The sequence below is a fragment of the Tachypleus tridentatus genome, chromosome 3 (genome assembly GCF_004210375.1).
Source record: "Tachypleus tridentatus isolate NWPU-2018 chromosome 3, ASM421037v1, whole genome shotgun sequence".
Taxonomy (NCBI): Eukaryota; Metazoa; Arthropoda; class Merostomata; order Xiphosura; family Limulidae; genus Tachypleus; species Tachypleus tridentatus.
The window spans coordinates 48528304-48600392 of NC_134827.1; the positions used below are offsets into that span (position 1 = coordinate 48528304).

The 72089-nt window shown below is 34.5% G+C and overlaps 2 protein-coding genes across 6 annotated transcripts; one reads left to right on the forward strand and one right to left on the reverse strand.

The window, feature by feature from the left end:
- The first annotated feature begins 1187 nt into the window (after positions 1-1187).
- LOC143246806 (arginine kinase-like) lies at positions 1188-27956 on the forward strand. Of its 5 annotated transcripts, none has more exons than XM_076493971.1 (7): positions 1188-1337; positions 13252-13460; positions 22891-23150; positions 26241-26389; positions 26635-26800; positions 27061-27244; positions 27551-27956. In XM_076493971.1, exons 1-7 carry the CDS (start codon positions 1240-1242, stop codon positions 27694-27696), a joined length of 1212 nt encoding a protein of 403 aa, XP_076350086.1. In that variant the 5' UTR covers positions 1188-1239; the 3' UTR covers positions 27697-27956. The 5 variants fall into 5 exon arrangements, with proteins under 5 accessions (XP_076350086.1, XP_076350088.1, XP_076350089.1 ...); XM_076493973.1 differs by lacking the exon at positions 1188-1337 and adding an exon at positions 8330-8470; XM_076493974.1 differs by lacking the exon at positions 1188-1337 and adding an exon at positions 8569-8585.
- Positions 27957-28897: 941 nt separating this feature from the next.
- LOC143246808 (uncharacterized) lies at positions 28898-34336 on the reverse strand. Its single transcript, XM_076493979.1, has 3 exons — positions 34041-34336; positions 31375-31579; positions 28898-29201 (listed from the first exon to the last, which is right to left on the reverse strand). The coding sequence occupies exons 1-3, from the start codon at positions 34095-34097 to the stop codon at positions 29008-29010; spliced, it is 456 nt and encodes a 151-aa protein (XP_076350094.1). The 5' UTR covers positions 34098-34336; the 3' UTR covers positions 28898-29007.
- Positions 34337-72089: the final 37753 nt, after the last annotated feature.

Consider the following 72089-nt stretch of genomic DNA (forward strand, 5'->3'; position numbering starts at 1 on the left):
GGATGTCCGTTAGGTCCATGGGGGAAGCGCATACAAATCTTCAGTTTTGCAGTTTATAATCGACTTTTTTTTTACAATTATATATAAGGGAAGTAACTTTCATGTCATGCGATAACCTTCCATTTATCATGAACTTACTTACATAACTTCTTTCCTAGGGACAGGTAATCCAACTAGTAACCTAATACTGTTGTTAGTCTATGTACTGAAAGTATAAGATGAAATCTATAGACAACAAAACTGGAAAAATATTGGTCGATTTTTTCATTTAGAATCTCCGTTGATTAAAGAGGTTTGTTGTTCTGTTAAAAACGTTGGTGATATAGCAGCCAATATTTAAGTTTAAAACTGAATAGATATTTTTACTTTAATGATAAATTTTATGCCCTTCGCTCGAAATTAGGTGATCCCACACTACGTTTTCACTTAACGTTTTACGGCACTTCACCCTCTCACGGCTTCCTTGTACCCCCTTACTAAAACCGTAATTTAACAGTGATTGAACTATTCTGACACACCCTGGCTTTTATTTTATATAGATTTCTACATGAGTTACTTTTTCTTGGGGGGGGGAGAGATTGTTGTTAGATGTAAATTATGTTTGTTTGTTTTTGAATTTCGGGCAAACCTACACGAGGGCTATCTGCGCTGGCCGTCTCTAAATTTAGTAGTGTAAAGACTAGAGGGAAGACAGCTAGTCATCACCACCCACCGCCAACTTTTAGGCTACTCTTTAACCAACGAATACTGGGATTGACCGTCACATTATAACGCTCCCACGGTTGAAAGGGCGAGCCTGTTTGGTGTGACGAGTCTCGAACCCGCGACCCTCAGATTACGATTTAGTGCCTTAACTATCTGGCCATGCCGGGTCTGTAAATTATGTCGAACAATTAACGAAGTATAAAATAATTGTAGTTTAAAATAAAAGTACTAAAATATTGTAAAGGTTGAGTGTAAACATTTAATTAGTTTTATTCAATATGTTTCAAACTTTGTCATATATATTTGATAGTTCATACAATTAGTGCAGATATCAAAATTATATTTTGATATTTGATAATTTCGACGCAAACTAAGTGAAGTTATTTAAATATTTCAAAATTAAAATTTAATTATTGTATTTTCTTACTCCCCTAGTGGTATACAATTTTAACGGAACTTCAACTTAAATGACATTAACTACAAATAATGTTGAAGTTATATAAGTTCCAACTCGGGTGAGATGTTGTAAGCCTAATGGGTATTTGTGTTTCTCTATTTTGTAAACGAAGTGAAGTAGAGTCTCGTTCAGATGGAGAATCAATAAGGTTAGCCTTCAATACTGAAAATACAGGGTAAGTATTACCGTAACGCTAAGTTTAAGTACTCACATAAAAGTAATTTAATGTAACGATAGTTTAGTCTGACTGTATCGTACTAGTAATATGTTAGCTTACAAGGTCCTAAGCCTACGTCTTGAAACCTGAGCCTAGTGGGGATTGCATACCAAACCATTAAATAAGTGTGAAAAAAATTGTGGTCTTGATACAAATTCAGAATTCGGATTCCATGTTTATTAAAACTGTCTTCGACCAAGTATTTCACGTAATGGACAGGCTATTCTAGTGAGCAAACCTTCAAGATATAATTTACGAGCGTTAACATTATTAGCTTAACCTAAATTAGAAGTAGACTATATCTTAAAACGATCGTTTATCTGGCGAGTTTTCTTATGCCTAACTTTCTCTGAACGTGTAAGCGTTAGGATAATTCTTTTGTTTTCTATATAAACTTGTTTGCATTGTTTATTAACAAATCCGCAAACATATCTGAGTTTTAAAGTAAGGCTGGTAATAACTGCTGGTTTGTTTTCATCCATCATAGTACTTGCGTTTCTAACGTTTTGTTAACCAACCAACAAATAGGTTAGAAATACACGATAGTACCATATTAGCATCGAATATTAATTAGAAGATACTTTATGGTTTGGTTTCAAAATATGAAAACTTTTTATTTCACATTATGGATTTTTAGCGTCTAAAAAGGCTGGGAACTGAATTTCTGAGCACTTTAAAAACGTAAAGATAAATGTAATGTAAACATTTGTTAACTGTGTGGCTCAGTCTTCTAACTGGAGACCGACTATTGGAAAGGCATTAAATAGGTTAATTTCATAGTTTGTGGAACAGTTTATTTAGTTAACTAAATTATAAAATATGTGGCACTCTATTTAAGTGTCATAAAACACACAAATCGACAGTAGTTTACGCTTGCATCTTAGTTTTGTGGATATCTTGTATAGCTCTTGTTAGGGTAAATTATAATAAGTTAACAAGCAAGAACAAACGGTTTTTCGTAACTTGTGTTCAACCATGGTCATTGACTGGCCTCCCAACTACAGTTTAACAAAGAATCGTAGCGTTGTTCGAGTTTCACTGTACCACTACCCCATGTATATAAATTACACATTAATATTTCTTTGTTAAAACTTTGGTTGTTAAAAATAATTTTAACAAAAGTTAAACAAAAGCCACAGGGTTTTGCTAGTTTACGGCGCTATATAAACTAGTGTAATTGTTAACTTACTGGTTCATAAACGTTTGGAAAATGTTATAGGTATGGCTCTTGAAAGGATGAATGCACTTCAAAGGTTGAAATAAATGGAGCAGAGATGGTAATTTTATAACAGTATTCGATATCTCTGTACAGAAATGTCGTTTACTCACAAGCCTTACGTGTGAAATAAGCTGTTAACACCCTAATATTAATGACATGAATGCTAACCCTAAAGCTCAGTGATGTCGAGAAACCCACTTGTTGAGAAATTTGAACGTTGAGAAACGGCTCGTTTGAGCCGTTTTTGCATATAAATAACCCTAAAGCTGTTTAGACGTATCGTTTAACATTCGTCAGGTGCTAGTATATTTTCATGAGGGTTATGATAAAAATTTTCTCTAATCTATTTTAAGGCTTCTACAAAAATTAAAATATATTTTAATGTAATTTTGTTGACGAAAAAAGTAAACTATATTACGAACAATAACTATTTAAGTTGACAAGTTGTCAATATTGTGCACAATAAAACTGGTATATTAAAGTGTTGAATGTTTTGTCTTGAGTGAATTTATGAGAATGTTAGTGAAATTATATTTTATGTTGGTCATTTTTTTTCGTTTCGTACCATCAGTTTTGTTTCGGCCACGCTCACTCAGGCTTCGTGCGAGATGTATTTCAGTTTAACATGTAGAGCATGGTTTTTTTCAAACTACGCTCCATGGAGCCTTTGGGTTCCACCATAGTTATCTGGGTCTCCGCAAGGAAATTTTAGAATGTTAAGTTTTTTTCCTAAAACTATAAAATTGGATTAGAATACGCTGTACACAAGTAAAATATATCTTCAATATAACACGTTTATCACGTATTGGGCCTTTTAATATTTTATTATGCCTAACGTCAGACGATTTTACTTAGTTTAAGGGAAGTTCTAACGGTGAAAGTGTTAATACAGTCTCAATTAATATCGACGGGGGCGCCACTGATTGCAAGTAGATATGGTGCCATCTAAAGACCGCAAACGTCATTGGAGATACAAGATAGGCTCATACTTGTATGAAACATCGGTCAAATCTGGGTAGTGAGGCCAACTGTCTTTTTAAAAATCCAGATCTGATATTAGCGGCTAAATATTGAACGAAATGAAATATGACGTCATAGCTGAAACTTCTCCAAATTTGAACATTGATTCAATTAAATACCATATCAGTTTCAAAGTATATTTTGTATGACGTATTCTTGTATTTATAACGATTAGTGATTGTTAGGTTCGGTTATATTCGTGTACTTTAATTACAAACTTGGTGCCAATGGGCTTTATGACGTCATGTTTCATTTCGTTCGAGGTTTAGATGCACGTCAGATCTGACTTATTTTATTTGGATTAAAATTTATTTTAAAAATACAAAAATTGTAAACATAACAGGTTTACCTTTTCCTTTAAAGATATATTATAGCGGCCTATCTTTTCTACTACAAATCTTTTTCTGACTTCGTTATGACGACACTGATATTAGGTCAGCTTGTCATCGTATAATATATGATAAAACCCCAGTGCTTGTATAAGTTTTCATTAAGAGGCTACTTTGTGTTTGAAAATGCTTTTGAAGTGCCAAAGATATAAGGCCGAAGGTCGCACCAAACATGCTTGCCCTTTCAGCCGTGTGGGCGTTATGATGTGACTGTCAGTCCCCACTATTCGTTGGTAAGAGAAGCCGAAGAGTTGGCGGTGGTTGACTAGCTGCCTACCCTCTAGTCTTACACCCCTACATTAGGGACAGCTAGCGCGGATAGCCCACGTGTAGCTTTCCTGCATTAGGGACAGCTAGCGCGGATAGCCCACGTGTAGCTTTCCTGCATTAGGGACAGCTAGCGCGGATAGCCCACGTGTAGCTTTCCTGCATTAGGGACAGCTAGCGCGGATAGCCCACGTGTAGCTTTCCTGCATTAGGGACAGCTAGCGCGGATAGCCCACGTGTAGCTTTCCTGCATTAGGGACAGCTAGCGCGGATAGCCCACGTGTAGCTTTCCTGCATTAGGGACAGCTAGCGCGGATAGCCCACGTGTAGCTTTCCTGCATTAGGGACAGCTAGCGCGGATAGCCCACGTGTAGCTTTCCTGCATTAGGGGACAGCTAGCGCGGATAGCCCACGTGTAGCTTTCCTGCATTAGGGACAGCTAGCGCGGATAGCCCACGTGTAGCTTTCCTGCATTAGGGACAGCTAGCGCGGATAGCCCACGTGTAGCTTTCCTGCATTAGGGACAGCTAGCGCGGATAGCCCACGTGTAGCTTTCCTGCATTGGGACAGCTAGCGCGGATAGCCCACGTGTAGCTTTCCTGCATTAGGGACAGCTAGCGCGGATAGCCCACGTGTAGCTTTCCTGCATTAGGGACAGCTAGCGCGGATAGCCCACGTGTAGCTTTCCTGCATTAGGGACAGCTAGCGCGGATAGCCCACGTGTAGCTTTCCTGCATTAGGGACAGCTAGCGCGGATAGCCCACGTGTAGCTTTCCTGCATTAGGGACAGCTAGCGCGGATAGCCCACGTGTAGCTTTCCTGCATTAGGGACAGCTAGCGCGGATAGCCCACGTGTAGCTTTCCTGCATTAGGGACAGCTAGCGCGGATAGCCCGTGTAGCTTTCCTGCATTAGGGACAGCTAGCGCGGATAGCCCACGTGTAGCTTTCCTGCATTAGGGACAACTAGCGCGGATAGCCCACGTGTAGCTTTCCTGCATTAGGGACAGCTAGCGCGGATAGCCCACGTGTAGCTTTCCTGCATTAGGGACAGCTAGCGCGGATAGCCCACGTGTAGCTTTCCTGCATTAGGGACAGCTAGCGCGGATAGCCCACGTGTAGCTTTCCTGCATTAGGGACAGCTAGCGCGGATAGCCCACGTGTAGCTTTGCGCGAAATTCCAAACTAATTAATACTTAGTTGTCACCCTTATAATGGATAAGTGGTGAATATTTGTAATAAATCTGATACGAGTAAAAACCTTTTTTAGGCCTAATAAGATAATTTTGAGTAAACATTTTTACTGCATACAACTACAAAGGCCAAATTTACAAACAAGCTAAATATTGAATATGTGCACTTACGACTAACAGCTATAACTCCCAAATATTCAACTACTTTGAACAGAAGCAAGCCCATCCGAGCCACTAAAACTGTACATTTGCTCACATTAAACATTTCTACAAGTGAGTAAAGTAAAACATTTTATTTTTAATAAATTTATATTAAAGTTTGAAGCAAACTTTATCTGGTGCTAGTGGCCGATTGTTTTTATTTAATGTGTTTTTGTCATTTCATCAAGAAAATGTTTTTTTCTGAGGCATCGCAGGTCTTAAGTTTGAGAACCCCTGATCTAGAGAAGTGCTATATCAAAATGAAGGCTCGTGCCGAGATGAACGAGCCTGTCGCTGAATGAACCACGTAGTTTCTCCTTTTTAACCTTTTAATTGTGCATTTAAATTCGGGGAAGTGCTGAGTAATTACTTGTAACTGAAACATTTCAATTTTCAGTGTATTTAGAAGAGAACTTGTTAATAGAAGTAGATACTTGGAGTCGTTGTTTTGTAACTTAACCTTTGACCTCTACCTTTTTTTTTTTTATAAAGTCTTTGTTGAAGTTGCAGAATTCTGGGTTAATTCGGTTTTCTCTCTCTACCTGTGTTGGTTCTTTTATATAGTTATGTGGGATCCTTGTATCAATACAAGAATTGTTATAATCGTAACTCTATATACATTAGTTATTTATCCTTAGTATTATAGTTCTTGTTGAAGTTGACGTATGGTTACCATAACATTTACATCTCAAACCAGTATATTAGTTAGGAAGACAAACCTACGTAAGAACCTTTGACAAGTGTGCTCCAATCAAGCCAGGCAGGTTGATATCGTCAAGAGACATGTCATAAAAACCATACATCGGCGATAGTTTTCCAAATGTATTTCTGGTTTTGGAGTTTCCTTATTCTGACTCGTTCTTCGGAGAAATAAGGAAATTTAAGTTTGTCATTTTATGAATATATCTGTTCATAAACTACATTAAATCATGATTTATTGTTGTCACTGATGTACCTTGACTTCCGCTAGGGGTAAGACTTCTTGTAGTGAACAGTTGAACCCGTTGTTACGTTCGGACAAATCTTCCATTTATTACGTTACGTATGTTAACGTATTAACAACTTGCACAACCTAAATATGAATTTTGAATTTAGTAGTTCAATATATAAATTTGTTTGTCAAGAAGAATGATACAATTCCCTTTAAACACAAATTTTAATATATAACCAAAAACACAATACGATTTTATAGCAACTATGTCAATAGTTGCTACATTATAATGGCCTACATACATCAGCTATTACTAACTTGCACACACTTGAGTTCTCTATACGGTCTGGAACTGGATGTTTTATCCATGATCCAGGTCCACGATGGGCAGACGCTCTTTTCCATGGCTAATAGTAAGTTGGTAAACTACCAACTCTAGATTCTCTTGAGAATCATTCAAACGTTACAATATAAGTATCTAGGTGTCTTCTATAGTAGCTGGACTTGATAAAACCAAACACTTAGTATTGCAATATGAATTCATAAGTGTTAGTTGTTTGTTAAATTTTACTTTAACATGACAACAAAATTTATCATAAGTACTCTTCTATGACTTGTATCAGAGACTTCACCACGTGTCACATGTAAGATGTTTGTATTTAAATATAATTTCAAGAAATATTAGTTTTCTAACTGAAACCTGACAATCATCAATATTGCATCCAAACTTTGAAAAATATTTAGTAGAGGAAGAAAACTATATATTAAACTCGTGAACATCATAAAGCGAAGGAAAACTGAATACATTTTAACGCCAGATCAAAATGAAAGGATATGTGGCAGTGAACACGCCTGAAGTGTGTACAAGATCCAAATCTGTCCATTACAGTCAACTTGTGTAACAGGTGGAATATAAATTCGTAACTCCAACGTTTTAAGTTGGACTTCATTTCGTAAAGGATTTTGTCACGATGTTTAAACAATGTAAAATCTTAGTTCTAGGACAAAGATTTGTTTAGCATTTCGCATGCGTGTTTAGCGTCATCCATTGTTTGGGTAGATTTCTCAATTTTGTGAAACATTAGACCAAGTTTATTTCACAACACATTAATCTGTTCCTTCTGTTTCTATAAACTTCAATCTTAAACCGTGCCTTATGAATTTAAGTGTTCAAACGAAAATGGTCTCGCTGATAGTGTACTGAGACTAAAGGGAAAATCCTACTACAGTAATCTGCATGACAATAAATCAAACTGATTCTACGCAATGAATGGTGTGGATCCAGATGGGTGACACTATATCACTAACTCAATGTCTCACTGATTCTTGTATTTATAATCTACTCTGATCACTTCCTGAATTTGGTAGATTCTTGATGTCAAACTTGAACTTCGAGTATCTGAGGGTAATTTTTATAAACGTGATCTTAACGCCCTCTAGCTAGCATCAGTTAAAACGCTGAAAATATAGCTCTCAAAAATAGAAACTTCAGCGTATATCACTAGAAATATTAAATTTATTAATTAAGAAGTTTATCGCTACATGTAAACCGTTATTTTATGTTCATTCAGTACCGCGAGTTTCGGTGATAATGGTTTTCCTACTATCTTGTACACTGTTAATCCTATCATTCTAACATACAAAACTTCACCCTCCAAAGTAACCGTGGTTCTAATCAACACAGGTTTTAGAACACGTATACCACCAACTTTCCTTCATTCTTAGTGGTGGGTTTGACTCTATGAAGTCACTGCTGTAATCAGAAGTGAGCTCGAACTAAGGCTTCTCCGCAGACTCTTACAACGTCCTATCTTGCTCGTTTATTTGCTGTCGTTATGTTTTCTCTCTGGGTTTTAGGGTTCATTGTGAAGAGGTAGGAGGTATAGTTATATTAACGTTTTAGTGTCTTAGAATTACCAAATCTCTCGCATTTCGTAACTTCTGCTGTTGAAGGCCTACTGTCACTCCTATCTTTAGTATAGAACAAGGTAATGAGTGTTCGGAACGAGGGTGGATGGTGTAATTTTGGAAAGAAACATTATTGTGACAGTGTAGTTACTGACTTAAACTGAACGATCCTGACAAGATGTTAATTTAAAAATACTTCGTTTTAAATATGACAACTTAGTTATATACATAATTGTAGGTAGTAGTTAAGTATCAATATTTAACGTCTGGTATGTGGTTTATCCAAGTATTGATTGATCGAACAAAGTCTCTGAAAGCTCGTATTTTGTAAAGTTAGCATTTTCACAGCGTTTACTAATGATGCAAACTTGTGATTTTGTTTGCTTATTTCACAACGAAATGTACATTATAAAAATTATCATAGAAACATTCCAAGGTACTTTAAATTTACCTTGTACAAGTAATGGTTCTAATTATGAAAGTTGGTTAAAGTCGGGCACATAACGAGGTCTGGACAATATGTTATGCAACTGTACAATGGTGTTGACAGGAATTCGGTGACTGCCCGTAAACACTATCCGTTACAAACTGTGTACTCCTAAAGTAAAAGCTTAAATAGTAGTTTGGAAGTGTAAATATGTTCGTATTGTACAGTTACACGTAAGCTCAAACGTATTCGTATACTTCAGTTTATTGTAAAAAAACCATTGTTTGAGTTCATCTATGCGAATGTAAACTGGTTTGTATCCATACATATTGACCAAAATGTTTAGCACGAATTTTCAACTCTAGTATAGTTTACCTTGTATTCGTTTATTCACTGTAGTCTTAGCTTGTTATAAGGACTTAGGGCAGACAGTGCTATTTAAGTATAAAACATCTTATTTTATTCTACTCCATTAAGCAATACAGATGTTCTCTAATGGTGTTTATACCTATATTAGTTGTATTTGTATATTATTGTCCGTAGGATTATTTGACGATATCACACGCATATGTTTTGTTTTTTATTGGTCAATAATCAGAAGTTGTGCGACTCGAGTGTTTGCATCATCAGTAAGGGTTATACTATATAATAAAACTAAAGTATTAACCTATAATTCACCTTCAGGGTTATTCAGGGTACTTGTGTGTCCTCTATCAGTTACCGAGTCTCTTCATAACCACGTTTCTCACCCATATCTAACAGGGGTAATGTTGCTGAAAGGTTTAACTTCAAATGTGTAAGTACGGCCTTCGTTACTGGACACTTTTTACCGACTTCCACATTTCCTGATACTAGTGTTTAAGCCTTAATATGACACTGGAAGAGAACTGGCGATCGTTAACTTGGTCCATAGATAACACTTGGACTTTCTTAAAACACGAATAAAATGTGGGCTTCCACGAAAATAAAAGCATGACGATGGGACCCGGCATGGCCAGGTGGTTGAAACACTCGACTTGTAATCCCAGAATAGCGGGTTCGAATCCCCGTCACACCAAATATGCTCGCCCTTTCAACTGTGGTGTCCTTATAATTTGACGGTCAATCCCACTGTTCGTTGGTGAAAGAGTAGCCCAAGAGTTGGCGGTGGGTGGTGATGACTAGCTGCCTTCCCTCTAGTCTTACACTGCTAAATTAGGGACGGCTTGTGCAGATAGCCCTCGAGTAACTGTGTGAAATTCAAAACCAAACTTGTATGAATAAGCATTTTTAAATAGCTCCATCTTTGTCCAAATGATAATTTAAATCTTGTTCTAAGCTTTATTTTATTATTGTTCTATAACTTAAGTAAAGATTTCAAGTAATCAAACGTTTAGTTCATTCTATCTTAACTGCTGTATTTAGATTTAGTTAGATGTATTTGATTGGTACGTAATGATTGGACCTCTTCCAGTAATTAAACTTAGCTCCGTATAAAAGCTGGAAATTTTGGTTTTGCTTATGAAACTAACTCGTAAATATTTGTCGTAAACTTATCGATAAAGTTGCTATAATTCTATAAATGTTTTCTTATTACTGAAAACATAACATTTCAACAGTGTCTGAGCAGTGTCCACATGTTTATACCAAGTAACTTAACAGTTTAACAAATGTTAGCTACGTAATGTGTATATAAATAACTTATCCTATACATGCAATATGATTCGTACTCTCTGTATTGAATATATGCCACTGTCCCCAGTGAAGTTAACATAGGTACTTATTTCTCTAGATAATAAATGTGTAACTCTCCATGTTTTCTCTTTCGTTAACTCTCTCACACGTGTTAATCTTTGAAAGAAAAGTGAAAACCTGAAATGGATAATGAACATGCGTTATTTCTAAGTAGCAGCTTTATTTAGAAACAAACTTTTATTCACAACAATCGACAATTAAAGAAACTGATTTAAAACTTAAACATTTGATGGTTTACCTCGCAGTTCTACGAACGATTACTGTTAAACGGACCAGCCTTTACAATTCAACTGTTTTGGATAAACGCGTATCTTGACTGTAATTAATGGAAAAGTTTCTAGCTTATCTAAGATAAGCTGTTTTCTCCTAGCACGTGGTAAATCAACTCCTTTTATGAAAAACAAATTAACTCAAAGACACGAGTATTTAAAAATTTAACCAAATGTAGTCTGTCGTTTCTAGTATATACTTCAATATGGTATTTCTATTAAATATTTTGATATATAAATGTTGAACCTTTGCAACAAAATAACTAGGGTTCTGTTGATGCGGGTTGATGATTGGCTTCCAGTTGACCTTTAAAATGTTTGTCTTGGACGCGATGGACAAGATTCTGTATTGTGGATAACCCGTAACTGTTATCTTAGTTTTCTAACATGGGTGGTATAGAATATCGAGCCTGTTACCTATCTTTAATAAAACATGGTTCACGAATAATTTAACACAAAGTTTTGTGTGTGACAGGTGAAGTGGTTTGACATATTTTTTTTTAAAGAACAGTTTTTATAGGTATCATTATGAATGATAATAACACTTTAATTTTGAACAAGGACACTTCTATTTGTAAAATTGTTTACATAACACTTTGTTGTTTTCTTATTGACAATGTTACGTTCCTTCGCATATTTCTGTATTAAAATCTTATCATACAAAGTAACATTTTGTATTTTATGTATCATATTTTATCTGGTGTATAGTTAATCTTTATTCATGTCTTTCTATAATATTGAACCATCTATCTTCTCGTCTGCTTTTACAGTAAATATTTGTTTTCAGTGTAAACGTATGATATTGTGCGACATACCGAGCGACTTGTTCTTTGGAATAAAGGCCGCGTATTTAGTATTCGTGTCTTTTTTTGACGTATACCACCGGATTCTAAAATAGACACCTTGTCTTGTGAGAGTGTGGAGAGATGTTCAGTTGGAAGGTGTGTGTTCTTGTCTTACTGTGTTCCGTTGTTGTATGGCATCTGAGATGGTCTTTACGTCTTTGGTAAGATGTCTTTTAATTCATAGGAAGCGCTACCCTTATTGTGTACGGATTCTAAAGGGTTAACTGTACATCAAACAATACATTTTTGGTAGATGCTATACTTAAGCCGTTATTTAGTGTCGCAACATTAGTCTGGTGCCTACTATACTAACTATGTTAAGGGAATGTAGACCGAAGGTTAGCCTTACAACAGTACATTATTTTAAAGTCTTGGACTCCCTGTACAAAGATTATTGTGATAAGTTGAAGACAAACGTAAGTGCAGTAAAGATTTAAGTGTCAACTGATTGCTACGTGCAGTTTTGAATATAAGTGATGGAGTGTTATCACTAGTGTATTAGTGTTAGCCATCTGTTTATTTAAATACTTTTAACATGGTTTATATTTCAACACATCTAACCAACCTGTACACACTTTTGATAATGATACTCTGATAATGGCTAAATCCCGTGTTCGTTGAATGGTATATTTAATCATGGGTAAATAATTACTTCAGTATCGGTTGGGTAGGCTGCTCAAAGTTACAAATGTGGTTATGAATATAATTTATTTTAACCTGGGATGAATATTTTACGATGTTTATCAGAAAGTTCCAATCGTTTAAGTTTTTCATTAAAAGTTAATTGATCATATCTTATTTTTGAATTGTACGTTAACGTTGAAGATAGAACCGGTGTCTGTCTAATCTTAAACACTAAATTTATCTTTGGAAAATACTGGTAATAGTAATATAATTCTATTAATCAGTACACACATGAAGCACCCGTTGATTTTTATCTGAGAAATACAATTTTGATACTAGTCTTGGTCTACGAGGATCTAGATACTAGTCTCGGTGGAGTTACTCTTTCTACGATAATCTACTTTCGATGTACCTTTTGTAATTTCACTCCAGCCGGAGAAAGCGCGTGATTCCAGATGTTAAGTAAGCAGTTGCGCGTTGTCTTGGAAGTTGTCCAAGTGAAGATGCTGAAAAAATCAAAACTTTAATTCTTACGGATGTGTAAAGAGGAAAGACTGGGTCTTTAGCTTCCAACTTATTATTTGAATAAATCACATTTTCACATGTTTTGTTCATGAACCATATCTGAATTAACTTCATTATTTCTTATTAATTCATTGTCGTATTCTTAATTGTTTTCCTCAGTAAAAAGTACTTCGTCTTGTTTCATTACGCTTTCAAAATGATTATTGCATATTGGTGATAAAATACCACGTGATACCTCTCGACGTATCAGCTATCCCCCATCATGCCTTGCACTCCTTGTGTAAACTGCTGTACAAGGGAATAACTGAAATTTGCTCTTCAGGGACAACTTCTTTCAAGAACCAAACGAGAGAGAATCCAAAATGGTGGACGAGGTAACCATGGAGAAACTGGAGGCTGGCTTCCAGAAGCTTCAAGAAGCAAGTGATTGTAAGTCTCTGGTGAAGAAGTACTTGACCAAGGATGTTTTTGAAAAACTGAAAAATAAGAAGACAAAGATGGGGGCGACCCTTCTAGATGTCATCCAGTCAGGTATTTAACTTATAGTTGAAACCAAACAATGTACAATGTTTATTTCTTTATGGTTACCGATTCTTCTAAACTTCTCCATTTCAATTAAAACTATACCACTAATGGTAGGATATTTTTAACATCTAATTCGTTTTTGTACTAGAACTCGTATTTCTTTGTAAGTGAACAGACCTAGAGAAGGCGGTGACGTAATTTCGCATTTATTAACATATTTTGAAACCCGTGGTAAAACAACAAATATTTGAAGTTGTAAACTTGTGTACCTGAAGCCGTTTCTAAATTTTTTAGGTTTTGTTTTTTTTAATTCAAGATTATATTCTTTCCCACATAAAGCAACTCATGACAAGCCGTTTGTTCAAAGCTATTCGATAAATGCTGCATAAAGAACTTGTTTTATATAATTCAGATGTGCGGGCTGTTTGAGTGTGTGATTTCTAAATGTAAAGTATAGGGTTACTTATAGGTATTCTCAGTATTTACCCGTCTTCCTCTTCTAAAATCGATATTTCTAACGTCCAGAAATATCTGTGGATTCGTTGCTATAGCAACGCTGGTGCAGCTTGTGCTCTGAAATGACGTTCAACATCCTCGTGCTGTGTTTATAAACCCTTTAATGTATCAACACACTAACATTGAAGCTTCTGTGTATTGTACATCTTTCCTATTAGTCCACGTATCTCTACAGACACGTCCACTTAAAGCCTGTTATTTTTATTTCACTTCATGGAATGAACGTTTTAATCGGGTTTGCATGTCTTCGCGTGCATCTCAAACTAATACATCGATGTACACGGAAAGATGGCAAGTCTGTATGGAACAGCCTTTATCAGGGTTGATTTAGATTCTGGACCCATTTCTAAGTTTTTATACATTATGATGAACCAGGAAACTGTTGATTAGGGTTAATAGTTAGTCAGATCTGTACCAAGTTTCGTGGACACAACGTTCACACTACTAGACACATTACTAGAAATGGTCCGGTTTTGTCCGAATTCTCCTTTGTGAAATTCGGCGTTATTCAATATAAGCACATTTAATCTTAAAGCAGCGACAGGACTGGTTATCTCTGTAATAAGATTGTTACGTATCTCTTCCTAAACCACTGGAAACCCCATCTTAGTATCGGAGGAATCGTCTCGGCCTCGAGACTTGTAGAAAGACAAAGTATTCACTCATCCATTTACAGAACCCAGAGATTTTCCGAAAACGGATCCTACATTTGACACTTTTACGTTAGACCACGTGAATAAGTAGCAATACTAATTATCACTCGCAACTTTAAAGAATTTAAATGGTATAATAGCGGACTTGTCTGGTTGTAAGCCTACGGGTTATTCAAAGGTCTCTTGTGTGCAAGCTTCAGTTAACGGGTTTCATTTCGTTGCTGAAAAACTGACCACAGTTGTTACTCTTGTTTTCCGCCTAACGACCTATTTTAAATTTTTTTTCAGAGATACGTAACTGTCGGTCATCTTTTCATCTTGCGTGTTCTTTTCCAAACCACGCGTAAGGTTGATTATTCATTTTAACATTAGTTTATAAACCTAAACATTCGTTTCGACATTTTAAAAATAAAACTACAAAATTAAAACTGTTGAAAGAAGTTATTTCAAGTAAATATTCACTATTTATAGGTTTGAACGTTTCGGAATAGCTTATTCCATTATTAGCGAAATCTAAAAATGTGTTACAAAGATGGCTATTGTACAATGTGTGCATTGTTTTAACTCCCAGTTTCTCCTAGTAACTAAATCAACTAAATTTTTATATAACTGTAGTTAAAATTCTTTTGTATACCACACTTTTCAACTATCGCTACCAAAATAAGTTATTCCGATACGTTCATCCTTGTAAATAACACTTAAGTGTCATTATCAAACGGTTTTCTAAATAACTGTAGTGAATATTTGTTTAAATCTACGGATAAAAATAACCTAAAGGTCCTTGTTCTCACAAGGCTGCTATCAAATTATATTTGTGGCACAAGATAAACTTTTAAAATGTCAAGGTCTAGTTACAGTAAAGAACATCGTGTAACACCGCTAGCTAACGGCGGTGTTACGGTGAAGAACATCGTGTAACACCGCTAGCTAACGGCGGTGTTACGGTGAAGAACATCGTGTAACACCGCTAGCTAACGGCGGTGTTACGGTGAAGAACATCGTGTAACACCGCTAGCTAACGGCGGTGTTACGGTGAAGAACATCGTGTGACACCGCTAGCTAACGGCGGTGTTACGGTGAAGAACATCGTGTGACACCGCTAGCTAACGGCGGTGTTACGGTGAAGAACATCGTGTGACACCGCTAGCTAACGGCGGTGTTACGGTGAAGAGCATCGTGTAACACCGCTAGCTAACGGCGGTGTTACGGTGAAGAGCATCGTGTGACACCGCTAGCTAACGGCGGTGTGTGTGTGTCTACTTATTACCTTCGAAGTTTTACTAGCCTTCGCTACCAAGGTTTATCATTTTGTCTGGGATACGACAGACAGCATGGATTATGAGTTTTAAGTGTTTGTAAGAACGATAGTTTAAATGTATTATCAGAGGCTATTGTACATCTACCTCCTTTAAAATATTAGATATCAAATGAAATGGACTTTAATTTATTGCAGTCAGGTCATGCACAGCGCCATGTGGTGATAATCAGCTTCCTTATAAATCAGACTAATTTATCTGAGGTATCAGTTATATCCACACACACACACACACACACACACACACACACACACACACACACACACACACTTTATTTTTTAATCACTACTCGCCATTTTGTGTAAATTGTGTATGCTTTTAGTTATGAGGAATGGTGTCCGCTGTGAAACAGGTTGACATGTCTCTAATATTATAGACTTTATTATGACACTGTTCCACACATTACTGGTATACAACTTTTGTTTCTGGCTTCGGTTACTGTTTGTTCAAGTTAAGAACGTACGATAAAAAAGAAGCCATATATAACAAACTGCCAACTCAGCGTTACCAAAGTTAACTATAAATGTAACTTTTCCGTTTTCATTGTAGCTTAACAAAAGCGAATTTATCCGGTTTCACTTCATTTTCACATCACAAGTCTAGAAGGTAATGAAACCTAAAGCTGCTACACGTCAGTGAACGTTAACACTAATATTACAACTAAACCTCGTGTTTTCGTTAACCATATCACTAATGTTATTACTTACTACCTTATGTTACGTTTTACCTTTTTTAAATAGTCAAAATATTATACTGTTACATTTAAAGTTTCGTGTTGGGTAAAAAGTTTTCATACAAGTTTCCTGAAGTTTTATTCACCCTTGGTTTAATAATTTTAGTTCATGTTGTGACCTGTCGGTCAGTCAGCAGTTTTTATTTCTAATGTTTATAATAGAGACTGGTTGAATAATTATACCGAATTGTTTATTCGACATATTTCGTCTCGGATTGTTTTATTAACAAACTTAATGTTTATTATCGAATTCTTATTCACAAAACTGACTTTTCTCGAGAGTTTTATCGAAAGTCAACATATAACTAAACTCCTTAATTATATACTAAACGGCTGGTATTGATAGAAGGCACAAATAGAGGAGCGAACTCTTAGTGCCTTCTGTACCCATATCAGCCGTTTTTAAATATGCAATTTTCTCTAAGTGGATTTTCCCCTCATCACGGACTAAACTCGTTAGATGCCTCATTTTGTGAGAATTTTCAAAAAGATGGATACTTAGTTTCTGGCTTTACGAACTATAAATCGTCATGTATCAGGTGGAGAGAGGGCATGGCCATCAGTGCGTTGCCAATTCTATGGATACAGGTCCGGCATGGGTAGATAGTTAAGGTGATTGAGTCGTAATCTGAAGGTCGCGGGTTCGAATCCCCGTCACACCAAACGCGCTCGCTCTTTCAACCAGTGGGCGTTATTGTGATGGCTAATCCCGTTATTCGTTGATAAGAGTAGCCCAAGAGTTAGGGGTGGTGGTGATGACTAGCTACCTACCATTTAGTCTTACCCTAAATTAGGGACGGGTAACGCAGATAGCCCTCGTGTAGCTGTGCGCGAAATTAAAAAACAACAAAGTTATTTATGCAATAACAAGTCAGGTAGGTGTGGATATATTACCTAATGCTTTACCACCACCCTCTTACTGTAAGTCTCGCTTATCTACTTCTCGATAAAACTAATTTATGGTTAAACAAAACTGTTCACGATTAGGATTATAGACTCGCATGACGTGGGCGTGTAGCTTACTTTACAGTAAAGTCGAGTGGTTCTTAGCATTTCTAAGTAAACAGCCATATACAAATTACTTTGATAAAAACTGCTAGAAACTTGTTTATATTCCAAACTATGTACGGTAGTAGTGTTGATGTGTATTTTGCATATTTTAGTTATGTATAACTGGAATCTCGTCAGTTTGATCTTTCGAGGTTAACGTTAGTGTGAGATTTCATCTTAACCTTCGACACTTCGAGCAATTTTGTGATGAAATTAGCGTCGAACAGTACGGAAAGTGTATTACTTTACTTTAAAATATTAAGATCAAAAACAACTGTTCACCTAGTGGTTTGCCACGAGGTTTGGTTTTGAATTTCTCGCAAAGCCAGAGGAGTCCTTGTAAACGCATAAAATAACTTCACAACAATGTTTAGGCCATCATCGAGTTAATGTTATATCTCCACCAAATATTTATTCCCGTTTCTGTCAATAGTTAAAAGTACTAACCTTCAGTCTATTATCCACGTTTAATGTAATGTACTAAGCGCAATAATACATCTATGTATATTTATAGAAAGGCTTAGTTCATAAACTAATAGAAGGATGTTCTTGGTGTATTGGCTTAACTTGCACGTAGCAAAACTTGTATGAACTGTTTGGAACCACTTACCAGTTGATGAATAAGACTTGTTGATAGTGTACAGAGTGGCTCTGAGGGACACCCCCTCTTCTGAGACTTGTTGATAGTGTACAGAGTGGCTCTGAGGGACACTCCCCCTCTTTCTGAGACTTGTTGATAGTGTACAGAGTGGCTCTGAGGGACACTCCCCCTCTTTCTGAGACTTGTTGATAGTGTACAGAGTGGCTCTGAGGGACACTCCCCCTCTTTCTGAGACTTGTTGATAGTGTACAGAGTGGCTCTGAGGGACACTCCCCTTCTGAGACTTGTTGATAGTGTACAGAGTGGCTCTGAGGGACACTCCCCTCTCTGAGACTTGTTGATAGTGTACAGAGTGGCTCTGAGGGACACTCCCCTCTCTGAGACTTGTTGATAGTGTACAAAGTGGCTCTGAGGGACACTCCCCTCTTTCTGAGACTTGTTGATAGTGTACAGAGTGGCTCTGAGGGACACTCCCCTCTTCTGAGACTTGTTGATAGTGTACAGAGTGGCTCTGAGGGACACTCCCCCTCTTTCTAAAACTTGTTGATAGTGTACAGAGTGGCTCTGAGGGACACTCCCCCTCTTTCTGAGACTTGTTGATAGTGTACAGAGTGGCTCTGAGGGACACTCCCTCTTCTGAGACTTGTTGATAGTGTACAGAGTGGCTCTGAGGACACTCCCCTCTTTCTGAGACTTGTTGATAGTGTACAGAGTGGCTCTGAGGGACACTCCCTCTTCTGAGACTTGTTGATAGTGTACAGAGTGGCTCTGAGGGACACTCCCCTCTTCTGAGACTTGTTGATAGTGTACAGAGTGGCTCTGAGGGACACTCCCCCTCTTTCTGAGACTTGTTGATAGTGTACAGAGTGGCTCTGAGGGACACTCCCCTCTTCTGAGACTTGTTGATAGTGTACAGAGTGGCTCTGAGGACACTCCCCTCTTTCTGAGACTTGTTGATAGTGTACAGAGTGGCTCTGAGGGACACTCCCCTCTCTGAGACTTGTTGATAGTGTACAGAGTGGCTCTGAGGGACACTCCCCTCTTTCTGAGACTTGTTGATAGTGTACAGAGTGGCTCTGAGGGACACTCCCCTCTTCTGAGACTTGTTGATAGTGTACAGAGTGGCTCTGAGGGACACTCCCCCTCTTTCTGAGACTTGTTGATAGTGTACAGAGTGGCTCTGAGGGACACTCCCCTCTCTGAGACTTGTTGATAGTGTACAGAGTGGCTCTGAGGGACACTCCCCTCTTTCTGAGACTTGTTGATAGTGTACAGAGTGGCTCTGAGGGACACTCCCCCTCTTTCTGAGACTTGTTGATAGTGTACAGAGTGGCTCTGAGGGACACTCCCCCTCTTTCTGAGACTTGTTGATAGTGTACAGAGTGGCTCTGAGGGACACTCCCCTCTTCTGAGACTTGTTGATAGTGTACAGAGTGGCTCTGAGGGACACTCACCCCTCTTCTGAGACTTGTTGATAGTGTACAGAGTGGCTCTGAGGGACACTCACCCTCTTTCTGAGACTTGTTGATAGTGTACAGAGTGGCTCTGAGGGACACTCACCCTCTTCTTGGAATACTTGAACTAATCTCACATTCTAGCTTCTGTTTTAAAGTTTAAAAACCAACTTGATGTTGTGTACAGGTGTGTATTAATTTCACGTTTCGTGATTCTATTAATAGCAATGACGTAACGGTGTTTTTTCTTCACTCGTGTTTATTTTGAAGACGGTGAACTCGTGAGAAGCGAGTATGAATAGCTTTAAGACAGCTGTGAGAAATCATCGCCACTGTGTTAATTCTGTACAGTATAAGATCTTAATGTCTTTTGAACTTGGAATGTATTCTAGCCCAAAGGTAGAGCAACTTTGGAGACATTTCGTGTATTGCACGAGAGTACCAGTATATTTGTATAATTCATAATCTATGATAGTACCAAGGACTCGAGTACGTCACGTGCTATAAATTAATATTTGGGTTTCAGAAACTAGTGAATAAAACCGTTAATTGTAATAGTTTATCAATAAGAGGAACAAATAATGTACTTCGCTATCTGTTGTATCCAGTACCGATACGGACTTTCGTTGAATTCCAACGCTCAACAGGCCAACACGAATATGACGTGCATAAAAATGGCTGAGGAGCTACTTATAAAACTAATGCAAGTGTTTTGAGTTTGTTTAATTTGTCATATACGTGGGTGTGTACGGCATGTTTTATCTTCACCTCTCACATGCCCCGTACAAACATAGAACGAGGAAACCATCACATAAATGTGTTCTGTTCTCGAGTTTCACTGTTAATAACTTGCTTTGTCTTTTACGGTCCGACTTGGCCAAGTTGTTTAAACACTAGACACGTAATCCAAGGGTCACGGGTTCGAATTTCCGTCACACCAAACATGCTTATCCTTTCAACCGTGGGGGCGTTGCTTTACAATTAATCCCACTATTTGTTACTAAGAGTAGCCCTAAGAGTTGGCGGTGAGTGGTGATTGACTAGATACCTCCCCTATTCTTACATTCCTAAATTAGGGACAGTTAGCGCAGATGTCCCTCGTGTAGGTTTGCGCGAAATTTCAAAAAAATTGTTTGCATGGACTGATAAAGCTGTTAGGCCTCTTGTATTATTGCACGCGTGTGATTTGTCTTGGTCTGTTTTGGTAGCGATATGTTGGAATGACGTAAAGAAAGTGCCAGAACCAATTGGAGTAGATTTGTGAAATTTAATTTCAAATTAAGGGACGTTGAATATGAATAATTTCTAAACTTAATGTTTTATGGATGCATTTTTCATCGAATATTAACGATATGAAGTTAATAAAATTAGTTTTTCAATAATTAATGAATTCTTAATCAGATTTTAAAACTGAATTGTTGTGGTGGTATTCTCTGGTAAAGTTGGAGCAAAAAAGTGTCAGCAGATTTGGACAGGTGTTCGAGTCTTGCACTTTCTGTCGGTTCGTTTTATTCTCTGCACTACAAGTGTAGAACAGTTTCTTATGCTACATTGATAAATTGAGAAATGAAGATAATTGGTCAGCTTCTAAACTGTCGCTGTTGAAATCTTCTTTTTGAGCAAAGGAAGGTCTTCACAGAACAAAACTCTGGTATTATACCTGTCTTAACCTGTTAAGTGAGGTTAAGGTCCTAGTGCAGTATCCCATACTTCTTGGTTACCTGCATTAGTGATTAGTTCCTTTACGAAAGTGTAATGAGAAAATTACGCTTATTTCGTACTAATATGTAAAATGTTCTTAGATTGTGTCCCCACGCCTCAAAGTAACGCAAACACTCAATCCTACCCTAGATATCACCCATGCATCCAGAAAATGACACAAGATTTATTCAGTAAACAACCTGTGTATAATGGTGTCGAATTTATTCTTAGCCATAGGCGAAGTTTATTATAAGCTTGTATTATTGCTGTCCTGTTCGCAAGGGCTTTAACCACCTTTAGAAATATCTGTATTAAAATGTACGTAAATATTGTATCTTGTTACATCTTTGTGTGAATTTTATAATGTAGAGAAATTCTTTATCGTGGTTAACATGTACGCGTACTTCCTATTTAGAACCTGTACCCGTGCAAGTCTACAATGTTAACCACCCATATTCACTTGCATCTGATATATACTAACATATATCAACAAGCTATCGTTTTCTAAGCAACATATGTACGGGATTAATCGACTTTTAAACTAGATTGATAACGTTACATGAAATAAAGGTCCTTTATCCGTTAAAATTAATATACTTTGAACTTTTTGACGGCACGTCCTGATACATTGTTTGCCCAGTCAGTTCGCCTTTCTACTAACTGATATGAAATTTAACTGATTTGGTGAGATTTTTTTTGGTGTCAACTGTAGGTGGGTGGGGGTGTATACTTCTGTGATCGACCATTTTTCGTGACGATCGGGAAGTTCGGGTGTGTTTACTATACGTACGAGAAACGACTTCTCGTATGTTACGAGACTTGAAGAAACTGCCCCTTATAACACCGAGTAACTTTCTCTAGTCTGTGATACTCCATAGTGTTGCGAGAAAACTTAAATGTATTGACACAATCGTGTGTATTCCAACACTGAGATAGGTTACAACGTTTAAAGTTTGGCCTTCGAGAGAACGAAACTGTAATTATATTTGTAAAAGAATTCTCACTGGTGTTGTTTCAATACGACATTGTGAGGTTTTCAAGTATTGCATATTAACAAAAGTTTGAAAAAAATTCTGATTTTTCTGCCACTAATGACTGATAGATTCTGTTAGTCGTGTCACTTGACGTTGAGTTCATATATTACAGGAGTGCACCTACACTTTAATGAAGTGTTATTTAAAAAACTCGTTAGTCTTTGTCGACGTGTAGAAGTTCGATATAATATCAACAACCTGGCCATTTCACATATAAATTACTGTGTATTATGATACTATTAAAATGTAGTCCAGTTTTAGCGCGTGCTTTATGTTTCGTGTCAGTATATTCTTTCTAGTGTAATATTCCGTTAACAATGTTTACCTTTTTTACCATAAATGTTGTTTGTTCTGATTTTGTGTAATTGTTCCCAATAGGAGTTGAAAATCTGGATAGCGGTGTTGGTATTTACGCTCCTGATGGAGAATCCTACACCGTCTTTTCTGAATTATTTAATCCAGTCATCCAGGATTACCATGTTGGATTCAAACCGACAGATAAACACCCACCTAAGGATTTTGGAGTTGTTTCCACTATGGTTGACCTGGATCCTGCCGGAGAGTTTATTGTTTCCACCAGAGTGCGCTGCGGCCGGAGCCTTGAGGGATATTCTTTCAATCCTTGTCTTACAGAGGCTGTAAGATATTGTTCTTATAATAACTTGTTTTGTACTTTGTCACGTACGGTAATAAGTGTCTTGTAGGGGAAACTTTCTGGTAATGTGTTCTAGTTCTGACAGAAGTCTTACTATCCGTTAATAGTACGTTTTAATTATGTTAATCTAACGTTTGAGAGCTAATTATCCGTTTAGTAAAATATTTATTTTTAGTGGTTATATAACACTACTTTTAATGTGTTAATAACAACTATAACAACGCTATTTTCTTATGTCATTTGTGTGAACCAGTGTTAAATTATAAGTCACTTAGTCTCACCGGTAGAATATTCAGTTTCTAAAGTGTTTAAGTCGCTTATTGAGATGTACCATAACTAAAGTCAGCACAGATTTATCAAAGGGGAAATACTACGTAACAATTTTATTGTTATAGAGTAAACGACATGATTAGCTACTAAAATCACATCGGTCGATGCAGGTGAAGATTAGTTGTATTTCATTGTAAGGTAGTACAATGTTATTAATGGAGTCTACCTGACCTGGTACCAGTAGTACCAGTGTAGCTCAAGGGATACGTTGGGCTCATGCTTGTTCTTTATATTATGATATTGATACATAACTAGCGATGACATTAAGATCTTCCGTATTTCAGAGACGGATATTACATGACTTGAAGTTAATAAACTTATTTTAACCGCTTGTTTGGTATAAATGACAACACAATGGTTGTGTTGTCATTTATTTATAGCAACAATCACGTTGCTACTAGTAAAGTCTATATAATTTTAGGGTGTATTTACAAACATTGGTTACAAGTCAAAAGTAAGTCATTAATTAGGCCTCACTTTCTATACTCTGTATAGACCAATTCCTTCCCTAAAGAGGGACATTGATTTATTGGAAATGGTTCAGAGTAACTAGGATGAACCTCGGAATGAGGAGGTTAACTTGTGTAGACACCTTTAGTAGTGAAAGATCGAATTTTAAGAAACTATTTTATATATCCTTAAACTAATTATGTAACTTGTTTTTAAGTGCTATACCTTGTTCATGTATCTACAAATTATACATGTAACTCTGCACGAACACCGTTTGGCCGATATTAATTTGTCATCAGAAGGTAAAAATACCAGTTCATGGCACAATAAATCACGTGATTTAAACAATGAACGAATCGTAATCGCGAAACAGTCAAATTATCGTGATCACGGTGAAAATTGAACTTCTGAATCCGTTTTGTGTCGTGGTAGATTTGGAACGGACCAATAGAAACTGCCAGACCCTAGTATGCAAGTTTATATATTAACTTATATTTAATGTCAGTGTATATTAAAACATCTTTTAATGTATTACCATTCTAAACATATTAAGTTCAAGAGGTCGATTTGATAATAAAGCAAACCTTCATTGTTCATGAAAATAATTCCAGTTGATACAGACATTAGTGGTTCACTTATCTCTGTTACCTAATCGTTGTAAAATACAAATTTCTTCATGTGGATAAGGTATACAACCACAAACGTCATAAGTAAATGCGCTGTTTAAATAATGCATTTAACAAAGGTAGTGATATTAGGTCACGTGAGTTTAGTTTAAGTTAAAGTAATAAACGTTTCATCAGTCATTGGATTTTAGTTTTTGTATTTTATTCAGTATGTCAATATAGCCGACCTCATTTGAAAAGAACTGTTGTATTCACGTCTTTCTGGTGTTTCCTAAATTTCTATATTTCTTGAGGTAAATTAGGCCTTGGTTCACATTAAGTTACACATGTAAATCAGGAATATAATTGTATTCCTTGAATACCTTTTTAAATGGTGCTGCCATCTAGTTGTCAATATTTTAATATAGTACCCGAATTTCTTGAAATGGACTTAAGCTTTCAAATATGCGTATGGGTTCTGTGATGTAGGTGATATTTAACGGAATAACTTTATTTACAAAACATCTGTCATATTTTCAATTAATGTTGATTACAACATTTGAATTATTGTCAGTCTAAATGTGCACATGTTAGACCAACATAGATTAGACTAGTTAAAATGTCTTTGTAAATACCATATTTACGTTAGTATTTTGTCCAAAACTAGCAGTAAACTTAATTACAGGTTTCATTAAAAATTTTAAAGTTTTGATAACTATTATACACCCAGTTCTTTTGTAGAAAGGGTCAGTTTTTCAAAAGGTTAATTATAACTTGTTAAAGACGTTAAGTGTCGCCCCAAGTCTAACATATACGTGCACCGCAACTCAATGCCACTGTTAATATACTTGTGGTTGTAGAAAAATGTGTTTTTTCTTTTCGAGAAAGTGTTCCCTTGCGGTAAAGTAAACACGTCTAAGTAAATTATGCATCGTAGTTCACAAAAGTGGTCACGTTCGCACGAGATACTGACACCATGTTGGATGTTGAAGGCTGCGGTTACAACCCAACAAAATGAATCTCGTCGTATGATGTGAAGACTGGACTTGTATTTTTTGCATAACTTAAATTTATTGGATAATACATTGTCTGTATGGGCAGAAATAATCCAAATGGTGCACGAAGTCCTGGAACATCACTTTCAAATTGTTATTCATCGGTGAAAAGCTCAATGTTTTTTTGTTTTTTATATACACGCGCGCACACTGTCCTTTTTACTTTCATGGGGGGGGGGGGAACATTCCGTCTTGTACTGTCGACGAACACTAATTGGTACAAAACTCAATCGTACATATTCAACACTGCTTGCTATTCTTATTGGAGAACCAGAGACTAGTAGATACATCGAAAACGTTTCGTTTCACATATTCTTGGATGTATCAAAACGCTGCGTTTATGAAATAAATGCGACTACGTCACGCTTGAATTACTTAAAACAAATTTCGTACTTTACGTTCTTGTTTAGTAATCTAGACTCCCCTTTGTGGCTTAATCCGTCAATGATTGGTTTTAACCTGTCTTACCCTAAGGGATGACTATCATATTGTACTACTTTCTGCACACTGAAATCTAGCGATGACTAGTTTTGCTAAAACTATACTATATTTGCAATTCCATTGTATTTTTTCAAGTAAAGGGGTGTTTTGACCTTCACTCGGTTAACTTGAATAAAACTATGTACCTTGTAGCAATACAAAGAAATGGAAGCCAAGGTCAGTGAGGTCCTGGGTAGCATGGAAGGTGATCTTAAAGGAACCTACTACCCTCTGACAGGGATGGACAAGGCGACGCAACAGAAACTCATAGATGACCACTTCCTCTTCAAGGAAGGAGACAGGTAAGGTTGACCTCGTAATCGGTACGTCACAAAAATGTATTCTATACAAATTATTTGAACTGACGTAAATAGAAAGTTGTTTTACTTTAATTTTGACCTCCAGTTGTTACGAGAACATCTTTAGACTTGTGCTGTTATCATAACCCTGCTTTATTCGTAAAGATTAATTTGTGGGATTAAATTGTCTAATAAATCAACCCAAACGACTTTATCAGATCCGTGTAAGATAACGTTTCTTGTACCAGGTTCCTTCAAGCAGCCAACGCGTGCCGTTTCTGGCCAACGGGTCGAGGCATTTTTCACAACAATAACAAGACATTCTTAGTGTGGGTGAACGAGGAAGACCACTTGAGGATTATTTCTATGCAGAAAGGTGGAAACTTGAAACAAGTCTACTCTCGACTAGTTCAGGTAAGTCCACTCTGGACTTTAGTCTCTATAACAAGAATACCACGAAAATAAATTTTCTTACAATTTAAATACCATTGTCTTGAAGCACTCATTGTATCCGATCTTTTGTGACATGTTTTATATCAATTTCCTACAAATAAGGAACTTGTTCTAATATAAACATTTCTATTTTCCTAAACCTTTTGCTTTAGAATATCTTCAGATTGTCTAATTTGTGGGTTGTGTTTTCTGAAGTAACGTTACTGTTATATCTATTCTAGGCTGTAAACAGCATAGAATCCAAAATTCAGTTTTCCCATGACGACCGGTTGGGATTTTTGACGTTTTGTCCGACGAACCTGGGGACTACCATGAGGGCCAGTGTCCACATCAAACTGCCAAAACTTTCCAAAGACCGGAAAGCTCTGGAAGAGGCATCCACTAGGTTTAACCTTCAAGTGCGAGGTTTGTTTCCTTCAATGTACACAAGAATATTTTGGTCAAATTCAGTTGATGCTTTCTAATCAACGTTCTAGTGACGTAAGAACGACTGGTTCTAGTTTTCGGGTATTAACAGTTTTTATGAATAACGTTATCTGATTGACTGCTACCGTAAGACCTGACGCACATTTACTGATAACAGTAACAAGTCGAGAAGATACTTTGTGACAGGTACGAACTAACTCAAGTGAACTTTAAACTCTTAGTTAATTTGTTTCTGAATTTAATAAAATATCTGTTAGGAAACTAAAACTATTTCTTTGATTTCAGGCACTCGAGGTGAGCACACGGAGAGCGAAGGTGGGGTTTACGATATATCTAACAAGAGACGATTAGGCCTAACGGAATACGAAGCCCTCGTGGAGATGCAGAACGGAATTCTAGAGTTGATAAAGATGGAGAGAGAAGCTAAATGAGCATCTTTTAATGCAAACAAATTAAACCAATATTAACTCTCCTTTAAAGGTGACTTGTTTCCTTTTCTCAATTTGAGGCTACTGTGCTTGGGGTACCGTATTGCACGTGCAAGGCCTGTTGATTCTATTCTAACTAGTTCTTTAACAATCTAGCCAGCACTGTTTTCTATTTACGTTAATCAAATATGTGATGCTTAACCAGATTTGTTTGTCAGAATTTGTTGTTCAAGGTAAAGGAAATAAAAAAAACATTATACAAATCACTGGTTTGATGCCGAAAGGGCAAGCTAGTACTTAAAATCAGATGTGAGGAAATAGCATTACATTACATTCTATTGATAGCTTTGATTGACAGGTGCGATGGAATCTCCTATTTTAGTTTGCCTTATTGAGTTATGTTTAAGTTCCAACACCTGATCAAAAATGTTGCATGTAAACAAATATCAAACAAATACATTATTTAAATTGACTTCGACTATCACTTTATAGATGGCAGTAGCATCGCCTATTGAACCTTATTTTTACTTGATTGCGATGTTCATATAGTTCTTAATTTATTTTAAATATAACTTTAATCTGCACAGTAAGTAGGTAACTTTAGAAATGAAGCAAATAATCTAACAGATATTGTGGATATCTGTGCCTTAACTTTTTGTAAACAAATTTACAACTGACTGTAGCTGCTACGCTGGTTACCTTGGATTTCTGTAACTTCCTGGTACACCACAAAACGTACGAAGCTCTCGTTTGGGGTACTTTAAAACAACACTTCAATAATTACTCAAAACAAATATTGGATTTATAAAAATTAAATAATTCTAATTCCCATAGTTGTTATCGTGAGATGGATACTTCAGACATTAAACTGGATTACACCAGGTTTTATTAGGCACACTTCTTTATTTGTACTTCGTAAGTTGTGGAAGTTTGACGAACTTTGACCTTTTGGAAGTTTGACGAACTTTGACCTTTTGGAAGTTTGACGAACTTTGACCTTTTGGAAGTTTGACGAACTTTGACCTTTTGGAAGTTTGACGAACTTTGACCTTTTGGAAGTTTGACGAACTTTGACCTTTTGGAAGTTTGACGAACTTTGACCTTTTGGAAGTTTGACGAACTTTGACCTTTTGGAAGTTTGACGAACTTTGACCTTTTTATAATATCCATTTTGAAGGGTTCGTAAAAAATTCAGATAAAACAATTATCGGTTCTTATTGTTTAATAAGTCTAATTCATACATATAGAAACTAATTTTTAATATTTCATTTTTATGAACGAACAATTAACTTTAACATTTTTGTGAAAAATATCTCAAACTGCCAACTGACACTTGTGACCTAAGTAACAGCCGGTTGATGTATAAAACGGACAACAAGCCAGGTGCCGCCCTCTGTTGGTACGGTTACATTGCTCATTACTGGTACATAGTTCCTGGATCTGGATGTATGGACAAATTATTTGTCTGCTACCAGTTTGTTGAAACTGATTAGTAGGACATCTGTATTCTGAGAAAAAACGAAAAACACAAATCAGTCGTGAAGTTTCGATCATAGTATATAGTTCAGTAAGTTTAACGGGAGTTATCAATTGTTTTAACAGCTCGTCAGAACACAACTTCTAGTTAGACTTGCATGGTTTTCTAAAAGAAATGTAAATTACGTTGATACCTGTTTTTAAAACCTTTCTCAACAGTCTCCAACTCGACATAACTGATTTTGTCTATTCAAATGAGGTTTCTCAGTAAACGTCTTGATTATTAAAATTTTAAGGTAACTTTTATTTTTGACCTTATCATAATGTCCATCATAGTTTCCTTGTTTTATTTTCTCGGTTCCAGGTCTTTAAGTTACTAAATGTTTTCTTAATTGATTCACCAGCTAAAGTGCCTTAGAATATTTTAGATGTTTTGTATCTTGTAGTCAAAACCTGTAGGACATGTCTTATTAACATGATATATACTCTAGCGAATTTCCACCTACTGCAATTCATTCTACCAAATATTGTCAGCATATATTCTATAACGGACTCTCCCTTCACAATACCAAGTTTCAAGGCGATCCATTTATGAAAACCCAAGATATATCATCTCTAACTTTGAGTTTCTTCCAAAAATAGGTTGACAGTTACTATTCATGTATTCATAATAGGTTATCTATTGCCAATTTCTAAACGCAGATCTGCTCAATTTAGCGTCACGTGATGCTAACTAGAACAGTTAGTATGAATAATGATGCTTGATACAGCTGTGCTGAGTACATGCTTGTGATGAAAACCTGTTAATCCAGATTCCATAACGTTACTGGGAAGTAAGTTATTTCAAATGTGATCCTAAAGATGAAATACATTATCAGTTGTCACTTTATGTATGTTAACTAAAAGTCGGGATATCTAATCTGAAACACCGAAAATAAGGTGTAGCCCAAAAGGATTGGCCGTGCAATGTAAAGAATTCAATAACGGCTACCCTGTCTTGTACTCACTATCGTGTCTGTTTTTGTAAGCCATGCCGGGCCTACACGTACTCACTATCGTGTCTGTTTTTTGTAAGCCATGCCGGGCCTACACGAGCGCTATCTGCGCTAGTCGTCCATAATTTAGCAATGGGAAGGCAACTACTCACCACCCACCGCCAATTCTTGGATTACTCTTCTATCAACGAATAGTGGGATTCACCGTCACTTTATAACGTTCCCACGGATGAAAGGGCGAGCATGTTTGGTGCGACTGGGATTAGAACCCGCGACCCTCGGATTACGAGTCGAACGCCTTAATCTACCTGGCCATGCCGGGCCACAACTATCGTCTCCAAAGTTGAACAATATAACTGCGACATTCCTAACTAATGACTAGATATTTAAGTAAAGCCACCAGTTTGTCCAACCTAGGTTCAAGTCCTCTGCTTTATCCTCTCTTGGCCACGTTTTGTTGAATAACTTTGCACGTGTGGCTCCAAATAGACTCCTAACTGTAGGTTGGAAAGGCCTATTGGTGTACAAAATGTGGAGAAAAAATATTTATTAAAAGTAATGTTTTTCTGTCGAAGTTTCTGCACTTTTCGTGCAAAGGAACCAATGTTTGAAGTTGAGCACAAAAGTAGCACAATGCGCTATTTGTGCTCTGTATACAACAGGTATCGAAATTCTGTTTCAACGTTTTAAGTCCATAGGCTTGCAGGCCTAGCATGGCCAAGCGTGTTAAGGCGTTTGACTCGTAATCCGAGGGTCGCGGGTTCGAATCCTGGTCGCACCAAACATGTTTGCCCTTTCAGCCGTGGGGGCGTTATAAAGTTACGGTCAATCCCACTATTCGTTGGTAAAAGAGTAGCCCAAGAGTTGACGGTGGGGAGTGACGACTAGCTGCCTTCTCTTTAGTCTTACACTGCTACATTAAGGACAGCTAGCGCATATAGCCCGCGAGTTGCTTAGCGCGAAATTCAAAACAAACCGTAGACTTACCGTTATGCCAGTGGAGTGGGGTGGGGGGTAAATAAAAGTGAAAGAACTCCAATCAAAATTCAAGAATTTATCTTCAGAATTTATTAATGGATTTCTCAAATTTGGTATGTAACGGAAGAGTCTTGTATAAGCTATCCACTGGATAGCTTGGATGACCAGTCTGAGGTACAGAAAGTAGGTAATCTCTAGACTACCGTGTTTATCGTTATGCATACATACTTACGCTGTATCGGAGCATTTGGACAACGACCTTTAGCTTGGAATACGATCAAATAGTTTCCTGGTACACAACACTTCAACTTCAGGAGTCCAGGGTCAATGGTAGCACAGCATCCAGGTGATGGGCAGTCGGATCTATATCTACAACTTGACCATCCTAAGGGGCAGACATTTAACTTTGTTTGTTTGATGAATGGTGGACTAACTCCCTAAAGAAATATTTCAAATTAAAATTAGATTTTATAATTTGTTTTACAGTTGAACAAAGAACCGGCAAAAAAAGGCAAAAACTCCGTGAACCAAACAGTTAGATTTATTCGCCATTTTCGAAGCCTCAGTGAAGATAGTTTTTAAATGAACTTGTTTCTAGCTTTACCCCAAGCATTAAGAAATGCAACCCATTAATGATGTTCAATAATCTAGATAAAGATCTCTGAGGTAAAAGTTTACTTTGGAAGGAAAGCAACATTCAATCATCCGTTACACAAACTGTTCCTCTCAAACCAAAATAATTCTAACTTCAACGGCACTTCAACTTATGGTTTAAGTGTTACTACAGACAACCCAAGGTTCAAGTATCGCAATTCGTTATTTAGAAATGTTTACCAACGAAAGGTGTAACAACTCAGCAGCTTCTAATATCCATGACTTTACATGTTTTTTACATTTGTAACGTTTCCCACACCTAATACTGTAGTGTTCAATGTCATATCGTGGCACGAACCTTGTGTTTTAAAGCGAAACCTAACAAAGAAAGATGACCTCACCAAACTGGTGTAACGTGGTGATAAGTTGAGTGAATCGAAGTGGGCTTTACACATGGTGTAAACTTGCGTTACCTAAGAGTATGGGGGGCTATCTATGCGGTGCCCACCGCGGAAAATCAAAACTCGGATTTTAGTTTTTGAATGTGCAAACTTACAACTAACTTACCGGGTAACTTTATAAATAACTGATGGAGTGTAGAACTGGTTCTTCAAGAATTACAAAATTAAAATTAGCATGTATAATAGCTATTGATAATAAAACTAAACATTGCTTTTTACATTCAACACAATGTAGTGAACATATCCTATTGTACGGTAACAAAGATAATAAACGTGCGCAATCGTTAGTAGAGACGCGTGAGAAGTTTCTACATGGTAGTAATTAATCGATGTATTCATACGCCATAGAAAAAAGAAAATTGAACATTTTCTAAACAAACTAATTTGTGGTTTAAGTTCAGTGTGTATTAATAATTAATAAAGTTGAACGTGAATTAACAGACCAACCAAAACTGTAGATTGAACGAATAAAGTAAGACCTCTAAGTTGTTAGTGTATTAACACAACATGAGCAGTGTGTGTAATGTTCACAAGTTGTTATAACTCGAAACAACGCTTGTAATAACGCACAAAGTACACAAGTAACAGACTTCTTTCTAATAAGTGAAACTAAAGTGATATTTTAGACCTGACAGTGACCATATAACATCTTTATCAACCTAATAGTGACCATATCTTTATCAATGTTGTATATTCATTGTTGTATATATAAACTTGTGTCAACATTAAGAAACTCAACGTGTTTCTATGCATCTCTTGCAAACATATGTTAAGCGTCAGGTGACATATCTCCAATAGTCAGTGATTTTTCATTTAATAAACACACGTGTGTGAATGGGTGGTATCTTAAATATTTGATTCTTTACCTGCTAACTGTAGAATTCTCATATTAACTGGACACCCGTTCAAAAAACTCCAGACTTATTGTGAGACACGTTATAACTTATTAGATGTTAAAGTTGAACTGTAATATGAAGTGTTAGTTTGAGTTACGTTGTTACTGTTAACACTAATGTTCCTTGTTTAGTTACGTTGTTAGTGTAAACTGTTGTTCAGTTTTACTGTTAACACTGATGTTCCTTGTTTAGTTACGTTGTTAGTGTTAACTGTTGTTTAGTTTCACTGTTAACACTGATGTTCCTTGTTTAGTTACGTTGTTAATGTTAACTGTTTCATTGTTAATTGTTTAATATTGTTGTTAAAATTAACAATTATTAATATTTAACGTTTTTTTCTTTAATTTTGCGCAAAACTACACGAGGGCTATCTGCGCTAGCCGTCCCTAATTTAGCAGTGAAAGACTAGAGGGAAGGCAGCTAGTCATCACCACCCACCGCCAACTCTTGGGCTACTCTTGTACCAACGAATAGTGTCACTGATCGTCACATTATAATGCCCCCACGGCTGAAAGGGCGAGCATGTTGAGTATGTCGGAGATTCGAACCTGAGATCCTCAAATTACCAGTCTAGTGCCTTAACCACCTGGCCATGCCGGGCCTTAACATGCATTATTAAACAGTTTCTATGATTAACAACATTAGTGAATCTGTGAAGTTTCTTTAGTGTCGTTTTATTTTTCAGATTGGTTATTCAAGTCCTTTCTTTTATCAAGATACATCTTTTTACATAAGAAATAGTTGTTTAAAATGGTTACGAGGTTTCAATCGCTACACTGGCTTTAGTTTAACATTCCACAGTCTGAACACTTTTATGTAAATGTACATAAATAATAAAGTTTCCAATATACTACTGTAATCTTGCTTATTGGAATTACTGTTCTTCTGATCAACTTCATAATAAATTATAATCATAAGATGTTAGTATCTGACGTTTCCTTACTGACCTGGGTAGTTACGATGCACAAGGCAGCGAGGCAAGCAGCGAGACCTAAACCTTTCATTCTTCTATCGGAACACAAGTCTGTCTGCAACGAAAACCAAGCCTTTAATGTTTGAAACTCGAGGATGGTACCTCTCTGTTCAGGAAGGGTTGGAACTTGCTGTTAAAATGGTTGTTACATTTCTCGTCTCAACTTCCTGTGGTTTCACTTCCGTTATGGAAGAAAGGAAAAGGAAATCCTGAATATTCAGGTTTATCAGCATATGATCTGGAAGTTTGGAAGATCGTGACGTCTGTATCCTAGGGATGTACGTATTGATAAGAAAACTAAAATATTTTTTGTTTTTAGAAGTCATGAAGAAATGACAGACTAAAATATTGGGTGTTGGACTTTGTGATAAGTGAGCTTGTTAAAAGGCAGACTAAAATATTGGGTGTTGGACTTTGTGATAAGTGAGCTTGTTAAAAGGCACTAAAATATTGGGTGTTGGACTTTGTGATAAGTGAGCTTGTTAAAAGGCACTAAAATATTGGGTGTTGGACTTTGTGATAAGTGAGCTTGTTAAAAGGCGCACTAAAATATTGGGTGTTGGACTTTGTGATAAGTGAGCTTGTTAAAAGGCGCACTAAAATATTGGGTGTTGGACTTTGTGATAAGTGAGCTTGTTAAAAGGCGCACTAAAATATTGGGTGTTGGACTTTGTAATAAGTGAGCTTGTTAAAAGGCAGACTAAAATATTGGGTGTTGGACTTTGTGATAAGTGAGCTTGTTAAAAGGCGCACTAAAATATTGGGTGTTGGACTTTGTGATAAGTGAGCTTGTTAAAGGCAGACTAAATATTGGGTGTTGGACTTTGTGATAACTGAGCTTGTTAAAAGGCAGACTAAAATATTGGGTGTTGGACTTTGTGATAAGTGAGCTTGTTAAAAGGCGCACTAAAATATTGGGTGTTGGACTTTGTGATAAGTGAGCTTGTTAAAAGGCAGACTAAATATTGGGTGTTGGACTTTGTGATAACTGAGCTTGTTAAAAGGCAGACTAAAATATTGGGTGTTGGACTTTGTGATAAGTGAGCTTGTTAAAAGGCAGACTAAAATATTGGGTGTTGACTTTGTGATAAGTGAGCTTGTTAGAAGGTGACGCTTGCACCTAGTTTTAAGTTACGAAGATATGTGAATATAAACATATTCTGATTGAAGGTAAGATGTCTTATACAGAAGTAAAGAAGGAAAACCTGAGTTAAAATATCAAAAGTAAAGTTGGTATGGGTATTAAAACTTTAAAATAAAGATTGACCGTTAACCTGAAGATGACCTAAGTAGGTCGAAACGTTGTTCAGTAGTTTACATGTATTTTAAGGTATCAATACCTATACCTGCAATCTTGGAATACATTTTCACTTGGTTTCTCGTCATAAAGAGTGACTATGGTGTCTACCTCTAGCGGATCATTGGTGATGGGTGTTTATCTCAAGTGGGTGATTGAAACGTGTGAATCTCAAGCAACATTTCTCATGTTTTGTATTTATGTGCATCGACTTGAAAATAAAACCAAAAAGAAATCTAGTTTTTATGCTGATTGCTGATGTGTAAATTAATTTGGATAATTGAAGGAAAAATGTGAAAAAAATTCAATCTTTTAAGGAATTTCTCATTTATCTTTTATGTAGGAAAACATGTTTTGGTTCTTTTTAACTTTGCGCAAAGCTACGCGAGTGCTATCTTCACTAGCAGTGAATTTAGCAGTGTAACACCAGAGGGAAGGCAGCTAGTCATCACCACCCAACGCCAACTCTTGGGCTACACTTTTACCAACGAATAGTGGGACTGACCGTCACATTATAACGCCCGCACGGCTAGAAGGGCGAGCATGTTTGACGTGACGGGGACTTCAGAAAACGTGTAATAATTTACTAATTAGTCTAACTTGATGTAACCCACATAAATTGACCTGACCTAGTGAAATAAAAATACGTAACGAATATTTCTCTTCATTTTAATTTATAATTTTGAAATCGGAATTGAAAACATTTTTTTTTCTGTTTTAAAGCGGTTTGGCATGCCAGGTGGTTAAGACACTCGACTCGTAATCTGAGGGTTGCGGGTTCGAATTCCCCTCGCATCAAACATTCTCGTCCTTTCAGCTGTGGGGGCGTTATAATGTGACGGTCAGTAACACTGTCATTGGTAAAAGAGTAGGTGGTGATGACTAGCTGCCTTCCCTCTAGTCTTACACTGCTAAATTAGGGACGGCTAGCGGTTGATAGCCCTCGAGTAACTTTGTGCGAAATTCAAAAACAAACAATATATTATAAACTACTATCCTTTTCGTGATATATCAAACCGTTGTAGATATTATTATTAGTATTATATATTACTTTTATTTGTTGACAAATTCAAGATGAAAATATTCTGTTCTTCAAAGTCAAAACTTTTTTTACTAGAATTTTGTTTTTTTTTTAAATATTACTGTAAAATAATTGTTAGTTGTAATTTTTATTCAGGGAAGGATATGATAGTAGCTGTGATCTGATAGTAGTTGTGACACGTTCGTTAACTGTGAACAGTTTGAAGTTGTATGTACAACTGATTAACTGACGGCACATTTCTTTTCATTACAAACTATAGTAGGAGTTTGTTTGTTGTTAAAACCAAAAGCTACGTAATGGGCTGTCTGTGCTGAATATATCTCGAGTACCGAAACTCACTTTTTAATAACAGGAGGATTCGACAGACACCGGCCATCTTTCAATGTTATAAATAGTGAATGAAGACTTCAGTAACCGAAACCTAAACCCATACAAATGTTTCAAAGTTAAATGAAACAACATTATGTATTTAATGCTTAACTGATGCCCGATGTGATGAACAAGGACTACATTATAATTTACTGAGCGGTTCCTCTCTGTTGCTGAAGGGAGTTATCATGTCTTGATGTTTTGACTTTTACTCAAGTTGAAGTTAAACACTTGTTTTGTTGGGCAGTGGAGATCATTTAATAAACAAAAGTGAAACAATTCTGGGCTTATGATTGGAGAATCGGGAGGATTAATCATTTTGTTTCTCAAATTGAACCAACGTACACTCAAACAGGACCAATGACTTTGACGTAACCAACTTTTTCACCAGAGTGAAGGATGACGTCATACAACGTACTGCCACACGTGCTTGTTCACACCGAAACAACACACGAAGAACAGATCTCTCGTTTATTAAGAAATAACTACCAAAACTTCACTGTACTTCGATCAACAATAAACAATGTCATCAACTTGTAGTTGATATTTCAACAGTGATATGATGACAACCTCAGTTTGATCTATAACAAAAACACACCAGCCATTAATAAATGAATAAACGTTCTGTCATAGACTCATTAGTAAAACACGGACTTTTTACTTCTTAAAACTGAGTTGTTTTAGGTATAGATGTCGCCACTTAAACAAAGTGTGCAAATGACTGTATCAATACAACTTCTGATTAACTAAGCCTAAAACACACGTAATGTGAGCTATAAATGCACACATTAATCCTACCCACAATGTACATGAATTTATCACGTCAAGTAGCAATTCCTTACATGAATGTCCACTTCAGAAAAGAGGTAGAAGTGGCATATTGTTACTTGTATGCATGTAAACTGGCACGTGCGCGTACATCCTTTGCTGTTTTATGTTTCGACACCCTAATAAACTGATATCTGATAACAGTTTATTTTTATTCCGCTTGTAAATCCAAGAATTGAGACCCGATGAAAACCGGAAAACAGCGCCCGTTTAAAACGGGTTTAGAACGATTCCGTTTACTGTTTATCCTGACCAAAATTTGTCGTTCAAAAACCTCCGTGTTTTTACTGAAACGGCTAAACGTTGTATGTGGTTTACGCAAAACTTTGTACAGACATAGAATAAGTAATATGTTACAAGTGTATCCAATTTCATGAAAGTTGAAGTTATCTAAACATCTTTAAAAAATTTTATAAACTGGTTTGTAGAAGAAAATAACACTAATCTGCACGGATTTTCTATATTTCAAAGGTGAGGTAAGCAAATAGGTGAAAAATGCCAGAAACATTTGTGGACATTGTACTAAATTGAAGATAGCTGAATATCGCAGTTCGTTGGTTGCTATAAATAGCACACTGTTTTCCGTGTACTAAATTTCTGTATTAGCTGTACGTTACATTACCTCGTGCTCTGACCTATGACTGCACTCTTGTCTGCGGGTCAAGACGTTTAGAGAACGTTTTTCCAGCCACATGTTTTCTTATGACGTCAAGCCAAACCATCAAACGACGCCAACCTGTCCGCCTCCTGGTACTAAAACGAGTATCTTCAGCTAGCAGCCCATCTCGGTTATCTAACGCCATCTGTCCCCTCCCCAAACACCTAGTTCTAAGAGATCAAACCTTCTACAGCCATCCACCACAGTTAAAAGAATCCGCCAGTCACAAGATGGCAGGACTACATCTCTTTGTTCCCATCATTATATTGATCAACGTCCTCTAGCTAGCTAACTGAAGCATTAGACGGGATTTTATCCAAGAGTATTCAAAACTACTGTAGCCATAAACAGATCCAACTATCAATAGGGGTGGATAAGGCACTCTCCAACCACACGTAGTAAACAGTGACAGGCTTAACATTCTCGTTTTCAGTGACTCTCCAACCACACGTAGTAAACAGTGACAGGCTTAACATTTTCGTTTTCAGTGACTCTCCAACCACACGTAGTAAACAGTGACAGGCTTAACATTCTCGTTCCCCGTGACTCTCCAACCACACGTAGTAAACTGTGACAAGCTTAACATTCTCGTTCCTAGTGACTCTCCAACCACACGTAGTAAACAGTGACAGGCTTAACATTCTCGTTCCTAGTGACTCTCCAACCACACGTAGTAAACAGTGACATGCTTAACATTCTCGTTCCCCGTGACTCTCCAACCACACGTAGTAAACAGTGACAGGCTTAACATTCTCGTTCCTAGTGACTCTCCAACCACACGTAGTAAACAGTGACAGGCTTAACATTCTCGTTCCTAGTGACTCTCCAACCACACGTAGTAAACAGTGACATGCTTAACATTCTCGTTCCCCGTGACTCTCCAACCACACGTAGTAAACAGTGACAAGCTTAACATTCTCGTTCCTAGTGACTCTCCAACCACACGCAGTAAACAGTGACAGGTTTAACATTCTCGTTCCCATCACTCTGATTGTATGAGAAGTGCAAGTCTTTGTGTTTTCTTTGTGTATTTGTACTTATGGGCCCGGCATGGCCAAGCGTGATAAGGCAGTGGGTGGTGATGACTAGCTGCCTTCCCTCTAGTCTTACAAACAATTTGTACTTACCTGTTACCATTATGTCTGAACTAACGTACCTTACACCACTATTAACAGTACACGCTCATACGATCGTTAAGAAACTAAGAAATTTAAACGAAAGAATTATCAACTGAAGAAATGACATCTATTTTATTGAACAAAGGAACAACTAACCCTAACTTTGTAAAGGTAAAACTATCAAAAAATTTTAATAAATACACAAACATTATCCACAATTTACAGAAAAAACTACTTAAAGCATTGTTGAACACGAAATACAAAGAACTGCATGACTTACAGAAACAAAAAATGAACCTGGACCACCAACTGGCATGCTGCATGAAACCTGAGATTTACGGACTTATACAACGGAACATAAACCAAATCAACATTAGGAATGACAGAGACAAAAAGTTTGTTTGTTTTTCGAATTTCGCACAAAGCTACACGAGGGCTATCTGTGCTAGCCGTCCCTAATTTAGCAGTGTAAGACTAGAGGGAAGGCAGCTAGTCATCACCACCCACTGCCAACTCTTTGACTACTCTTTTATCAACGAATAGTGGGATTGATTGTCACGTTATAACGCCCCCACGGCTGAAATGGCGAGCATGTTTGGCGCGACCGGGACTCAGATTACGAGTCGCACGCCTTAACACACTTGGCCATGCCGGACCCCAGAGACAAAAAGATCTGCGACAACAAAAAACTAGAAAAACTAAGATACAAACAACAGAAAAGACACCAACACAACAAACCGTTGACTAACCTCATAATTAAGAGATCCGACCGACAATTAAACACAGACGAGATACGTCTACTTAACAAAGGACTCAACTTCCCAATAGCACCAAGGTACATTCCAACCTTAGAAATAAAAACATGTTTAGAAGACCTAGCCAGGAGACTTGTGATACTTTCTACAGAGAACAAAAACAAGGAAACAACCAAAAACAACCAACAGAAGGAAGACAATTTTATTGACATCCAACAGCCAAACTTCCCAGGTAAAATTACAAATTTATATTTTCCAGAAACACCTAAAAACAACATCTTAAACGATTTTTTCAAAGAAATTTCTCACAAACTCATCAACATAATTTCACAAAACAGAAAACTAAAAAATAATCTTACAAAAAGAGACATTAATTCCATTAAAAACCTAAAACAAGACAAAAACATAAAAATTCTAAAAGCAGATAAAGGTAACGCTATAGTTATAATGAACACGAATGAATACATCCAAAAAATGAAGAACATCCTATCAGACACGAACAAATTTAAACCAATACACACAAATCCAACAAAGACACACAAAACGCAACTGAACAAATTACTACTAAAAATGAAAAAAGCCAACACAATTTCACAAACACTTTATTCCTACCTACGTAAAACCGACTCACGCACACCGCAAATATACGGCATCCCCAAACCTCATAAACCAGATTGTCCATTACGACCAATAATGTCCACATATGAATCGTTTAATTACAATCTTGGTAAATACATAGCATGGGCATTCTCCAAATATGTAACCTCAGCCAGCTCATTCATCAAAGACTTTTAATTTCAAGTCTAATCTAAATCAACTTAATCATAAAGCCTTAATGGCCAGTTTCGATGTTATATCCCTCTTTACAGAAGTTCCAACCACTGAAGCCTGCAAGATAGCCTTAGAACTCTATATCCGAGACCCTAATTCAACTATAGACATTCCCAGCAACCAACTAGCAACCCTCATAGAATTCACCACGATAAAGACAAACTTCATGTTCAACAACCACAACTATATACAAACAAATGGCCTAAGCATGTGCAAACCAGTATCACCAATTGTAGCCAATATTTTTATGACACAAGTTGAAACACAAGCAATTAACACAGCATTACATCCACCACTATACTGGTACAGATATGTAGATGACACGATTGCGGGATTCAAATCTACAGAACACATACTGAATTTTTTCAATCACATTAACTCTATACATCCCAACATTAACTTCACATGTGAACAGGAAGAAAGCAATCAAATATCATTTCTTAACCTCAAAATTACAAGAACCGATACACGATTCAAAACAGAAATCCAAACTGAAAAATCACCCATACTGGACTATACATTCCTTGGGACTCAGCACATGAAACAAAACAAAAACTCACATACTAAGAAACCAAATAAACACAGCCATAAAACTATGCTCACCAGATAAAATTAACGATGAAGTAGACAAAATAAAACAATACTTCATCAACATCAATAAGTTTCCTCCACAAACCGTAGAAAACATTATACACACATCTAGACAGAAAGCAAAATCAACCAACAAAAGTAAATACAGCTCACGAATAAAAAAAAATCACGAAACCATATACTGCTGTATACCATATATTCCTGACATCAGCAGAAAAATAACCAACATTTAGCAAAAACTAGTAACAAAATATGACATTCCAGTTAATACCAAATTTATTCAAAAACCAGGCACAAAACTAAGGTCTATACTATGTAAAAACTACACTGACAAACACCACACCAACATTATTTATAAAATACAATGTGATAACTGCCACGACTTCTATATTGGAGAAACAAATAGAAAAATGGAAACCAGATTCAAAGAACATAAAATGTCACCTTCACACGTTTTCGAACACTGCAAGTCAAATAAACACAACATAACCATAAAAAACACTCAAATACTAAATAAAGAAACAAACATAAACAAACGCAAAATTAAAGAAGCCTTACTTATACAACAACTTAAACCCAAAATAAACCAATATAAAGGAACGCCTTTATACCTATATTAATATAATAAAATAAATAAAATTATATATTCAAACTTCTAACACCGCCCTCTACATTCCGACACTCAGTTACACAACCCCTTCCAAACACGTGGTCAGCTTCTGGTCAGTTACCTCTTTCTTTATGAACCTGACGATGGCCGAAGAAGGTCGAAACGTTGTCCGCTCCTCCACGTAAAAAGAATTTTCTCAACCCAAACGAGCCGTTTTTACATAAATATTTAACTATGGCAATACTTCTCGAACCTATAAAAGGTATTCAAATCGTAACAAGTGTGTCCTGTATCATGTGATCTGTATTATGTGTCCTGTTCCTGTTTATTATTACACATACTTCTGTTCCCTAAACTACTTGACAAACAATGTAGTGTTTATACATTTAATAGGTCTAATACTAATGTCCACTTTCTAACGGACTTTACCCCAGTTTCCACCATCTTCCTGAAGTGACATACTCTGTAGCAAATTTTACATTAATCCCCTGTCCAGCATTCCTCACTCACTACAAAGTTTCCAAAGAAAATGGTAACACTACTTATAAAACCTACGGTGCTGCCACCAACAGTGAGAAAAATTCATCTATTTGTATACGTTTTCAAAGACGCTCTCACAACCACCAACTAAATACAATATTAATGATAACAGGTAACTAACAACTACTCAGACTACATCTCTTATCTCTTTCACGACAACACAAACAGGTCTGTTAATCTTTGATTAAATCTCTAATCTCCAATCAAGTAAATACAATATTAATGATAACAGGTAACTAACAACTACTCAGACTACATCTCTTATCTCTTTCACGACAACACAAACAGGTCTGTTAATCTTTGATTAAATCTCTAATCTCCAATCAACTAAATACAATATTAATGATAACAGGTAACTAACAACTACTCAGACTACATCTCTTATCTCTTTCACGACAACACAAACAGGTCTGTTAATCTTTGATTAAATCTCTAATCTCCAATCAAGTAAATACAATATTAATGATAACAGGTAACTAACAACTACTCAGACTACATCTCTTATCTCTTTCACGACAACACAAACAGGTCTGTTAATCTTTGATTAAATCTCTAATCACCAATCAACTAAATACAATATTAATGATAACAGGTAACTAACAACTACTCAGACTACATCTCTTATCTCTTTCACGACAACACAAACAGGTCTGTTAATCTTTGATTAAATCTCTAATCTCCAATCAAGTAAATACAATATTAATGATAACAGGTAACTAACAACTACTCAGACTACACCTCTTATCTCTTTCACGACAACACAAGCAGGTCTGTTAATCTTTGATTAAATCTCTAATCACCAATCAACTAAATACAATATTAATGATAACAGGTAACTAACAACTACTCAGACTACACCTCTTATCTCTTTCACGACAACACAAACAGGTCTGTTAATCTTTGATTAAATCTCTAATCTCCAATCAACTAAATACAATATTAATGATAACAGGTAACTAACAACTACTCAGACTACATCTCTTATCTCTTTCACGACAACACAAACAGGTCTGTTAATCTTTGATTAAATCTCTAATCTCCAATCAACTAAATACAATATTAATGATAACAGGTAACTAACAACTACTCAGACTACATCTCTTATCTCTTTCACGACAACACAAACAGGTCTGTTAATCTTTGATTAAATCTCTAATCTCCAATCAAGTAAATACAATATTAATGATAACAGGTAACTAACAACTACTCAGACTACACCTCTTATCTCTTTCACGACAACACAAACAGGTCTGTTAATCTTTGATTAAATCTCTAATCACCAATCAACTAAATACAATATTAATGATAACAGGTAACTAACAACTACTCAGACTACATCTCTTATCTCTTTCACGACAACACAAACAGGTCTGTTAATCTTTGATTAAATCTCTAATCTCCAATCAAGTAAATACAATATTAATGATAACAGGTAACTAACAACTACTCAGACTACACCTCTTATCTCTTTCACGACAACACAAGCAGGTCTGTTAATCTTTGATTAAATCTCTAATCACCAATCAACTAAATACAATATTAATGATAACAGGTAACTAACAACTACTCAGACTACACCTCTTATCTCTTTCACGACAACACAAACAGGTCTGTTAATCTTTGATTAAATCTCTAATCTCCAATCAACTAAATACAATATTAATGATAACAGGTAACTAACAACTACTCAGACTACATCTCTTATCTCTTTCACGACAACACAAACAGGTCTGTTAATCTTTGATTAAATCTCTAATCTCCAACCAACTAAATACAATATTAATGATAACAGGTAACTAACAACTACTCAGACTACATCTCTTATCTCTTTCACGACAACACAAACAGGTCTGTTAATCTTTGATTAAATCTCTAATCACCTTTCTCAAAAACCCTTCGTCAAACATATTCGCCCTTTCAGCGGTGGGAGCGTTATAATTTCACGATCAATCCTATTATTCATTGGTAAGAGTAACTCAAGAGTTGGCGATGGGTGGTGATGACTAATTGCCTATCCTTCTAGATGAAGACCAAAATTGTGGATGACAAGTGCCGATAGCCCTCGAGTAGCTATGCGTGAAATTCAACAAAGAAACAACAAAATAAGCTTTATCAGCAGTGGTGTAATGGTGTGAGAATCGTAAGCTTTATCAGCAGTGGTGTAATGGTTTGGGAATCGTAAGCTTTATCAGCAGTGGTGTAATGGTGTGAGAATCGTAAGCTTTATCAGCAGTGGTGTAATGGTGTGAGAATCGTAAGCTTTATCAGCAGTGGTGTAATGGTGTGAGAATCGTAAGCTTTATCAGCAGTCGTGTAATGGTGTGAGAATCGTAAGCTTTATCAACAGTGGTGTAATGGTGTGAGAATCGTGTCCTCCTAATTTTTGTTTTAAGACGAAACGCTGTTCTCGCACTATTTTGAATGAATCTTATCTTACAAATCTCTAACTTTGTGAAGGTTCCCATCCCTAGAAGAAAGAATCATTAACCCTTCCATCTATGTCGTAGGCAGTTTATCAAATGAAAGGAAATATTGTTAAATAAAATGTTCTGTTAGTATATATCAAAGTTTCAAACAACTTGTATCAGAGTTTATATTTCTCACTTTTTCACTTATTTTCTATAGTTATTATATTGTTAGCAACTAGCTTTTGAAACCGGACAAAACAAAATGTATAGCACCGATAGTTTCATGACTTCTGATTCAAAACTAGAATCCAAACAATTATGTAAAAAACGGCTTAGATGTCAGCAACTAGCTTTTGAAACCGGACAAAACAAAATGGATAGCACTGATAGTTTCATGACTTCTGATTCAAAACTAGAATTCAAACAATTATGTAAAAAACGGCTTAGATGTCAGCAACTAGTTTTTGAAAATCGGACAAAACAAAATGGATAGCACTGATAGTTTCATGACTTCTGATTCAAAACTAGAATCCAAACAATTATGTAAAAAACGGCTTAGATGTCAGCATTGAGAAACTGATACACAAACAAGAGTAGACGAGTCCAAAGAATTCACGATGAACCAAACTTGGAAATTTCGCAACAGGCTCAATAACATAATACACACAAGTTCGTATACATATCTGGACACGTTAAGTATTTATATTATAACTTTTGATACAGTATGTGTGCCTTCACAAAATTTAGTGGACCGTCAGTAAAGTTTTGTACACGATAAATCAGGTTTTTAATGAAATATTTTTATTAAAAAATTGTTGATGAGAATATAATCTGTTTCCTTAGTATTCACAGTGCGAAGTGATTTCAGGTAACGATTAAGAAAACTTCATCCTATTAATCTCGGATATTATTTGTGTAATTTCTAAAACCTCTTAAATACATTTCTGTTGTATGTTTTCAGTAAGACTTATAACCTAACTATGTGGGGTTGTGTCAACTGACCGACCTCGTAACCAAAGTTTAAAAATATGAAATAAGTATAAATTATGCTTTTCTCGCGCTGGAATGACTACATATCATAACATGAAAATACGGTCGTTTAGTCTAAGTAGCTTAAGTCTCATAATGTTACACATTTATATATATTTATTATGTTGTATTATATTGACTTTCCCTTCCAGTGGTGACTAGCTAACAGTGCATAACTTCTACTGACTCGTTGCACGTGCACTCATTTTCTTCACAAAGTGACCCTGTCTTGGCTGTAATTTAGCTAGTATTTTGTAATATAATCGTATTTCAATTATGATGCATTATATATGCATATAGATTATTACTGTTCAGAAATAAGTTATGAAGCCTATTTTTCTTAAATATAGAACAACAATAAACAAAGAAATATAGCAAACAATTATCTCTTCTAGGTACGAATTTTGAACATCATTGTGAATGGGCATAGGTTGCTAAGCCTTTTAAAACTTTGCACGTGGAGGATATCATACCAATTTTTTTAGGTCTTGTGTGTACAATTATAACCAAAAAAATCGTAAATAACTATACTGATACCACATAATTTCACAATAATTTATCAAGCTAAGTAACTAAGACGTATTTAGATTTTTAAAAAATTATATGAAACTTCAAGTAGAATAAAGACACAACTTACCACCCTGAGATCGTAGATGGAATAAACGTTGTAGCCTTTTCACGTATTGAAATGGACGAGAGAACCACTAGGGGGATATTCTAAGCTGTTGATTGGTTGTTCACATGCATATAATTAAAAAAGGCGTATATAAGGAACCGTTTCAAAAAGTGGAAAGAGTCGTTTTAGTCAGTTATAGTCAATTCTAAATCAACTCACCAGCCGCCAGGTTATACTGACCACAGGCCAAGGCCTGGCTCACTTCCCTTACGCCTTCTCTCGTGTCCCTCTCACATACCCCACCTCACTTCTATACCTTAAAGAAATCAAACCAAAATAAAGACAAATTTCCATGAAAATTTCAACAATCTCTCAAGTAAAGGGACGAAGATGAACCACAACGTTCCTGACCACCGCAGTTGGAGAGAGAAGTCTTCTTCTGATTTCTCTCTCTGAACTAAAACTCTACCGCGTTTGTTTGCGAATAGAAAGAGGTAAAGGGGGTTTCTGTGTTTGATTCAGCAAAATAGAAGTGTATGATGTTCTTCTTTTAGCTTGTCAATACTGATAATTTGAGTTCCTCATTTTAACGAAACTGTAGACTTTGTATTGAGGCGTGTGAAACATCTAATTTTAAACAGTACTGCATTCGGTATTCCACGTGACTCACTATAATTTATATTTAGATGTGTTATTTTAACATTTACTGTTAAATTAAAAGGTCAGCTAATATACAGTAACAAAGTTGGAAATATAATCTGAAATCTAATTTCACACTTCTTGACATAAATTCATAACAGTGCAATAAAACGTTGAATGCAAGTCAACAAACGCGATGACATGGCCTTTGACATCTGACCCATCGCGAAAGGGTTTTTTTTTACATATTATCAAATAATTCGAAAATTCAAAGTGAAAGAAAAATTAATTTTTATTGTAACTTTTTCAAATGTATCTTCCAATTAACTTACATCTACTATTCGTGAAATATGTGTTTTTTATGTAACGGTGACGTAATGAACACTTTCATAATTACGCATTGATAAACTTAACACTGTACCACTGTGTAATGAAAACACGTATTAACCCTTTCAACACCAATTTTTAAAAGTGCAGCTGACCTTCTCATCTCTCAATTATTTAACTTCTCTCTTCATTCTTAGTGGACCAAGCGTGTTAAGGCGTGCGACTCGTAATCTGAGGGTCGCAGGTTCGCATCTCCGTCCCACCAAACATACTCGCCCTTTCAGCCATGAGGGCGTTATAATGTGACGGTCAATCCCATTATTCGTTGGTAAAAGAGTAGCCCAAGAGTTGGCGATGGGTGGTGATGACTAGTTGCCTTCCCTCTAGTCTTACACTGCTAAATTAGGGACGACTAGCACAGATAGCTCTCGAGTAGCTTTGCACGAATTTCAAAAACAAACAAATCTTTCTTAGTGTTATTCGTTCCAGTGGAAATTCACCAATATAACAATCATTCCCAAGAAAGAAACTAAACCATTACGTCCAGTCAACTTTCAGTTTAGTGAAGTGTATTTTAAACAGTTCAGGTCTACCAGCTTGCCGCAGTATTCAGAACATAATAACGTAACTACGAGCAGTAAACCGAAAAACACGGTTAACATTTAATTCGGTTAACAGAAACCGATGTTTCATGTTCCTGGACGTTTAAAAAGTATTTCAGTCCGTTTAAAAGAGAAACGTGAATCCAAGCAAAGTCCGACACAACTCCAAAATGGTTTTTAGGTTGGTGTATGGTAACCTTTTATTCGTCTATACAACTAAAGTAGTACGGCTGTATGGTAACAATCTATACGTCTACAAAACTAATGTAATACGACTGTACGGTAACTTTCTATACGTTTACATAACTAGTGTAATAAGGTTGTGTGGTAACTTTCAATTCGTCTGTAGAAATAATGTTGTACGGCTGGGTGGTAACTTTCAATTCGTCTGTAGAAATAATGTTGTACGGCTGGGTGGTAACTTTCTATACATCTACAGAACTAATGTTGTACGGCTGTGTGGTAACTTTCAATTCGTCTGTAGAAATAATGTTGTACGGCTGGGTGGTAACTTTCAATTCGTCTGTAGAAATAATGTTGTACGGCTGGGTGGTAACTTTCTATACATCTACAGAACTAATGTTGTACGGCTGTGTGGTAACTTTCAATTCGTCTGTAGAAATAATGTTGTACGGCTGGGTGGTAACTTTCAATTCGTTTGTAGAAATAATGTTGTACTGCTGGGTGGTAACTTTCTATACATCTACAGAACTAATGTTGTACGGCTGTGTGGTAACTTTCTATACATCTACAGAACTAATGTTGTACGGCTGTGTGGTAACTTTCTATACATCTACAGAACTAATGTTGTACGGCTGTGTGGTAACTTTCTATACATCTACAGAACTAATGTAGTACGGCTGTGTGGTAACTTTCTATACATCTACAGAACTAATGTTGTACGGCTGTGTGGTAACTTTCTATACATCTACAGAACTAATGTTGTACGGATGTGTGGTAATTTTCTATACATCTACAGAACTAATGTTGTACGGCTGTGTGGTAACTTTCTATACATCTACAGAACTAATGTAGTACAGCTGTGTGGTAACTTTCTATACATCTACAGAACTAATGTTGTACGGCTGTGTGGTAACTTTCTATACATCTACAGAACTAAAGTAGTACGGCTGTGTGGTAACTTTCTATACATCTACAGAACTAATGTTGTACGGCTGTATTGTAACTAGACTGTTAATAATTGGATGAAGATGTTATGAACGGAAGAGTCCAAGTTTGTAATATATGGATCATGTGTTGAATGTCTGGTAGAAGAAACATACATCAATGTTTTAAGACTTGGGGCTGCTTCTCTTCACAAATACCGATCCATCCTGGTGCACCCAGTGGTTTGTGTATTATTGATAAATGATTCTAGTACCTAGAAGATAATAACCCCAAACATTCATCCAACCTATACAGAAATTAATTCGCTAAGAAAGAGGCTGCTGGAGTCATACAAATGATACAATGGTCCCCATACAGCTTTGATCTGGAGTCATTCAAATGATACAATGGTCCCCATACAGCTCTGATCTGAACCCAATTTACCAGATCTGGGATTTGATACATCAAAAACTTGACAGATCAAAATATGCTTCTAAAGATAATGTATGGAAGTATATTGGAGACACTTGGAGTAAAATCACAAAAAACACTTTGATTAAATATGTTAAAACAATGTTTGAAATACTTTCTGTATTTATTACAGTAAATGGGACATACAAAATATTAACTGTTTGATGAACTCAAATTTTCCACTAAGTTTATGTTGTAATAAACACGAAGATTAATCAATTTTTGTTTATGTTTCATCTATGATTTATCTTCTATTGTTCTTAGAAAGTAACCTGAAATACAATGTATGACTTTGTCCTTACAATTTTACACAGTAATATATGTGTGTATGTTTATCCCTAACATAACTTTCTTTTCGATTTATATATTTTTTCCACTTGAAGGCGAATATAAAATGCTTGTATAAATTTTAAGAAAACTTGACATCAGATCCATAATCCCTACAGAGAAGAGAACTACCCTCCTCGTGACGTTGTGTACAGATGTAATAGGTTTGTGCGCCACTTCTTACCTTATTCAGCCCGGTGTTTATATCACCCCTTCTACCACAATTAAAGTTCTTCTCAAGAAAATCAAAATCCAGTAACCCTAGCAACTAGATACGTCACTTCCAGGTGCAGCACGTGAAGAGTCGTGTTCATCCTAAAGAAGTGATTCGTAAGAAAACAACGAATTAAATAACTTCTCTCCATCAGAATTGAAACTTTGTAACCCTGAAGACGACACTTATGAATACAGTTCAAAAAACAATGAATACTAGATAATAATTCTATTAGGATTATCAGCAATGTTAGAAAATCAGATAAGTCGTAGAATCTGAACAAGTGTAATGGCTCTAACTAGGACTAGATTATTCCACTTTGTACGGCACGAAAATCTTCAAGATACCAGATCACATAAGAAATAAACTGTTAACTGTTAAAAGTGCTTATCTCCTCCTAATCTATACCAGTAAGTCCAGTGACTTACATTTTGATACTCCTGTGGTAAGTAAAGCACGGGTACCCCTCTGAGCTTGAAAACTAATGAACAACTCACTGACATTTCTATACATCGAGAGGTCGCATTTAGAACTCGGATTTCTCGTTTAATAAAAATATTTTATAAAAGTAATCTGTCTTCAATTCCATTTCTGTCTGTATCCTGAATAATATGTGTATCACCCTAAATTAAATCTGTTTACCAAACAAGTGGTATTATTGTTAAATGTATGTGTGTTGTTGTTTTTTACAGCAAAGCCACATCAGGCTATCTGGTGAGCCCACAGAGAGGAATCGAACCCCTGATTTTAGCATTGTAAATCCGTAGACTTAGCGCTGTACTAGCGGGGGAAGGCTTTTGAAATGTAAGGCAAGATATTTTACCCAGAGATAATAGTATGTATGTTTTCCTATAGCAAAGCCACATCTGGCTATCTTCTGTGTCCACCAAGAGGAATCGCACCGAGAGGAATCAGATCCCTGACTTTAGCGTTCTAAATCCGAATACTTAACGCTGTTCTAACGGGAGACGAGATGATGGAACTTAAATATTCTTTGATAGATTGATTAGGCAAAGTATTCATGATGAAACTTTGTAGAATGGACGACAACTGTCTGTTGTAGAGATACGAGTGTAGAGGACGACCTGAAGACGGAAGATTTTGAAATGTCGTCCTCCACACTTGTGTCTCCACAACAGGCAGTTGTCGTCCATTCTATAAAGTTTTATGATGGAACTTAAAGTTTTGGTATATCAGTTGTTAACACACAGGGTAAAAGTGGGATGAGTTGTTTTATTAAATAAGTTGTCATAGTATTTATATAATACGAAACGAGATCAACAAACAATATAAACCATCATTCTAAAGGATTTAATATTTACAGGAGGGACAGGTTCATTCCAACAGTTTTAATCAAAAATTTAGTATTTATAGTAAGGACAGGTATCAATAAACATTCATTAGGGTTAACGGTTTTAGTTGAATATTTAATATTTATAGGAAGAACAGATATCAATAAACATTCATTAGGGTTAACGGTTTTAGTTGAATATTTAATATTTATAGGAAGGGCAGATATCAATAAACATTCATTAGGGTTAACATTTTTATTCAAATATTTAATATTTATAGGAAGGGCAGATATCAATAAACATTCTTCTGGGTTAACAGTTTTAGTTAAATATTTAATATTTATAGGAAGGGCAGATATCAATAAAATTTCATTAGGGTTAACAGTTTTAGTCAAATATTTAATATTTATAGGAAGGGCAGATATCAATAAACATTCTTTAGGGTTAACAGTTTTAGCCAAATGTTTAATATTTATAGGAAGGGCAGATATCAATAAAATTTCATTAGGGTGAATTGTTTTAGTCAAATATTTAATATTTATAGGTAGGACAGTTATCAATAAACAATTATTAGGGCTAACAGTTTTAGTCAAATATTTAATATTTATAGAAAGAGCAGATATCAACAAACATTCTTCAGGGTTAACACTTTTAGTCAAATATTATATAAGATCCGAATTAGAGACACTAGTGATTCCAGTGTTAAATAAGTCTTAGCTATTGATGTGTGGATTTCAAATATTAAATGTGCAATTATTAATATCAATATTTCACCAAGAAATCATCTTGATCAAAATATTTTTTTATAAAATTAATAATTTATAATGATAATTCACTAATTTTAGGTGATTTGAAGAGTAAACACAATGCTTGTGGCTGTGAACAAATTAACATAGATTAAGGATATATGTTTAATATTATAAATCCACATGTTATTTTGATAACAACTAAATTTCACTCTCATATTTATAATTTTGAAATTGGACCTGATGTCATTTCCTTGTAACTATTTATAGTTAGAAATTCGACTTAGTTAAAATTGGATGAAATCCTTTATAAAAATTTAAAATAATGTGAATTTCAAACTGTTAATAATGAAGAAAAATTACAATATTTAGTTTTATATTTTAAAGACTTTATAATTATAAATACAACAAACCTAAGTTTATCTAAATATTGTCCTAAACAGCTACAATGGAAATTTACCAAAGAAGTTGAAGAATCAATGAAAAAATGAGAAAAGAGCAAGAAGGATAGTGATGGAAAATTATAATCCATACTTACATATAGCAAGAAGGACAGTGAGGGAAAATTATAATCCATACTTACATAAAGCAAGAAGGATAGTGATGGAAAATTATAATTCATACTTACATAAAGCAAGAAGGATAGTGAGGGAAATTATAATCCATACTTACATATAGCAAGAAGGACAGTGAGGGAAAATTATAATCCATACTTACATATAGCAAGAAGGACAGTGAGGGAAAATTATAATCCATACTTACATAAAGCAAGAAGGGCAGTGAGGGAAAATTATAATTTATACTTACATATAGCAAGAAGGACAGTGAGAGAAAATTATAATCCATACTTACATAAACCAAGAAGGATAGTGATGGAAATTATAATCCATACTTACATATAGCAAGAAGGACAGTGAGGGAAAATTATAATCCATACTTACATATAGCAAGAAGGACAGTGAGGGAAAATTATAATCCATACTTACATAAAGCAAGAAGGATAGTGATGGAAAATTATAATCCATACTTACATAAAGCAAGAAGGATAGTGATGGAAATTATAATCCATACTTACATATAGCAAGAAGGACAGTGAGGGAAAATTATAATCCATACTTACATAAAGCAAGAAGGACAGTGAGGAAAATTATAATCCATACTTACATAAAGCAAGAAGGGCAGTGAGGGAAAATTATAATCCATACTTACATATAGCAAGAAGGATAGTGATGGAAATTATAATTCATACTTACATAAAGCAAGAAGGATAGTGAGGGAAATTATAATCCATACTTACATATAGCAAGAAGGACAGTGAGGGAAAATTATAATCCATACTTACATAAAGCAAGAAGGGCAATGAGGGAAAATTATAATCCATACTTACATAAAGCAAGAAGGGCAGTGAGGGAAAATTATAATTTATACTTACATATAGCAAGAAGGACAGTGAGAGAAAATTATAATCCATACTTACATAAACCAAGAAGGATAGTGATGGAAATTATAATCCATACTTACATATAGCAAGAAGGACAGTGAGGGAAAATTATAATCCATACTTACATATAGCAAGAAGGACAGTGAGGGAAAATTATAATCCATACTTACATAAAGCAAGAAGGATAGTGATGGAAAATTATAATCCATACTTACATAAAGCAAGAAGGATAGTGATGGAAATTATAATCCATACTTACATATAGCAAGAAGGACAGTGAGGGAAAATTATAATCCATACTTACATAAAGCAAGAAGGACAGTGAGGAAAATTATAATCCATACTTACATAAAGCAAGAAGGGCAGTGAGGGAAAAGTATAATCCATACTTACATATAGCAAGAAGGACAGTGAGGGAAAATTATAATCCATACTTACATATAGCAAGAAGGATAGTGATGGAAAATTATAATCCATACTTACATAAAGCAAGAAGGATAGTGATGGAAAATTATAATCCATACTTACGTAGAAAATTATGATCCATATCTACATAGATAATTTTAATCCATAGAAAATTATTTACATAGATAATTATAATCCTTAGTTACATAGATAATTATAATCCATATTTACATAGATAATTCTAATACATACTTAGATAGATAATTACAATCCATACTTACGTAGAAAATTATAATTCATACTTACATAGATAATTATAATTCATACTTACGTATATAATTATAATCCATATTTAGATAGATAATTATAATCCATGTTTACAAAAGATCCAAAACAAATATTAAGGATTTAATTTTTAAAAAATCTAGATAATAAAAGACATTTTTGAAAAAGTTTACAATTAATTAGATAACAGCTCTGTTAAAAGTAAATATCCTGATATTATACTGGTGTGAATTTCGCACAAAGCTACACTTTGGCTATCTGCTATAAGGGTCCATAATTTAGCAGTTTAAGACTAGAGGAAAGTAGATAGTGATTACTACCCACTATCAACTCTGGTGGAACTCTTTTCTCTCTTACGTTATAACCCCAAGGCTACACGGGCATGTATGTTTAGTGAGACGTGAATTCAAACCTGCAACTCTCATATTACAAGTCTAACCTATTAACCGACCTGGCCATGTTGACCCGATATTATATTCCATTATAAAATTGCTAAAACTGATACACAAAAGATTAACTTAAAAATTAATGAAACAAGTCACTATTTGTAAGATAATCCGGACTTTAATAATAAATTATTTGTAATGTTAATGAAAGAATAAATAATGATATCGGACAAATATCTTAACGACACAAAGTGTCGTCTTTGAAGATAATTAATATCAAATCTCATGAGGTAATGAAAGTTGTACAAACAAATAATACAACGTTTAGCAAGTATAACAAATATATTTCTCCATTTAGTTTCTATTGTTAGGGTTAGAGAAGATAAATAATTTTTTATAATTTTAATTTTAATATTATTTTATTATCTTTCACATTAAACTGTATATAATTAAATTCATTAACATTACATTTATAAATACACACTGTTGGTAGAGGAAGTGCACTAGAACCTGAAACACCAATCCTCAAGAATTAGTGGATAAATATCTTAGCACCTGACGAAATATGGTGAATTTGACAATGTCCCCGTAGTTTTCTTTTCCATTGCAAAGATCTCTCTTGTGAAGCTACTTGGTTGCAATGGAAATCCATAGGCCCACCAATTGACCAATATCTCTCAGCACAGAATAGTATTAAAATTCATTTTAATTTCTATTTGCTTTAGTAATGCAAATCGTCCAAAAAGCTCGTGTACACGTGACTTACAATGTTTTTTTTCATTCGGATGATTTTTAATACTGTTGCGCATGGTCATGTGACACTCGTTTACAGCCTTTGAACTAAAATTTATGTTCGTGGATTCTCAACTGCTAAAACACTTCGCACTTAGCTTATCACATCTCGAGCAAACTGCAAGTCTCTTTCCATATTGTTCTGCACACCTAAGATGATCCATATTCCTTAGTTTTCCAATGCCATTAACTAAAACCGATATACTAATCTCGGAAATTCTAAAACCTTCATGTTAACAAATGCTTGAAATCTGAGAATACAAGAATTTTATATTGCAAAACGACAAATTTTAACTCGATCAATCGTATTATTTAAGATACATTAAATAATGTCACGATATGGCTCCACACAACCATAATAATAACTAGCTGAACTTAACACACCATGCTACATAAAGTTACCTGCTATTAAACCACATACACAACCATAATAACAACTACAGGAAATTATTACACCATGCTACATAAAGTTACCTACTATTAAACCACCAACACAACCATAATAATAACTACACGAACTTATTACACCATGCTACATAATGTTACCTACTATTAAACCACCTACACAACCATAAGAATAAGTAGTAAAACTTAACATACCATGTTACATAAAGTTACCTACTATTAAACCACCTACACAACCATAATAATAAATAGAGGAACTTAACACACCATGCTACACAATGTTACCTACTATTAAACCACCTACACAACTACAATAATAACCACAGGAACTTATTACACGATGCTACATAAAGTTACCTACTACTAAACTAACCACACAACTCTAATAACAAGTAGAGTAACTTATTACACCATGCTACATAATGTTACCTACTATTAAATCACCTACACAACTATAATAACAACTACAAAAACTTATTACATGATGCTACATAAAGTTACCTACTATTAAACAAACTACACAACGAAAATAACAATTACAGGAACTTATTACAGTATGCTGCATAAAGTTACATACTACTAAACTACCTACACAACCATAATAATAACTAAAGGAACTTATTACACCATGCTACATAAAGATACCTACTATTAAACTAACTACACAACCATAATATTAACTACAGGAACTTATTACACGATGCTACATAAAGTTACCTATTATTAAACTAACTACACAACTACAATAACAACTACAGGAACTTATTCCACCATGCTACATAAAGTTACCTACTATTAAACCACCTACCCAACTACTATAACAACTAAAGGAACTTATTACACCATGCTATATAATGATACCTACTATTAAACTAACTATACAACCATAATATTAACTACAGGAACTTATTACACGATGCTGCATAAAGTTACCTATTATTAAACTAACTACACAACTACAATAACAACTACAGGAACTTATTCCACCATGCTACATAAAGTTACCTACTATTAAACCACCTACCCAACTACTATAACAACTAAAGGAACTTATTACACCATGCTACATAAAGATACCTACTATTAAATTAACTATACAACCATAATATTAACTACAGGAACTTATTACACCATGCTACTTAAAGTTACCGACTACTAAACCACCTACACAACTATAATAATAACTACAGGAACTTATTACACCATGCTACATCATGTTACCTTCCAATTAACCACCTACACAACAATAATAATAACTACAGGAACTTATTACACCATGCTACATAAAGTTACCTACTATTAAACAACTTACAGAACCATAATAATAACTACAGGAACGTATTACACGATGCTACATATTGTAAAATTCTAATAAACAATCTACTCAACTATAATAATAACTACAGGAACTTATGACACCATGCTACATAAAGATACCTACTATTAAACTAACTACACAACGATTATAACAACTACAGGAACATATTACACCATGCTCTATAAAGTTACCTACCAATAAACCACCTACACAACCATAATAATAAATGAGGAATTTAACGCACCATGCTACAAAATGTTACCTACTATTAAACCAACTATACAACAATAATAATAACTACAGGAACATATTACATGATGCTACATAAAGTTACCTACTATTAAACTAACTACACAACGATAATAACAACTACAGAAACGTATTACACCATGCTACTTAAAGTTACCCACTACTAAATCACCTACACAACCATAATAATAACTACAGGAACTTATTACACCATGCTACATAATGATACCTACTATTAAACTAACTATACAACCATAATATTAATTACAGGAACTTATTACACGATGCTACATAAAGTTAGCTATTATTAAACTAACAACACAACTACAATAACAACTACAGGAATATATTCCACCATGCTACATAAAGTTACCTACTATTAAACCACCTACACAACAATAATAATAACTACAGGAACTTATTACACCATGTTACATAAAGTTACTTACTATTAAACAACATACACAACGATAAAAATAACTAGACGAACATAACACGCCATGCTACACAATGTTACCTACTATTAAACCACCTACACAACCATAATAACAACTACAGGAACGTATTACACCATGCTACTTATTGTTAAATTCTAATAAACAACCTACACAACCATAATAATAACTACAGGAACTTATTACACCATGCTACATAATGATACCTACTAGTAAACCACATACTCAACTATAATAATAACTACAGGAACAAATGACACCATACTATATAAAGTTACCTACTAATAAACCACCTACACAACCATAATAACAACTACAGGAACATATTACACCATGCTGCATAGTGTTACCTACGATTAAACCACCTACACAACAATAATAATAACTAGATGAATTTAATACACCATGCTACATAATGTTACCTACTATTAAACCATCTACACACCATGATAATAACTAGAGGAACTTATTACACCATGCTACATAAATTTACCTACTATTAAACCATCTACACAACCATAATAATAACTACAGGAACATATTACACCATGCTACATAATGTTACCTAAGATTAAACCACCTACACAACAATAATAATAACTAGATGAATTTAACACACCATGCTACATAACGTTACCTACTATTAAACCATCTACACACCATGGTAATAATTAGAGGAACTTATTACACCATGCTACATAAATTTACCTACTAATAAACCATCTACACAACCATAATAATAACCACAGTAAATTATTACACCATGCTACATAATGTTACCTACTATTAAACTAACTATACAACCATAATAATAACTACAGGAAATTATTACACCATGCTACATAATATTACCTTCTATTAAACAACCTACACAACAAAAAAATAATAACTAAAGAAACTTATTACACCATGCTACATAATGATACCTACTATTAAACCACCTACACAACAATAATAATAACTACAGGAACTTATTACACCATGTTACATAAAGTTACTTACTATTAAACAACATACACAACGATAAAAAATAACTAGACGAACATAACACGCCATGCTACACAATGTTACCTACAATTAAACCACCTACACAACCATAATAACAAGTACAGGAACCTATTACACCATGCTACATATTGTTAAATTCTAATAAACAACCTACTCAACTATAATAATAACTACAGGAACTTATGACACCATGCTACATAAAGATACCAACTATAAAACCATCTACACAACCATAATAATAACCACAGTAAATTATTACACCATGCTACATAATGTTACCTACTATTAAACAAACTACACAACGATAATAACAACTACAGGAACTTATTACACCATGCTACATAATGTTATCTACTACTAAACTACCCACACAACCATAATAATAACTACAGGAACTCATTACACAATGCTACATAATGTTACTTACTATTAAACAATCTACCCAATTACAGGAACTTATTACACCATGCTACATAAAGACACCTACTATAAACTAACTATACAACCATAATAATAACTACAGGAAATTATTACACCATGCTATATTATGTTACCTACTATTAAACAACCTACCCAACTACAATAACAACTAAAGGAACTTATTACACCATGCTACATAATGATACCTACTATTAAACTAACTATACAACCTTAATATTAACTACAGGAACTTATTACACGATGCTACATAATGTTACCTACTTTTAAACCACCTACACAACAATAATAATAGCTACAGGAACTTATTACACGATGCTACATAAAGTTACATACTATTAAACAAACTACGCAACGATAATAACAACTACATGAGCTTATTACACCATGTTACATAATGTTACCTACTATTAAACCACCTACTCAACTACAATAATAACTACAGGGACTAATTACTCGATGCTACATAAAGTTACCTACTATTAAACCACCTACACAATAATAATAATAACTACAGGAACTTAACACACCATGCTACATAAAGTTACCTACTATTAAACTAACTACACAACAATAATAACAACTACAGAAACTTATTACACCATGCTACATAAAGTTATTTACTACTAAACCACCTACACAACAATAATAATAACTACAGGAACTTAACACACCATGCTACAAAATGTTACCTACTATGAAACTAACTATATAACAATAATAATAACTACAGGAACATATTACATGACGCTACATAAAGTTACCTACTATTAAACCACCTACCCAACTACAATAACAACTAAAGGAACTTATTACACCATGCTACATAATGATACCTACTATTAAATTAACTATACAACCATAATATTAACTACAGGAACTTATTACACCATGCTATATTATGTTACCCATTATTAAACTAACTACACAACTACAATAACAACTACAGGAACTTACTGCACCATGGTACATAAAGTTACCTTCTAATTAACCACCTACACAACAATAATAATAACTACAGGAACTAATTACACCATGCTACATAAAGTTATCTACTATTAAACCACTTACACACCCATAATAATAACTACAGGAACTTATTACACCATGTTACATAAAGATACCTACTATTAAACCACATACTCAACTATAATAATAACTACAAGAGCAAATGACACCTTACTATATAATGCAACCTACGATTAAATCACCTACACAACCATAATAATAACTAGAGGAACTTATCACACCCTGCTACATGAGGTTACCTGCTATTAAACCACCTACACAACCATAATAATAACTATAGGATCTTATTACACCACGCTACATAATGTTATCTACTATTAAACCACCTACTAAACTACAATAATAACCACAGTAAATTATTACACGATGCTACATAAAGTTACCTACTATTAAACTAACTATACAACCATAATAATAACTACAGGAAATTATTACATGATGCTACTTAAAGTTACATACTATTAAACAAACTACACAACGATTATAACAACTACAGGAAATTATTACACCATGCTACATAAAGTTACCTACTATTAAACCACCAACACAACCATAATAATAACTACACGAACTTATTACACCATGCTACATAATGTTACCTACTATTAAACCACCTACACAACCATAAGAATAAGTAGTAAAACTTAACATACCATGTTACATAAAGTTACCTACTATTAAACCACCTACACAACCATAATAATAAATAGAGGAACTTAACACACCATGCTACACAATGTTACCTACTATTAAACCACCTACACAACTACAATAATAACCACAGGAACTTATTACACGATGCTACATAAAGTTACCTACTACTAAACTAACCACACAACTCTAATAACAAGTAGAGTAACTTATTACACCATGCTACATAATGTTACCTACTATTAAATCACCTACACAACTATAATAACAACTACAAAAACTTATTACATGATGCTACATAAAGTTACCTACTATTAAACAAACTACACAACGAAAATAACAATTACAGGAACTTATTACAATATGCTACATAAAGTTACATACTACTAAACTACCTACACAACCATAATAATAACTAAAGGAACTTATTACACCATGCTACATAAAGATACCTACTATTAAACTAACTACACAACCATAATATTAACTACAGGAACTTATTACACGATGCTACATAAAGTTACCTATTATTAAACTAACTACACAACTACAATAACAACTACAGGAACTTATTCCACCATGCTACATAAAGTTACCTACTATTAAACCACCTACCCAACTACTATAACAACTAAAGGAACTTATTACACCATGCTATATAATGATACCTACTATTAAACTAACTATACAACCATAATATTAACTACAGGAACTTATTACACGATGCTACATAAAGTTACCTATTATTAAACTAACTACACAACTACAATAATAACTACAGGAACTTATTCCACCATGCTACATAAAGTTACCTACTATTAAACCACCTACCCAACTACTATAACAACTAAAGGAACTTATTACACCATGCTACATAAAGATACCTACTATTAAATTAACTATACAACCATAATATTAACTACAGGAACTTATTACACCATGCTACTTAAAGTTACCGACTACTAAACCACCTACACAACTATAATAATAACTACAGGAACTTATTACACCATGCTACATCATGTTACCTTCCAATTAACCACCTACACAACAATAATAATAACTACAGGAACTTATTACACCATGCTACATAAAGTTACCTACTATTAAACAACTTACAGAACCATAATAATAACTACAGGAACGTATTACACGATGCTACATATTGTAAAATTCTAATAAACAATCTACTCAACTATAATAATAACTACAGGAACTTATGACACCATGCTACATAAAGATACCTACTATTAAACTAACTACACAACGATTATAACAACTACAGGAACATATTACACCATGCTCTATAAAGTTACCTACCAATAAACCACCTACACAACCATAATAATAAATGAGGAATTTAACGCACCATGCTACAAAATGTTACCTACTATTAAACTAACTATACAACAATAATAATAACTACAGGAACATATTACATGATGCTACATAAAGTTACCTACTATTAAACTAACTACACAACGATAATAACAACTACAGAAACGTATTACACCATGCTACTTAAAGTTACCCACTACTAAATCACCTACACAACCATAATAATAACTACAGGAACTTATTACACCATGCTACATAATGATACCTACTATTAAACTAACTATACAACCATAATATTAATTACAGGAACTTATTACACGATGCTACATAAAGTTAGCTATTATTAAACTAACAACACAACTACAATAACAACTACAGGAATATATTCCACCATGCTACATAAAGTTACCTACTATTAAACCACCTACACAACAATAATAATAACTACAGGAACTTATTACACCATGTTACATAAAGTTACTTACTATTAAACAACATACACAACGATAAAAATAACTAGACGAACATAACACGCCATGCTACACAATGTTACCTACTATTAAACCACCTACACAACCATAATAACAACTACAGGAACGTATTACACCATGCTACTTATTGTTAAATTCTAATAAACAACCTACACAACCATAATAATAACTACAGGAACTTATTACACCATGCTACATAATGATACCTACTAGTAAACCACATACTCAACTATAATAATAACTACAGGAACAAATGACACCATACTATATAAAGTTACCTACTAATAAACCACCTACACAACCATAATAACAACTACAGGAACATATTACACCATGCTACATAGTGTTACCTACGATTAAACCACCTACACAACAATAATAATAACTAGATGAATTTAATACACCATGCTACATAATGTTACCTACTATTAAACCATCTACACACCATGATAATAACTAGAGGAACTTATTACACCATGCTACATAAATTTACCTACTATTAAACCATCTACACAACCATAATAATAACTACAGGAACATATTACACCATGCTACATAATGTTACCTAAGATTAAACCACCTACACAACAATAATAATAACTAGATGAATTTAACACACCATGCTACATAACGTTACCTACTATTAAACCATCTACACACCATGGTAATAATTAGAGGAACTTATTACACCATGCTACATAAATTTACCTACTAATAAACCATCTACACAACCATAATAATAACCACAGTAAATTATTACACCATGCTACATAATGTTACCTACTATTAAACTAACTATACAACCATAATAATAACTACAGGAAATTATTACACCATGCTACATAATATTACCTTCTATTAAACAACCTACACAACAAAAATAATAACTAAAGAAACTTATTACACCATGCTACATAATGATACCTACTATTAAACCACCTACACAACAATAATAATAACTACAGGAACTTATTACACCATGTTACATAAAGTTACTTACTATTAAACAACATACACAACGATAAAAATAACTAGACGAACATAACACGCCATGCTACACAATGTTACCTACAATTAAACCACCTACACAACCATAATAACAAGTACAGGAACCTATTACACCATGCTACATATTGTTAAATTCTAATAAACAACCTACTCAACTATAATAATAACTACAGGAACTTATGACACCATGCTACATAAAGATACCAACTATAAAACCATCTACACAACCATAATAATAACCACAGTAAATTATTACACCATGCTACATAATGTTACCTACTATTAAACAAACTACACAACGATAATAACAACTACAGGAACTTATTACACCATGCTACATAATGTTATCTACTACTAAACTACCCACACAACCATAATAATAACTACAGGAACTCATTACACAATGCTACATAATGTTACTTACTATTAAACAATCTACCCAATTACAGGAACTTATTACACCATGCTACATAAAGACACCTACTATAAACTAACTATACAACCATAATAATAACTACAGGAAATTATTACACCATGCTATATTATGTTACCTACTATTAAACAACCTACCCAACTACAATAACAACTAAAGGAACTTATTACACCATGCTACATAATGATACCTACTATTAAACTAACTATACAACCTTAATATTAACTACAGGAACTTATTACACGATGCTACATAATGTTACCTACTTTTAAACCACCTACACAACAATAATAATAGCTACAGGAACTTATTACACGATGCTACATAAAGTTACATACTATTAAACAAACTACGCAACGATAATAACAACTACATGAGCTTATTACACCATGTTACATAATGTTACCTACTATTAAACCACCTACTCAACTACAATAATAACTACAGGGACTAATTACTCGATGCTACATAAAGTTACCTACTATTAAACCACCTACACAATAATAATAATAACTACAGGAACTTAACACACCATGCTACATAAAGTTACCTACTATTAAACTAACTACACAACAATAATAACAACTACAGAAACTTATTACACCATGCTACATAAAGTTATTTACTACTAAACCACCTACACAACAATAATAATAACTACAGGAACTTAACACACCATGCTACAAAATGTTACCTACTATGAAACTAACTATATAACAATAATAATAACTACAGGAACATATTACATGACGCTACATAAAGTTACCTACTATTAAACCACCTACCCAACTACAATAACAACTAAAGGAACTTATTACACCATGCTACATAATGATACCTACTATTAAATTAACTATACAACCATAATATTAACTACAGGAACTTATTACACCATGCTATATTATGTTACCCATTATTAAACTAACTACACAACTACAATAACAACTACAGGAACTTACTGCACCATGGTACATAAAGTTACCTTCTAATTAACCACCTACACAACAATAATAATAACTACAGGAACTAATTACACCATGCTACATAAAGTTATCTACTATTAAACCACTTACACACCCATAATAATAACTACAGGAACTTATTACACCATGTTACATAAAGATACCTACTATTAAACCACATACTCAACTATAATAATAACTACAAGAGCAAATGACACCTTACTATATAATGCAACCTACGATTAAATCACCTACACAACCATAATAATAACTAGAGGAACTTATCACACCCTGCTACATGAGGTTACCTGCTATTAAACCACCTACACAACCATAATAATAACTATAGGATCTTATTACACCACGCTACATAATGTTATCTACTATTAAACCACCTACTAAACTACAATAATAACCACAGTAAATTATTACACGATGCTACATAAAGTTACCTACTATTAAACTAACTATACAACCATAATAATAACTACAGGAAATTATTACATGATGCTACTTAAAGTTACATACTATTAAACAAACTACACAACGATTATAACAACTACAGGAAATTATTACACCATGCTACATAAAGTTACCTACTATTAAACCACCAACACAACCATAATAATAACTACACGAACTTATTACACCATGCTACATAATGTTACCTACTATTAAACCACCTACACAACCATAAGAATAAGTAGTAAAACTTAACATACCATGTTACATAAAGTTACCTACTATTAAACCACCTACACAACCATAATAATAAATAGAGGAACTTAACACACCATGCTACACAATGTTACCTACTATTAAACCACCTACACAACTACAACTAATAATAACCACAGGAACTTATTACACGATGCTACATAAAGTTACCTACTACTAAACTAACCACACAACTCTAATAACAAGTACAGTAACTTATTACACCATGCTACATAATGTTACCTACTATTAAATCACCTACACAACTATAATAACAACTACAAAAACTTATTACATGATGCTACATAAAGTTACCTACTATTAAACAAACTACACAACGAAAATAACAATTACAGGAACTTATTACAATATGCTACATAAAGTTACATACTACTAAACTACCTACACAACCATAATAATAACTAAAGGAACTTATTACACCATGCTACATAAAGATACCTACTATTAAACTAACTACACAACCATAATATTAACTACAGGAACTTATTACACGATGCTACATAAAGTTACCTATTATTAAACTAACTACACAACTACAATAACAACTACAGGAACTTATTCCACCATGCTACATAAAGTTACCTACCATTAAACCACCTACCCAACTACTATAACAACTAAAGGAACTTATTACACCATGCTATATAATGATACCTACTATTAAACTAACTATACAACCATAATATTAACTACAGGAACTTATTACACGATGCTACATAAAGTTACCTATTATTAAACTAACTACACAACTACAATAACAACTACAGGAACTTATTCCACCATGCTACATAAAGTTACCTACTATTAAACCACCTACCCAACTACTATAACAACTAAAGGAACTTATTACACCATGCTACATAAAGATACCTACTATTAAATTAACTATACAACCATAATATTAACTACAGGAACTTATTACACCATGCTACTTAAAGTTACCGACTACTAAACCACCTACACAACTATAATAATAACTACAGGAACTTATTACACCATGCTACATCATGTTACCTTCCAATTAACCACCTACACAACAATAATAATAACTACAGGAACTTATTACACCATGCTACATAAAGTTACCTACTATTAAACAACTTACAGAACCATAATAATAACTACAGGAACGTATTACACGATGCTACATATTGTAAAATTCTAATAAACAATCTACTCAACTATAATAATAACTACAGGAACTTATGACACCATGCTACATAAAGATACCTACTATTAAACTAACTACACAACGATTATAACAACTACAGGAACATATTACACCATGCTCTATAAAGTTACCTACCAATAAACCACCTACACAACCATAATAATAAATGAGGAATTTAACGCACCATGCTACAAAATGTTACCTACTATTAAACTAACTATACAACAATAATAATAACTACAGGAACATATTACATGATGCTACATAAAATTACCTACTATTAAACTAACTACACAACGATAATAACAACTACAGAAACGTATTACACCATGCTACTTAAAGTTACCCACTACTAAATCACCTACACAACCATAATAATAACTACAGGAACTTATTACACCATGCTACATAATGATACCTACTATTAAACTAACTATACAACCATAATATTAATTACAGGAACTTATTACACGATGCTACATAAAGTTAGCTATTATTAAACTAACAACACAACTACAATAACAACTACAGGAATATATTCCACCATGCTACATAAAGTTACCTACTATTAAACCACCTACACAACAATAATAATAACTACAGGAACTTATTACACCATGTTACATAAAGTTACTTACTATTAAACAACATACACAACGATAAAAAATAACTAGACGAACATAACACGCCATGCTACACAATGTTACCTACTATTAAACCACCTACACAACCATAATAACAACTACAGGAACGTATTACACCATGCTACTTATTGTTAAATTCTAATAAACAACCTACACAACCATAATAATAACTACAGGAACTTATTACACCATGCTACATAATGATACCTACTAGTAAACCACATACTCAACTATAATAATAACTACAGGAACAAATGACACCATACTATATAAAGTTACCTACTAATAAACCACCTACACAACCATAATAACAACTACAGGAACATATTACACCATGCTACATAGTGTTACCTACGATTAAACCACCTACACAACAATAATAATAACTAGATGAATTTAATACACCATGCTACATAATGTTACCTACTATTAAACCATCTACACACCATGATAATAACTAGAGGAACTTATTACACCATGCTACATAAATTTACCTACTATTAAACCATCTACACAACCATAATAATAACTACAGGAACATATTACACCATGCTATAATGTTACCTAAGATTAAACCACCTACACAACAATAATAATAACTAGATGAATTTAACACACCATGCTACATAACGTTACCTACTATTAAACCATCTACACACCATGGTAATAATTAGAGGAACTTATTACACCATGCTACATAAATTTACCTACTAATAAACCATCTACACAACCATAATAATAACCACAGTAAATTATTACACCATGCTACATAATGTTACCTACTATTAAACTAACTATACAACCATAATAATAACTACAGGAAATTATTACACCATGCTACATAATATTACCTTCTATTAAACAACCTACACAACAAAAATAATAACTAAAGAAACTTATTACACCATGCTACATAATGATACCTACTATTAAACCACCTACACAACAAAAATAATAACTAAAGAAACTTATTACACCATGCTACACAATGTTACCTACAATTAAACCACCTACACAACCATAATAACAAGTACAGGAACCTATTACACCATGCTACATATTGTTAACCATTCTAATAAAACAACCTACTCAACATCCTATAATAATAACTACAGGAACTTATGACACCATGCTACATAAAGATACCAACTATAAAACCATCTACACAACCATAATAATAACCACAGTAAATTATTACACCATGCTACATAATGTTACCTACTATTAAACAAACTACACAACGATAATAACAACTACAGGAACTTATTACACCATGCTACATAATGTTATCTACTACTAAACTACCCACACAACCATAATAATAACTACAGGAACTCATTACACAATGCTACATAATGTTACTTACTATTAAACAATCTACCCAATTACAGGAACTTATTACACCATGCTACATAAAGACACCTACTATAAACTAACTATACAACCATAATAATAACTACAGGAAATTATTACACCATGCTATATTATGTTACCTACTATTAAACAACCTACCCAACTACAATAACAACTAAAGGAACTTATTACACCATGCTACATAATGATACCTACTATTAAACTAACTATACAACCTTAATATTAACTACAGGAACTTATTACACGATGCTACATAATGTTACCTACTTTTAAACCACCTACACAACAATAATAATAGCTACAGGAACTTATTACACGATGCTACATAAAGTTACATACTATTAAACAAACTACGCAACGATAATAACAACTACATGAGCTTATTACACCATGTTACATAATGTTACCTACTATTAAACCACCTACTCAACTACAATAATAACTACAGGGACTAATTACTCGATGCTACATAAAGTTACCTACTATTAAACCACCTACACAATAATAATAATAACTACAGGAACTTAACACACCATGCTACATAAAGTTACCTACTATTAAACTAACTACACAACAATAATAACAACTACAGAAACTTATTACACCATGCTACATAAAGTTATTTACTACTAAACCACCTACACAACAATAATAATAACTACAGGAACTTAACACACCATGCTACAAAATGTTACCTACTATGAAACTAACTATATAACAATAATAATAACTACAGGAACATATTACATGACGCTACATAAAGTTACCTACTATTAAACCACCTACCCAACTACAATAACAACTAAAGGAACTTATTACACCATGCTACATAATGATACCTACTATTAAATTAACTATACAACCATAATATTAACTACAGGAACTTATTACACCATGCTATATTATGTTACCCATTATTAAACTAACTACACAACTACAATAACAACTACAGGAACTTACTGCACCATGGTACATAAAGTTACCTTCTAATTAACCACCTACACAACAATAATAATAACTACAGGAACTAATTACACCATGCTACATAAAGTTATCTACTATTAAACCACTTACACACCCATAATAATAACTACAGGAACTTATTACACCATGTTACATAAAGATACCTACTATTAAACCACATACTCAACTATAATAATAACTACAAGAGCAAATGACACCTTACTATATAATGCAACCTACGATTAAATCACCTACACAACCATAATAATAACTAGAGGAACTTATCACACCCTGCTACATGAGGTTACCTGCTATTAAACCACCTACACAACCATAATAATAACTATAGGATCTTATTACACCACGCTACATAATGTTATCTACTATTAAACCACCTACTAAACTACAATAATAACCACAGTAAATTATTACACGATGCTACATAAAGTTACCTACTATTAAACTAACTATACAACCATAATAATAACTACAGGAAATTATTACATGATGCTACTTAAAGTTACATACTATTAAACAAACTACACAACGATTATAACAACTACAGGAACTTATTACACCATGCTACATTATAACACCTACTATTAAACTAACATACACAACCATAATAATAACTAGAGGAACTTATTACACCATGCTACATAATGTTACCTACTATTAAACCACCTACACAACCATAATAATAACTACAGGAACTTATTACACCATGCTACTTATTGTTACCTACTATTAAACAACCTACACAACCATAATAATAACTACAGGAACTTATTACACCATGCTACATAATGATACCTACTATTAAACCACATACTCAACTATAATAATAACTACAGGAACTTATGACACGATGCTATATAAAGTTACCTATTAATAAACCAACCTACACAACCATAATAACAACTACAGGAACTTATTACACCATGCTACATAGTGTTACCTACTATTAAACCACCTACACAACAATAATAATAACTAGATGAACTTAATACACCATGCTACATAATGTTACCTACTATTAAACCACATACACAACCATAATAATAACTAGAGGAACTTATTACACCATGCTACATAAATGTTACCTACTATTAAACCACCTACACAACCATAATAATAACTACAGGAACTTATTACACCATGCTACATAAAGTTACCTAAGATTAAACCACCTACACAACAATAATAATAACTAGATGAATTTAACACACCATGCTACATAACGTTACCTACTATTAAACCATCTACACAACCATAATAATAACTAGAGGAACTTATTACACCATGCTACATAAATTTACCTACTATTAAACCATCTACACAACCATAATAATAACTACAGTAAATTATTACACCATGCTACATAATGTTACCTACTATTAAACTAACTATACAACCATAATAATAACTACAGAAACTTATTACACCATGCTACATAAATATTACCTTCTATTAAACAACCTACACAACAAAAATAATAACTAAAGAAACTTATTACACCATGCTACATAATGTTACCTACTATTAAACCACCTACACAACAAAAATAATAACTAAAGAAACTTATTACACCATGCTACACAATGTTACCTACAATTAAACCA

Excerpts from the sequence above, each read along its gene's own strand:
- LOC143246806 (XM_076493971.1), top strand. The coding sequence starts at position 1,240 with ATGGGTATTTGTGTTTCTCTATTTTGTAAACGAAGTGAAGTAGAGTCT. Across the intron at positions 13,461-22,890 it reads TCTAGATGTCATCCAGTCAG|GAGTTGAAAATCTGGATAGC; the intron begins GTATTTAACTTA and ends TGTTCCCAATAG. Across the intron at positions 26,801-27,060 it reads TCTACTCTCGACTAGTTCAG|GCTGTAAACAGCATAGAATC; the intron begins GTAAGTCCACTC and ends TATCTATTCTAG.
- LOC143246808 (XM_076493979.1), bottom strand. The coding sequence starts at position 34,097 with ATGAAAGGTTTAGGTCTCGCTGCTTGCCTCGCTGCCTTGTGCATCGTA. Across the intron at positions 31,580-34,040 it reads TGTGCATCGTAACTACCCAG|GGAGTTAGTCCACCATTCAT; the intron begins GTCAGTAAGGAA and ends ATATTTCTTTAG. Across the intron at positions 29,202-31,374 it reads TCCAAATGCTCCGATACAGC|AATACAGATGTCCTACTAAT; the intron begins GTAAGTATGTAT and ends GTTTTTTCTCAG.